We start from the raw sequence: 72,089 nt of genomic DNA, 5'->3' as shown, positions 1-72,089 counted from the left end.
AACAAAAAAAGTTTTGCAAGATCGAAACTAACTTTTGAAGACATTGTGTTAAAAAAATTCAGAGATTAAAATTTGTCACTGTTTTCCTAGTGTATTAGTTTGTTTTTCGGGTTTGAAATCTTGTAAATGGTGATCTGAAAACTAGTGCACATATGTTGGCAAAAAAGGAAATGTTGAAACTTCAATTTCAGAAGGGTGGCTCTTATAGGGTATTCGTTTGTTTTCCAGATTTGAAACCTTGTAAATGGTGATGAAAACTTGTGTGCGTTTGTTGAGGAAAAATTATTTGAGGTTGGAAATCTTTATTACATCACATTACATTTGGACTTGTATTCTAGACTCTACTGTCAGGGTTGGTGTTCCTCTCTACGGAAGTCTTTAGTAAAAGGTGAAAGATTTGTACGTTATGAAGAGAAACACAAGTTTACATCACCCATCTTTTCGGAGATCTGCCCACACAGTTGCAAGCTTGCAACTCATGTGATTTCTGGCAGCATTGTTATGCAGCTCTGGTCTGAAATTCTAACACCTACTGTCCGAAAATCAAGCTCCTAAACGGAACGTCTGAAAAAAAGAAGGAAAAAAAGCCAGAATGCAGTCTATCCCCAGCAACCACTGCAGCTCGCCCTAGTTGGGGATTCTGGCAACAGGAAGTCAGGATCAGCTTTACCAGTCCAGCAGGTCACGTCAGCTGGAACTTTTGGCACTGGGATGCCGGTTCCCAGCTTTACCCCACTGCCCTTGCAGCAGCAAGATATTTCCATATCTCACTTCAGTATTCCCTCTCAAACCGTTCCAGTCGACAGGCAATAAATTCACGCCATCCACAGCTAATGCTCCCATTTGTCATCCTAACTCTTTCATCTCCTGTTCTTCAGCTCCTACTGGTCTACACAAAAAGATCATAGTCAGTAATAGATCTTGCTCTCCTTAACATGCCTTTTCACAACAATAACCTGCTAAAAGATTCCTAGAAGGGCACCACAACCTGAAAGGGAGAACACCCACCCGTTCCAGAGAGCTTACACCCACAGAGTTTGTGTACGCTTTCTCTCCGTTCACAATTTCCTGCCCTCGCCCCAACAACAACCTCTCTCCCTCCTAGGTGACCTCAGCTTCACCCTGTGCAATATTCCTCAAGGGTGAGCTTTTGTCTCTCACTTGCTATCAGTCACTTCTTTCATCCCATACCCTGGACAGTCAAGCTATTGTGGTGTCCGAACGATAATGCTGCGATGATGTGTTGAGAAGAAATCCGCTTGACACTGTTCTTGGTTATAAAAGTTTATTACATCAAAGAATTCAGCATCAATTACAAGCTCTGCAGCAGCTTGGAGAGTGACCCAGCCCGATGGCCACTCTGTCTCTCTGTACATCGAACACAGCTTATATAGGACATGTTTAGGTATCTGCTAATAACCATATAAGGGCACAGTCCCTTCATACACACTAATCTCTACTCCCCCTATCACTGGGTCAGAGGTCAAATTCCATAGTAGGGTTCACTCTTTGTACACCCATCAATCATTACTTCCCCTTAAGGGTTCACTGTGCCCAGCTACAGAGCATTATGTTAAACTGTAATGGTCAAATGCACATATGTTATACACCACACTATGCTGAACTCCATCTTTGGCTCAATCACCTTGCCAACCAGATCAGAATCAACTTCTTCTACAATGCACAACTGACTCGCCGACACGACATCCATCTGTACACCGACGCCACTCATTCTGTTGGATTTGGGGGTTTCTATAATGGAAGATGGTTCACCACAGAATGGTCCCTAGAGCTTGCAAGTGAATCTGAGGTTGCTTCCTCCACTCTCTTTAAAATCTACGCCATAATAGTCACACCCATTCTGTGGGGTTATGAATGGTCCCGCAAGTCCATCCTCATTCTCCCACAACCTCACAGGCATCAACAAAATCAACAAAGGTCGCTCTGACACCTCATCCATCATGCCGTTTATGTGCCACCTAAACTGGCACACTGTTACTAACCAACATGTTATTCATGAAGCTCATGTTCCCCGTCATTCCAACGCCATTGTTGACTCTCTTTCTCGTTCCTCATTACTCATTCTAGAAGTCTAAAAGTTCTAAAACCGGTTCCTCCATATTCTGTCATGATTCTCAACACAAATCCTGCCCTAATACCCCTCATCATCAACTCCCAGAATCCATCAACAGCATAGCACTCTCAACCCTTTCGTCTTCCAGGTCAGCTTGGAGGAGCTTGCACCACTGTCACAACTAGCACAACACAACTTTCCCGTTGTGTGATTTCATCATCATATCTTGTTTCATCAGCCATGCCCATTCCGTGATGACTATAAAAACTAACTACATCAAAGACTATGTTAGCGGCATTGGCTTCTTCTTCAAACTTCCAACCTGCTCCCCAGGACCGGCTTCTAACCAATCTTAGACAACTTTACTTCTTAGAAGTCTTCAGCGTCAAAAGCCAGTTCAAAACCCCCGCTGCTTCCTCTCATAGTAGACTTGCTGTCTGTCTGCATCCACACCATCCGTGTCAGATACAGCATTCCTTACTTTTCTCAAACCTTAGAAGCTATGTTGATGCTTGCTTTCTTTGGTTTCCTTAGATACTCCAAATTCACAGCATCTACCCTTCAGTTTGACCCAAGCCGTCACGACTGCATTTTGGACTTGGTCTCATTTCTCATACAACACCGTGGTATTCTGCTTAAAACGAACCACATCCAATCAATTGGCCAGCTTACACCTGTCTTTTACTTCAGAATCCAATCACCTCTGAACCCTTCCACGACCCTCGCAAACTATTTACAGTTCCGGACATCCCAGAGCACAACCATGATAGATCCTCTCTGAGTCCGCTCTAGTAGCCACTCTATTTTGGTTCCACCAGCACTTCCACCATGTAAATCTACTCTTTGTCAGGCATTTCTCCCGTCCATTAATCTGTCGTTTCTTCAGGCTCTTCAGACCGTAGCCTCCCGCAATGGCATTCCAGAGTACCTCAGGTTATGGGCCACTGGTCCTCCCAGGTATACCACCGCTACATTCGTTCAAATCTCAAGGACCGCAGATTAGCCTCTTCTCTCAAATAAGTGGAAGCTTTTGGGGGTTCGGTCATGCTCAGGTGCTACGGCAGATTCTCCTATCGAAGCTTCCCCACAATGCTTTCAAAATATATCTATCCAACAAAGGTAAGCTTTGCACATCTTTCCATTTTGTTCATCAATAAATCATATAAACTTATCTGTTGATGGTGTGGTTCTTGCAAGTGAAAAGGGCTTTAGAGACGTCACTGAGTTTGCAGATCTGCAGATTTTACATATCAGTGTCTTACTGCGCCAAATCAACTGCAGGCATTACTGGACCACACTTTTTCTTCAATACTTTTTCATCAAGGCTACCTACCTACTGCTGCACTGCAGAAGTCAGCTCTAATTTATTGTTCCAAAGAGGATCCTGGAAATGGCATAACAGTAATGGACAAAAGCAGACAGCTCATAGTTGCGTCCCTTTACAAGATTTTGTAAAAGCTGTCAAGTGGAAAGTTATTCAAGGATGTTGTGAGACACTCAGACAAAGTATAATAGCAGCTGTTAATGAGGTTTACTGTTATTTCATTTAAGAAACACTGGTAACTATACTAGGAGTTTGCTTACCTCCTGTGATCTATCCCCCAGACTGATCAGAGGTGAGAAGTCTAATTTTAAAAAGCCATGAGTCCCCACATTCTTTCAAAGAAATTAAAATGATTTTCCATTCTATGACAGGTTCATTACTATCCAAACGACTCTGGCATAATATTTGTCTAACACAAACCACCATAAATAACATAAGATGGCAGTGTTATGTCATCAAAAACTCCCTTATTCTCAGTCTGGTCTAGTGTAACTCAAATTGTTATGCAATGGCATTAAGAGAAAGGCTCTGCATTTCTAGCCAAATAAAGATTTCAACAGCACACTTGGTACTGTTTCTCCTCTCCAGGCCACACTGATCTCTGTTTAAGATAATTTGTGTTCTTCTTTAGAGCCCAGCCAAGACATTCTCTCATTTAATAAATGTCACACATCGAGTAATGGCAAATTTGAGGATGAAAAATACTTGACACCGGTATATTTTCTTAGCTGTCATGGGGAATTACAAAATACTTCTTTAGTTGAACTTTGTAAGTGTTAAATTAGCAAAGTTACACTAAATTGATATTAAATTATATTCTTTAAAGGACAGAGCTGGTGTTATTTTAAAGGCCAACAAGACAACAATGGTGACTTCCCCACCCTGCCTGTGGCTCCAAGCACATTTGTTCCTATACTAAAGACAAAAAGCTTTAAATATGGGATACAAATATAGTTCCAGTTTTAAAACAGTAATTAACAGTAAGAAATAATTTCATAAACAGCTTATCACTGTATTTTCTTTGCAAACTTTACTCAAACAGGAGAAATTAGTGCATTTTTGGGGACTATTTTCAGCAGCAGATTAATACATATTAGGTGCTAAACTGAATATTTACATTTATATGGGATTGTGTCCAGATAAACTACTGTGCGTGTGTTTAATGTAATGGACAACTACTGAAGTGTATGGCACAGAGGAATGAAATATACTTGTTTGTAGCATCAAGTTGGTTTTGGTCTTTGGTCCACAATGACAAAAATATAGAAAATCCCTAGCCTTTATCAGGAAGTACTTACTTCTCTGGTCAGTAATATGTATTCAAACACTAATGCAAAGAGCACAGCAGCACACGTCGTGCACTTCCATTTGGAGAAATTCTCCAGGCATTAATTACTCCATAAATCTACATTGTGGCTGCTCTGCCTTGAAGATTCATGACTGGACTTAGCGTTTTGTTTTTCTTCAGCATAGTTATGGATTGATTAATGTCTTAACCACAGACTTTAAAGGGAAATACCGCTGAATGTCAAGTTTAAATTTTAGCAGGAAGTACCAGGACAAAGGATTATTTATATATTTTATAACTGTATAAATACAATGTCAGAATAAACTCAGACCGTAGTCTACTGAACTGTTAACCACTTACAGTCTTATATCTTTATATATATATATATACATATATATACATATATATATAAAGATATAAATGTTTTTCACATGATACATGCAAACACATATGAGAGAAATTATTTATTACCTGATTTGTCTTTTTTTTGTCCATTTAGAGATAAAATAGTATGCCACTAAAGTATTGTTGTATTTTCTTGGTTTCACAGCTTTGGTATTTGAAATAAAGACAAAAACAACTAGGGACTGGGTGCTAATTACATCTGGATCAGTGTGGGAATAATAAAGAATGATTTACATATGGAGAGCATTTTGAGATTTTGAAAGCTATCCAAATATGAACTTTCCAGGAACAGAATTAAAATACTGACAAAGTTTACACATGAGCATGGTGGGGAGGCCCATGTTTACATCCAGACAGTTTATTTATAAAATAATGAATTCTGTGAGGTAATGCCACAGTCTACTATATAGAAAAGCTTGTTTCAGTGCACATTGTGTGATTCTAGTAAGATGAGCTGAACTACAGATTAGTATCTGTAGTAATCTTGTCCTCTATGCCAACACCAACAGATTGTCACAGCTGAGTAACGTACGTATCTTATGTCTGTATAGACAAATTCTGAGATTATTGAATGGCTCCAAATCACAACAGATGTAGTGCAATACTAAGTTATGTAGCCAACACTTCAAATGAACTTGTGCTTTGGTTAGGTTACCAAACCTCATAGTTCAAAAAAAGGCTTCATATGCTGTTCATGTTGTGTTAAAAGGATTGTTCTGCATCTGTTCCCATGTTCCATGGACCTCCATGGCTATTATTTCAGCATGACAATGGACAGAATTATGTGAGGCTGTGTACCTACCTGCCCTTCCTGAACGGTATTTACTGAATGGACAAGCTGATATGGACCTCCGTCCAGATGGTTTTTAAACAGTCACATCTGGGTGGTTAATAATACAACATAGACTACATCCTTACAGCTGTAGCAAACAGAGGAAGGGAGACATGCAACATCAATTATAGTAGCATTTGTACAGTAGATGGATGAAACTGATTACACACATGTACAGTTATAATATTGTATTGCCAGTTAATAAATTAAAGACCCATGGTGTTGTGAAAACTGTGGAATAATGAACACATTTCTCTTGTACTCTTGACTGAACAACACATACTCATACTCATATTTACTTAGCTCCAACAAAAAAAGAGCAATTGTTAAATCAGTCTGCTCACCATTTTGCCCATTAAGCAGTTGTTCATTTTTAAAATATAAACTTCACTCTTGTTGTTGCAATTAGTGGCAGGCTATACTGTTTATGCTTCAGCGTTCATCAGCTCAAAGTATTTGTGTATTTGCAGTCTCTATATAATAACTACTGACAATCACAATGTCATCTAGCTGAAGCAAAAAATTGGGGGATTGCAGGGTTTGTGTTTCCTCCTTCAACAACAACCTGCTTTGAATTTATAACTGAGGATAGGCTCACATGAGGCTCAGACACATAGGCAGAGCTGTAATGTGGAGTCCACTACAATAATTTCATATATTGCATCTGCTGTGAAACCTGCAAGGGGTTGATTTATGATGAACATGTCGTGGATTAATGCAAGATGCCCTTTTGCTCTCTCTGTCTCACTGACAAACATGTAAACAGCCATGGATCACATCAGAAAGCCACCAAACAGCATGCAGTTAAGGACATACTGGCAGCTGAAACAACAAGATTCAGGCGTTTCGGCAAGTCATAAGACTGTATGTGCAGTTAAATCGTTTTACACTGTTGACATCTCCTTCATCCGGCTCGTAGATGAGAAGAGTCCTGACCATAAAGATTAAAAGATGAGAGATGGGGAGATCTCAGAGCCCACCAAAGAGGATGAATTGGAACCATGTTTTTCCTTCTCACGTTATCACAGCCAACTTTTGGTGACAGCGGTATTGCATTATATGCCAATATAAAATTACAGAAGTGCTGATAGAAATCACACGACGGGTTAGAGGTCTGGCATGTTTGTGAAGATGCGCTCATGGTGGTACTCTGACGTTTTCTTTCCCATGATGTGGCAACCGCCTGGCTGTGTAAATTGTTCTTGTAGTAATGTGGTATAAAGAGCATTGAAATGAGTTAAGCTATCAGAAAATGTACTAATTATCATTTCACTAACAAAGACCACACCTACGAACGTAGAAGGTTGACAATGGTTTATTGCTTGTAATGGAGCCGAGATAGATTGCATGAAAAGAACGGATCGAGTGCCCGGAGGGTGGGCTGAGAGATGTAGGGATGGGGAGAGGGTCGAGGAATGAGGGGTAGGGGTCGAGGTGTGATGGATGAAGAGTTGAGAGGAAGACAGGTGGGTGATGAAGGGGAGGAGTCTGATCCGCGCCGATGGAATGCGTGAATGAAGAGCAGACCGGTGTCTACTGGCGAGAATGTGTGCGGGAACCGGTGGAGTCGAGACTCGAGGTGGGGGAGCCGTCTCTTAGTCCGCAGACGTGTGGAAACCCCCTGTATGCAGACAAAGAGAGGGAAGGAAGCAGTGGGAGAGAGAGAGAAAAAGAAAGGGATTTGGGTGGGAGGGATGAGAAAGCCGAGACGAAGGGAGGTGAACGGAAAAGGTGTGCTTAAGTACTAGGTGTGCGGAAATTGTTTGAGGCGTGGCCTTAGTTCCCGAATCTAGTTTATAAAACTTCATATAAGGTTAGCAGATGTATTTCACTCCCACTAAAACTTTCTTGTTTCTGGGGCTACTACCATCCTAGCCATCCACCTAATACAGGCCTAAAGCCTTAAGTTTCTCAAGACCCAAGACAGTCATCAACATAACTAGTCATACTCAGATGAGTTATGATCTGTGGAGATTTAAACATCATAAAATTAAAATGGGCTGCAGCACACAAATACATTTTCACATAATGATTGTTACAAAATATTTACACACAGTAATTTTCCAGGTGGCTGAACCAATTGACAAAACTAAAGTTAGCTTGCTAAAATTTGATCCGTTTCATTTGAAGAGAAGTGGTAGCTATTATGTTTGGTTGAAATATCTAATATCTGACTGTACAAAAATAAACTGGTAAGATTTTAAATTACATTTCACAACATGCCTCAAATTACAAAACATTACATCATTTACATTTTGCCAAACGACCAAATAACACTAGCTAGGTTAGCATAAAACAATATGTCCTACTCAGTCTAAACTGCATAGGCTAAATACTAACTCTCATATTTCTCTATTTATGCACTTAGAAACAAAACAAAGTACTAACTACTTTTAAAAAGGATTAGCAGTTGTTTAATATCATACAACTTTTTGGAAGTTAAGTATTAATATGATAGCAATCAACACACATTACATGCTAAGACATTTAAGAAGTTTTAATGGTTCAACCCGATTTAACAATTAGTTATAGTGGCCATGAGTCAGGTTTCTTAAGGTTCTACATTCTACATGTCAAATAGAGGAAAAAATTATGTTGGGCAAAAAAGCTTAGTGTGTTAACTGGCAAACCATAAGAGGATTGGAGTGTTTTGACACACAGTATTAAACACATTAAACCAAGTCCTGCCAGTGTGTTTGATTATTTTTTTAATATAGAAAATGTTTTACGTCTTTAAAAAATATCTCATGTTATTCAAAATGCAGAGCAGAAAATGTTACTAAAGTTGTGACTGTTCAAACAAGAAACAAACACAGCTTGTTCCTTTGACCAAGCAATCACTCACTGCTCGGCTGTCAACAGCTGTGAATATCTTAGGATAAATTGGGGTGAAATTGCAGCATTTGATCTGACAATTACTGTGTCATCTTCCTTCAAAGACTCTCCTCAAGTGACTCTTTTCAATGCGACCCAAATGGCCCAGTTACACAATAAAAGCTTTGCAAGTGTTTCACATCTGGTCTGCAAAATGGCATCTTACCAGTGGGAGTCCTGCAGTGTGACTGCAAGGTATGAGGAGAATTTAAACTCTTCTGACTGTCATTTAAAGTTAAAGTTTCCAAAATCGCTTTGCTGAAGGTTAAAGGCTATATTCGATATTAAAATCAAAAGACAGACTTCAATTCAATGATGACATTTTAAGGATCTGAAGGCACGCATATAAGTGCTCATAATGATTTATTTGATCTGCTGTCAAAAACTCTCTTGTTCCGTTTGCGTGTCACTATTTAAATGGATGGAAGATGGAGAGCTACTTTATACTCCCACTGTGATCAAACACTATGGTTTTGAGTGCCAGCTCAGCTGCAGCTTAGAAATCAAACTTAACAATATCTCAGATTACAACATGACAGCAGTACCATCTGCTGAGACATTGCACTTAATCCGTTCTTTTTGCTTTTATTCCCAAAGCAGATTTTTACCTTGCTGTGTAACCAGATGTGACAAATTATAACAAATACTTACTTAAGAGTAGCACATGTTTGTCCCTATAGGAAACCAGCTTTCAGTATATTAAATTTTAATAAACAAGGTCTTCCCATGTCACTCTCCTCAGCTGCTAGTAAAAAAAACTTCTCCCACGGGTTCAATGTGTGATAGTATTTATTACAACCACAGCAATATAAGCAATAACAATATACTTTATTTTTGAAAGGCTTGCTAGCTGCAGAGACAACTATATATCTCACCATTGTGAAACAGTAATTGATTGTATTTGAATAGCACAAGACCTTGCGGGCACATGCCACAAAGAAAAATCACCACAACATAGCTTATTTTCTATAGCAAGTTATAAATCCTCTCTTTGTCGTACAAAGATATTTCTGGAGACCTTGAGAAACATTTGCCAATAATTTGAGAACAATCTACATGCAGTTACAGTAATATCTGTGGGTATCCGCCCCTACAATCACTACATTTCTCCATTGTGTTAGTATACACAGTAACAAAATGTCTCATCATTTAAAGAAGGCAAGGAAATGGAAATCTGAAAGTCAGCAATGAATCTTAAATATTTACATACAAGCCCCTGAGTGATTAAATGAACATGGGGTGTTTCACTCAACATCAGAAATGTTTGAGCATTTGCATTAACAGATTTTTTTGATTACTTGCGGTCAGCCTCATTTGGCTAACATGTTTGGCTAACAAACAGTTGCCTATTTATACATGGCAAATTTAGCATTCATTTGGGGTGTGTTTCAATATACACTCTCTTTTTAGTGCTCTCAACTGAAATATCTGGTTCTTTAGCCATTAAATGCTACACTATGTTCACCAGGTAGTTGCTAAGTTTGTCCGCTTTGGTGGGCAGGGAGCGTACAGTGTACAACTTTTTGGCTGCCTGCTTTGGCTGGAAACAATGTTGATGAGAGCAGTGCGAGTGAATCAAAACGGTGATCTGAAAACGGGGATTAAAAAACCCTCTGTAGAGCTGAGGGTTACTATAGAAATACTATTCGTCTCAAAGAGTAAAGTCACTTTTCTTGTTACATATAGTCATTGATCCATTGTTAATTCAAACAAAACCATTCCTCATACATAAATTTGAAAAGTGAATTTTGAATGCAGAGGTTAAATCACGCTACTTGTAATTGTGACAATTATCACTATTACCAATCTCAGATAAAAATAGGTGTTGATGTAAGTGTATAGAGCAGTCATTGTTCTATAAAACACCCAATTATCTTTAAATAGAGCTAAATTTAGACTTTGAGGTTTGCCTTGGCATCAGCAAATGACCCCATATAAAACATTTGATTGTGACTGGTAAACTCCAGGAGTTGCATGATTCTGAGAAAGTGAGCTCAACATTATGTGGGTAGGTGCTGCCTATATGAAGCAGATAAAAGAGCAGCTGAACCTGCCGTGTACTGAGAAAAACAGAATATCTCACTCGACAAGCCAAACCTCATGTATGGCCCAGATCCACTGACTCCAGTGTGACGCCGTCTTTCTTAGATATCAAGGATCATCTTACGTGTCCTCGCTCCAAACCACAATCCTGATGAATGAACACACAAAAACTGATCCAAGACCAGTCTAAAGGAACAACTTCTCTCCATTCAATGAATTAACAGAACATAAAGAATTTTACTCTGCATTTGAGTGACTGCAGGCCACATGGGATCTGGTCCCATGAGCATCTGCAACAGTTAACAAAATTGCTGGGCAGACAGAAACAGAGAGGCATACATGGTGCAAATTTCAGGGTTTGTCTTCGCTCCGATGATGAGGAATTCACTAAAACCCCTTCCAGTGCCACAACTGAGAGCTGGATGGCCACAGATCTCTTTTGGTTTGGTTGCTTGTATGGATTGATGTCCCCTATATAGAAGCCAGTAAAGATGGAATACAGAGAGTAGGGGTTTCCCTTTAGCTATTATTATAGTGTTTGGTAAATAGTGGGCGTTTAACAGAATGCTGTAGCACTGGTGTTTGGTTGCTGGTATCATAAGTCACTGAGAAGGTATTGTGGCTATATAATTGTTTCATGTAATTAAACAGTGACACACTCATGGGAATGGTAGACAGATGACCACTGACATTGCTCAATGAATTCCCTTTTATAAGTATTTTTGGCTATATTTTGGAAGGACATTACAATACCAATTCTCTCACTCTCTGGGGGAAAAGGCAACGACAAAGAGTGTAACTAGACCTCTGGAAAATGTTATAACATCAAACATTCGATTGTTTAATCACAGTCTAACAGCTTAGTTGTCCCTTTCCTCAGCCTCAGGATTTGCTTACCGGGGAATAATTAGATGGTTTTCTTCTTGTTTACCACCCAAGAGCAGTGAACAGACTTCAAAAACACACACACACACACACACACACTATCATGGCGGTATTAGAACTAAACACAATGAATTGACCACTGTAGTTATGTCCAGTCATTAAAGAGAGGGTAGGCAATTTATTTCAAAAGCATTTTTGTTATATTTGTTGAAATTGTCTTTACATCCTGACAGCAAGCAATTAATAAAATGCTCAAACATGAAAAAAAAATCTGTTATCTGTCACTGTCATAGGCGCATGAAAATGTGTTTTGGGGGATGGCTTTGGAGGGAGGCCTAAAGGGAGAGGGTGGGATATTTTACTTTGGATACTTTCAAAATCTAGCTGTCTCTTGCTACTTCTCCAACATTGCCTAACCCAGCTTTGACTAACTCAAGTAACCAATTTCCATTCATGTTCAGGCATGCTATCTTGCAACTTGATGGCATGCTGGTTTCTGGTATACCTCTTACTCAAAAAGCAGGCCAATTAAGAGTCATTACAGCTTGTGCGACTACTCATGGGACAGTTTTGGGGGTTTTGCTCTAGGTTTAGTCACAATGAGCTTGCAGGTATGTTTGGAAGAAGGAGTCAAGGATTCCACTCTCATCAGGTAGATTTAATAAATAAGATTGTATACTGACCTTTAGGTTTTGAGTTTGAAAAGTATATTATATAAAAATAAGTATAACACATGGGATTCCAGGAAAAGATGACAAAATGTCCCAGAAAGTGAGGACATTTCACTGGAATGTCCTTAGAAATATTAATACACATTTGTGGAAGTACACATGCAGTAAATAAGGGAACGCCTGTGGTTGTATGTGCGTTCATGTGTTTGTGTGTACACACATCTGTAAGTGTGGGTATGAAGTGCTGTTTGTGTATGCTGTAGCATCCAGATGCCCCAGATGTGTTTCAGGGGCACAGACCTTCATGTGGCCTGTGGTTTTGGGGCTGTAAGGATGAAGATGAGAGAGGCTCTCATCAGTTCAAATGTCTTTACACAACACAGAGAGCAGTACCCTACAGCTCCCTAATAGAACAAACTAGAGGATTAGGAAAATGGTTGATAAAAGACCTCAAATCACAGAGAACAAATGATAAAAGGCTAATTATCCCAAAAGAGATTTAAAATGTTCTGATAGAAAACAATGAATGACTGTCTGGCAGCAACGTGAGATCAAAAGACTGTGTAACTGGAACATTTTGCACATAAACATAGTTCAAAATTCTCCCCGCCAGGGGTCCAAGTAATGGTGAAAATGATTCATCTAAATGCCAGGTGATCACATCTGGAAGCAAGTCTGCTCCAGAACAACAGTCTTTCAGAATTAACCCGCAATCATCATTTAGTATCTAATGGTTTCATAATGCATAAAGAATCCACAAGGGTTTGTGTGAACTTTGTTTCAGGAGTTAGCTTCAAAAGAGTCAAAAGCGTCCCCTGGTGTTTCAGTGATCTATCTCTTTGATAGCCATCCTGACCCAGATAGCAGGTGGGGGTCAATGCACAGTGGAAGAAGGTTTAATGAATAACACCTTTGTCTGAAAAGCCTTGATATTGCTTTCTTTAATTCTAAAATATGCGAAAGATTAACATAAAATCAAATTAGATTAAAACACGTTGTCCATTTTTATCTCAAAAGTGGCATTGATTAAAGTCACCTGACGAGAATTTAGTTGCATTTCATTGTAGTTTTTACGAGGGACATTTAAAGTGGCGGTGCAACACAGCAGTTGGTAGAGGAGTCCTAAATGCACGTAATTTTATTGTTTGCAATAAAATGCAGTCAAGTTAAATTCAAATAAAACCAAATGACAACTGCTCAGTTACTGTTGAAGTGTTTACAACCCAGTGTTTCCAGTAATTCTCTGGTATTAAAAGGAATAAATGTGTAAAGACTTAAAGAATTTAAAATGGCTGCTCCCACTTATCTCCATTGTTATGCTTCAATTTTCTAGTACAATAAGTCATAACTTGAGGCAGCTTTAAAGACAGTAACACAACTATAGTTGTTCTTGTGTGATTCGAAAATATAGTCAACCATGTGTGGGACAAGACCAAATAGTTGTTTCTCAGTCGGAGGAATGGGTTCTGGTTATTTTCATCTCCAAAGACTTGGTTGGTTAGATTTGCATTGCATCTGCTTTAGAGAGGTCTCAATTTCTCTGTAACCATGCCTTTGTGTCATTCCACTCAAGTGATCAAATTTTAAATACTTTAGGATTTTTGCAACAAGGGTGATTATTATTTACACTACACTCCAGCAATTTAGTACTGCTTTTCCATGAACCAACTATTCCAACTATTTTACTATAAAATAACAGAGTAATTTTGATGGTACACTTACTTGTAATAGGGTCACCTCTTTCATTCCCACTTCACACTCTAAATGCATTTTCTTTTAAAACTAGCAGTTGAGTGGGTACGATCGACGCTTTAAGGCACTATGCCACACACCACCAAAGGGGCCTTTAACAGCTATAAGAAGAAGCTAGCTTGGCATTCTCAGTACGGACATCATGGCAGAGGTCAAAGACGACGATGACGGCAGAAGCTAAAACGAAAAAAAGAGAGAGTGACCGACTCAGACTGGCTTTTTAGTGGTAGGCGAGAGATTTGTGAAATAAAAGGCTGCAAGACTGGCCTTCTTGCTGTTGGACTAGTAAGTAATATTAGCCAGCTTGCTATGCCTTGTGGTGTTGCACTTGCTAGATGTTTGGCAATGATAGCTAAGTAGTTTTTGATCATAAGTCAGCCCATTTTGATGGAGGTTTAGACACTAGCATGTTATTGCAGGGAAGCAGAATATTGTCTCGGGGTTTATGGTTTTTTTGATTTCTTACATCCACTTCCCACTCGTCTTACAGTATTTCCCATAATGCAGCTTTTTGGTGTCTTTCACTAGAGAGCCCAGCCACTTTGTTCAAATCCAACAAATCTTTTCTTGAAAATATCGTTGGTTGTTTTAGTCAAAACGAAAGATATTTTAGTATGGTTTTTGCCAGTGAAATTTTATTAAAGATTCTCTTGAAATACAGAAATAGAATATACATCAACGTGTATGATTTCTGGCAGTACACTTCCTCTTGTATGTTTTTATTCTGTAATAAAATGTCATACATGGTTAAATGAAGTTAACCAGACAGACATTCAGTTGAAAAGAATCAAATGTTTTCAAAGGTGGTGTTAAATCTGGGATCTGAGTTTTCTCCCTTCATATATCCATCTACACACTTACTTGCCTGGCCACCTGCCTGTCTTTCCTTATGACATCATCCCTCACCACTCTGGATCCTATTACGAGGTCCCAGCCATCTCCTCCTCCCCCGAAGAGTCTGCAGTGTCTCTCCATCTCTCTGCACCCATCTGATACTGCCACCATATTGTTTAGTTAGTCAACAGGCAACATCTCTCTCCAGGCTATTACTTCGACCCATGACCCCTTAAAAGGTTTAAGAAGTAAAGAATAACAAATAAAAGGCATGTAAAGTAGTGCATTATTCACTGTGGTGTCCTGCTCTGCTTCTTGGTGTTAGTGTAAACCTACACATGGGACGGAGTCAGATGAAGTCATTGCTCATGGCTCCACTCTACAGACTGTGGCCATAAAAATTGGCCATTTAAATCACTGAGTAGAGACTGAATGTTTTACTAATAACATTGTGTCTTTATTTTAATAAATTAAATTATATATATATGTTAATCAGAAATTTTAAATGTAGACATCATGTTGAGAAACTACACTTGCACTGCTGCATTGACCCCAAATGTAATGTACATAGTTTTTCAGATTCCATCTTCAGCTCCTGCTCTCCATCCACCCTCAGAATATACTCAACATCTGTGTGTTATCCATAAAATGCCTCTGAGCTGTTCCTCTGTCTCTCTTGACTAAAAGCTTTGGTGAGTTTATTGACATCCTGCCTTAAGAGAGAATAAAGGGCTCAGCAGCTACAGTCTCTGCATGGAGGCAGGCAGACTGCAGACAGCCTCTGGTCACAGCTTACAAGTAATCCTCCACAGCTGAAATTATGGTGAACACACATTCTGACTGAATGATGCTGATTGCTCTTCTGTTTGCAAAACTGCAACAAATTGCTGACTTCAGACGTGGCTTTGTCGAAGACTTTGTAATGTAAGAATGCAAGACAAAGCACACGTCCAACTGGAAACTAGAGTTCCAGGTCTTGTGGTTTTTATCAGTTTTGGAGATGCTGATAACAGGAAATTCATGGACAATAAATTTCACACCAATAAAAATAAAAATAAAAAGCAGGGAATCCAAGATGTTGATTTAATTTTTTTTTTATAAGAAACCCAGGTATGATGGCTACGTTATATATGTCAGATAATCAGTAATGCAGATGACCACTAAACCTACAGAGTTGTAGGTCATGTAGACACCTGATCAAAGGGAAACTATCACAGCACTATCAGTGCCACGTAGTCCCTACCACACTATATTAAATACCATTTTGTTTTTCAATTGTGCAATCTCACATGCAAATGCCCAAAGTACTTATTGACGAATGATGGACAGTAATGGACAAGTGCCCTCCTGCAGCCATAGATCCACTGACCATCAGATCATGGCTACGTTTAAAATGTACCACACTATTCCAAACTAAATCTACAAGTGGATGAGTAGAGGCCCTGTTATGTTGTAAATAAAGTAGTTTAGCTGCATTCAGACAGAAAAAATTAAATTTTTACTTTTCATTTTTAACTTTCGACCCCTCTCTTTTTCCGCATTAGTCCCATTTCACCTGGAATGTCATAACGCCTAGCGAAGCGATTCTCTTGTGTCCCATAGAAAATTAACACAGCAGCACTGCATCTGATGGAAGACTGAAGCTGCTGGTCAGTGCTGCTAATGTGCTGCTCTGCTGCCTGCAGACACTATGTTGCACTTTTTACTGATTTACAGAATGGGGCTCCAGGATTTGGTGAAGATTTTTGTGAATCTTCATAGGGTTACTAATACAGTAAAATTATTAGGATTATACAATGGTAGGCTTTTTTTTAAGTTGCAGAAGCGGGGCAGTGGTTGAAGGGTCTTTGGTCAGTCATGATGACTGACCATGATCCCTAACCCATCTGGGACAAAGATTTAGGGTCTGTGTCGACCTGGTGCAACCCAGTGGGGTTGTTCCATTTAGGATGGCTAGAGCCAAATGAGCTTGTTTTGATCAGATCCATTTGAGGCGACATCATTACCCTCTGGATGGTGATTATTTCTACATATGCAATCACTGGCGTCTGCACACAAAAACATTAGTCTCACACCCCCATTCACAGGGTTTTTAGCAGCAGGTTTTTAGTTTCATCACCGCTACAAAGAACACCACAACTGAGAAAAATAAAAGAGTTCATTTTGTTTAATTTCAATTAGCTTTATTGGCATGAATGTTTAGGTAACCAATGTTGCCAAAGTTTAATAGTTTAAGATGATTAGAGGAGACAACTTGATCAGAGCAATACTGGGTAACTCAACCTCAAGAGCACAAACTTGCAACCCATGATGATGTAATGTACATTTTAATGTATGTGTGGGTGCTTGTGCGTGAATCACCACCTGCAGCACACACACCTCTGAACCTTCTCTCCAACAGTCAATAAAAAATGGCCCAGCCTGAGAACCAGGCATCCTTCTGCAACAAACGTGGGAAGAGGAGGAAGTGCTGAGTCGGCACACACTGTTGTATTGTTTTAGTGGAGAAATGTGATGACCGGAGAGATTTGTCGTGCTGAACCGGAGTTTGAGGGCCTGTTTTTAATGAGCGGAAAATGAAGCCTGGGAGCTGAATTTGCATGAAAGTCTTGGAAACTAATCATGAATTGGGTGGGCGCTGGAAAAGACAGAATCCCTGTGCTGTCCATAGAGTCGGCAGAGGGTCAAATTCCCAAGATCCGCTTCTTTCAACACATGAATAAAGAAAGAAATGGTGACATGTCTTCATTTGGTGATGCTAATTCATCACTTTTTTTAGACACACACTACTTTAGTAAACCTCCTTCAGGCTATTTTATCATCTGCACTACTGCTATCAGCACCTTCCTTTCAGGTTTGTTCACCATGTGTTAAATTAAATATGAGGTCACTCTTTAGGCAGACGCATTGTGTCAGAAGCAAAGATTGTTAATGGGGTAGACTTTGTCGAGTTGAGCTGATGTCATGATTTCACATTTTTTCCCCTGTTGCTTTTTGCAAGTAACAGAAAAAGGCTGTTAATCTCATTATCACATTAGGATCATCAAGCCACATTTGGAGATAAGCAGCAGCTATTACTCACAGCAAATGAAAACCAGAAACAGTCTGGGATCAAAGCTATAACAAGCCCATAAAGATCTACTTATTCTACAATATTCTTTTTATGGTGAATTTTCTTTACTGATTTATTTTATTTACAATGCATACTAACTTAAATAGTAAACCAAGTGCTGTGATAATAGGCTTGGTGAAACGACACTCCGAATTCTTTAAAGGGGCATTATGTAGTTTTCAGCGGCCACTAGCGGTGCGGTTCTAAGATTGCAACCAGGTGTGTGCTCGTACGCGTGCTCGCTTGAACTCGTGAGCGAGCATAATCCGAAACACAACCACTTTCATACAGAAATACAACAATAAACGCAGGAACACCAGCATGCAGGCTTTTCCCCAGACATGTTCAGGCTCTATTATTTCAACAATCCCGTCTCAGAGGCAGATCAGCACCGGCTTCATTCAGCACAGCGAGCAGCATATCTGCACAATACTCCCGAAAAAGTTCCAGCGGCTATCGACAGGCAGGGAGAACCGATAGAGCTGGAAACTCAGGTATAAACTCCCACTGCAACCTTATAGTAATTGTTTTATCAACTAGGTTTAACTAATCCATGCTTGTGACATAATAACGTTACATTTACTGCATTTAGCCGACATGCTACATCGTTAGCTCGCCTTCTGCTTTTCAGTAACCATCTTTACTATCTGTGAATCTGTCACCGGAGGCTCAGCAACATCAGCACAGCTACATGTATTGGATGATAATGAAACGGGTAGTGAGCTGGAATGGATATTATAATGAGTTTGTGTCACACATTATAACAGTAACTTTACTGTAACTAGTGATAGTGGATGGCTCTTCCTTTGTGTTGTTGTCACCGTTTTGTTGCAGTGTTTTATGTTATGAGGGTAACGTTAGTTACAACAACAGAGAGGTGGAGAAGCTGTGTACCTGAGTATTGGTAAAACCACAATAAACCTAAACTGAAAGTCACGAAGGAAACAGCGAGCTAATGTAGCGTTAGCTGGCTGCTCCTGGCTGCATCACTATTCTAAAGTTAGCATACAAATCGCTCCACATTTGCTTTTTGCGTTAAAACCTTTCTTGCAGGCTAAATCAACAGTGGTACACAGGATAGTAACATGGGTTGCGTTAGTTGGTGAAGTAATGTGGAAAGTGATATAACTTTGCACTAGATAACATTAGCAACTGATCGGCGTTAGCCGGCGAGTTAATGCTCACTTTGTTCTTACTCGACATCATCGGAACCTGTCGGAGTCTGATGGGCTTCAGCACATAAAACTTTACTGTTGTTTTGTATCCTTACGTGGAGCCTGTGTTTTGCTGTGAGCCTGTTGTTTTATGGTGTTAGTGGACTGCATGTCATTAGCTGCCGTGTTGTCGCTGACGCCAGAGAGAGGCTCGGGAGTGCGCACAGGGCTGAATCCGACCTGGAGTCCTCACATTAAAAACAGAATAGTGGCTGATGCAAGCAACAGAGAAAACAGAGGTGTGCTTCATTTCTAAGTGAGTTTTGAGCACACTGACAATAAAGCAATGACAATTTGATTAATTTCATTGAAAAACTTAGTACTTAACTCACTTTAACTGGTCTGGAAAGTGAATTGTGGAAAATACAAGGACTGTTTCAAGATCTTGAGGTTTGGAAATTGCACAGCTACTTTGGAAAGTGTATCAAAAATACTGTTATTCTTCACAACATGCAGCACATGCGACATTTTATATTGTTTTACATCAGTTGTCATTTAAAATAGTCCGATATTTCCTGTTGTGGAGAAGAATCGGTTTAGTCGACCGTACTACCCTACCAGTTACTATTAACATGCTCTGAAAAGGATTAAGTAAATCAGTAAATCCACACACATGCTATGGTTCAAGCAATCTGTTTGTGTCTGACGTTGCCGAGCTGTTTCGTCTCAGTCCGGCCTCTATAAGAAGGTGTGCAATGCTTAGAAAACACTGAATACCACTCTGGAGAAGAACTGACAGAATGCTCTTTTAAATATAGGTCACTTTTTGGTCTTAGTTTCTTCATGCTTTTTAATTTTGCCGATGATTTCATGAGGTGATTTTGTTCCACAGACTTGGTTGATTGTTTTGTCACCTTTCGTCCCAGAAGACATGTTAAATTGTCTGCAGTAAGAATGGCCACATTGTTTCACTCGACACTGCAACACTTTAATATGAAGAAGAATGTTGCCTTGGCTTTTCTGGGGAAAGAAAGTTCTCAGTTTTACAATCTGCAGCAAGATGACATTAAACATGTCGTTACCTATTTGAATTCCAAAGCCTTATTATCACTGTCCTGTTGAGCAGCTTTGAGAGTCATTATAATTTTATGGTTAATGTTACTACTTTGTTGAGCCCATCAACGTTCATCCAGGAGTAACACATTCCTGTGCTTTGATTGAAAAAAGGCTCAGTTAATGTAATTTGCCAGTACATGTGGTGAAATATGTTAAAACGCATGCAAATCTTAACAGAAACATGAGGTAAGACTATTGTTGAAGCTGCAGTCAAGTCAAGACCACAGTGAAGGAGAATCAAAATATTTTTCTATGAAATTAAGTAATACGTGCTTGGGGAAAGGCCTGCTCTCTGTCTGCAGCAGGTATTTCAATCTGTTGTTTAAACCTTTACACAATAATGACATCAGCACCGACGTGTGCTATTACTCTTCAGCGTAGTGACAGGGATGGCAGAAATTTAGGACAAGAGGAAATGCTTTCACTTGGTGTGCATCTGTTCAACAGCTCAGATCCTGAAGCTAAATGGATGAATGAGTGTGTTGCTGTGTTATCACACAGCCAAGGACTTGTAATAGTATCATGGGAGTAAATGAGCGTCAGAGTCACAATAGGCTGCATATTATCTATATAAAGAAACTAGAACTTTAGCCACACTGCACTGTGTTCTGTATACAGAGAAAGTCATCATCCTTCAGACATGAAGACATACAGAGAAGACTGATCTCAAAACCATTCGTCTTGGCAAGTGTTACTCCTTGAGAACAAGTAATCTTATAGCATGAGATCTCATAGGGCAGTAAACTTGAATATTTCCCCCTTCTGTTCTGCTTCTTTACTGTTCTGCGGTATTAGGGGATGGCCTTACTTCAGCCCTCTGGGGCCTCAGAGTCTGCTGACTTTCATAGCGCTTCAGCACTCAAGTGGCATAACGACTTGGCCAGGAAGGACGCTCACCTGGGTGTTCCACCAGAAAAGCAAGCGTTGATGTTAGGATTACTGCAAATGCCGCAAAAGCGTGGCCCCTGAGAGCCGTGAATAACCCACGTTCTGTAGTGCAAAGTATATACTGGTCTTATATTGGGCCAAGCGTCTCTCTGTGGGTTTGTAAAAGCAAATACAGGGAGTTTAAAAGTAATATAGTCAACTTTTAATGCTATTCTGGCATAGATGACAAACACTTATATCAAAGAGTAGTGGCTAAGGATAATGTGACTGGTTTACAAGACAATATATAAAAAATAATGTCTTCTGACACTGATACAATCACAAATTGAAACTGAGGTGAAACTGATTTGTTTCTTTGCCTTTTTTACTAATTAGGACTCATGTTTGACTTTTGCTGCTTGTCAGTGGGCGGAGAAGCTGACAGTTTGACTTACCAGGGACAAGACACACACACCCCTCCCAGCTGTACATCCTCCTTGACAAGCACACCGGCATGTCAGCCTTGTGGTTTTTAGTGAAAAAGACTCAGAACCACAACTCACATACAGGCTGTAGATCAGTTCCATCACCAGGATGCACGTGCAGGCAGACGTACGCATACACACCTCTCAGACGGAGCTTTCTGGTTTGTGTTCTCATCAATGCGTGCAGCTAGATAAGGAAAGAATGCCTAGTGAAATAGTTGAGAGACTGAGGCTATCCAATTAAGCAATTATGAGCTTTGGGGCCAAAATTTTCCACGACTCAATCTCAGCAGCTTCTAGTGTTCACCATGGAGGTTCCACTGCTTCTCCTGGAAAGAGGCCTGAGAAAGGGAGATGGTGGTTTCTGATATAGATGGGTATCTATCCCCCATTGCCCCAGGGTTCATCGTGCAGGCTTCATACATCAGAGGAACATAAAGGCTTCATTATCTTCTCTAGCCTCACATTTCTCTCCCATACATTCTCAACTGCACATTTATTTTCAACTGCACTTCTTCTTTTCTTTTCTTTCTTTCCTTAAAGCTTGGGTGATTTACCGTCTCTTTCTAAGAAATGTTGTCTGCAGAGGTTACCAGGATGAGAAAAGGTCTGTCTGGGCAGGGTCATGTAAGACTTAGCATGGCTGGCTCTCACAGTCCCTACTGCAGTGTGCAGGATGTGGCGCGCATGGCATTGAGCTTACCCCCAACTGTATGTCATGCCAGACTATGTAAAGAGGAAGATAATGTCTGCTGCTGCTCACCTCTGCTTGATGTTTTCTGCATGTGCTGGCTCCCCCAGTGCAGAAGGAGGGCTGTAAAATCTATTTAGGTCAGAGCTATTACGTTTCAACCCATGTTCCCTGTCTCAGCAGTTTAGGGGGTTCAGAGTGCCTTCACTCCATTTGTCTCTATCCAATAGATGTTTCTGCCTTATGTATGGTACATAGTTTACAGGAAAGTAGGAGGACAGTCCTTACAATGACACAACACAGACATAAAATGGAATGATTTTTTTGTAACTTTGAAGTAACCAAGGAGGTTAGCACAGCATGCATGTTCTTTTTCAGTAACACTTTCCTGACATTCATTTAGTTACACACATCCACACTGTCTGCTGGTTTCTACTGAGCAGCTTGACTCGAGAAGTATGGGGTGAAGTACATTTGATAAGCTTTAAGAAGGATTGATGGGATAAGAAGACTTTCAGGGAATAGCTTTATCATTTTGTGAAATATGCTCATTCGCTTTCTTATTTGGGAGTTAGATAAGAAGACTGAGGCCACTCACATGTTGTACCGTAAATATGAAGACACAGGCAGAAGCCGATAAGTTTAACTTAGCTGGAAACAGGAGGAAACAGCTAGCTGGCTCTATGCAATGGTAAAAAAACTCTCACAAGTTGGAATAACCTGTTCTTCTCAGCCTGCCAGCATGGTGAATGCAGCATTCAACCCCTAGGAAAGAATCAGTCTCGCTGTTTCGCCCTGTTTTCAGTCTCCATGATCAGTTTGGCTCTCTCAAGAAAGCAAATAAGCGTATTTACCAAAATGCCGAACTATACCTTTAAATGCATGCAATATCTTTTAGGTTTTTTTTCAATTTTAATGCTCAACTACTAAGAAAGAAATGACATCACAAACATAACACAGCCTACCTCTACTTTTTCTCTGTCAAATGATTTACATTTACAGCCAAGTATATAATGTGTCACATAACAAATCATCACTAACTGTAATTTGCCACGATACAAGAATTTAGTCATGGATAACTTGTGCCCAAGCACTAGACTGTAATGATTTCCATCTCACTTATTCCAAGTGAAATTTCCTTTCAAAGTGTTCTCGTGTGTGTGAGTGTTTATATTCAGTGTGCAGTGAATCAAATGTGTGTGCATGGGTGTACTGGACTGGACGTGTTTCCAGGTACATAGGCAGCTACACAAAACCAGTGCTGGAGAAGATCCATGGCAGCAGATGAGCGACCGGCCTCATGTGGACCTCAGATGTTTGAAGTGAGCTGCTAGAAAAAGGAAAATTCCATAGAGTACGAACAATAATTCAAGAGCAGCAGACGCTGCAACCACTTGACAGTGTAGGGTATGGTATGAGCAGATCAGCAGGAGTCAGTAGGGAACAGGAACAACATGGCTTACAGTTGAGTATTAAGGGAAGACTTCAGCAGACAGGTCACCTCAGATGTGGAGGATGAGGGCACAGAGAGGTTACAGTTTGGAAACCTAGGACCATCCATCCTGAGAACAGAGTGATGGATGGTCTTAATTTAAGTGCTGGGTCTCCCTGTCAACACAACAGGGATTGAGATGGAGAGTCTGAGCACAGCATGAAACTGCATAGCTAACAAGCATGCATGTAGTCACGATAACAATGATGGAGAGACAGACAGAGACAGAAAACAAAGGTCCCTAAAAGATTGAAAATCAACACAAGAAAGATGGTGAACTTACAGTGTCTCAGTAAATTCCCCCTGTAGCTCCACAGAAAGCTAAATCCACATTCAAAGAACACAATGTATCTATTATGCATCAAAGTCTGAGAGGAGGCAGCAAAAATGTGTCCTTTTAACTAATAGTTCAAACATTTGGAAAATATAAATTTTCTTGCAGAGAATTAGATGAGGAGATTGATATCACTCTCCACTCCACTGACAGTTAAATATGAAGTTGGATCCATCAGTGGTTAGCATTGCTTAGAATAAAATAATAGAAGCAAGGGGAAACAGATAGCCTGGCTCTGTCCAACCATAAAAAAATCCACCTACAGTAGTAGTTTACATCATATATTGTATATCATATTTAGCATTAATAGTAAATGGTCAGTTTTCTTGCCAGATTTGCTCCCACACCTCCTTCAGCTCGCTCTGTCTTAACAGCCCAGTTAGTTAACATGAGTGCCGAAAGGAAGAGGGAAGCGATTCACTGGCAGAGACAGGGAAGATCAAGTGGTGGCAGGAAACAAAGTAGTAGTGGAGGAATGAGAGGTCGAGGAGCGTGAGTGAGAAGGAGAGCAGCTCGTGCAGCAGCACTGATTGACAAGACCTCGGGGCAGCTCTCCTTCTTCATCCTCTCATTTTGGACTGAGGGCAGAATGAACGCTACAGTGACTCACTATCGCATCTCGAGGCACAAATGGAATTACAACACTGGACAGGCTAGAATGCTATCTTGCCTATCGGTTTCCTTAAATTTCTGTTTGATATCAGCTCATTACTACTACGTGATGCAGTACAGACTTTTCAAATCAATTCAGACTTGAAGCGCAACCTACATATTTAAAACTTTAAACTGACTATAAATTAATGCAGACTTGATGTTCACTGCAATGGAGTACACAACCCAAGCAAGTTTCAAGTCTACAGTTCTACAGTTCTTATACTGTAGGGCAAACAAATGCAAAGCAAATGTGCAAAGTTAAGTTAATTTGTAATTTTAAACTACTTGCAAACAGACTGGCATGGACTTCAACAGCAACAGGTCATCCGTATTTCTTTCTACATGGCATTTACGGGCAACAGTACATTTATACAGCACATATCTCATGAATCATGTTCCCATGCATCTCCAGCAGGTAACAGAGTACTGACAAAATAGAGATTCAAAGCATCTTGTTTTGGCTCTGTGGCTTACAGCGGTCCATTAGCCCCTGCTTGGTTTCCTTCCAGCTAGTCACATATGTCGTCCTCCTGACAGACATTCCTGTTCTGTCTGTCTGCCGCAGCAAGAGCACAGCTTGTCTCCAAACACCACCAGATCGACAGGGGGATTTACAGTTATGTGTAAAAATCAGGAGCAGATTGGGTGTGTTTCCCTGAGGTGTTTCATGTGTCAGCAGCCTCCACATGGGCAGCGTGCTTGTTCACTCATTCATACACATGTACATACACACACTGTCTGGAGTGAAAGTAAAGAAATAGATGTCACAAGGCAGGAGCACACCTTAAAAGGACAAAATAATGATTTACTCAGATTTGGGAATTTATGACTGGGTGTTATTGGCACATCTAAGGCTACACACCACATCCAGTCATTGCAAAAAATAGAAGAAGAAGCACTGTATAGTATTTTCTGCAACAATACCTCACAATGGTTTACCAGAAGAAAAACGGCAAACACATTATCCTCACAATAGCTATAGGAGATAATGACACAGCGTGTTTGGCACCTAACATCACTAAGAATCATCACCAGATCAAGTGTTTACGCTGCCAATAAATAAAATTTAATGGGGCAGAAAGGCAGAGATGAGAAAAATTATTATGGAAATCATTACAGGCTCCATTTAGGTTGTAAAGAGAGAACTGGACGCACATATTAGTTCACAGTGCCAAAGGCCGTCACATAATCTCTGTTCTAGAAATGTCCTCTTTTCTTCGTGCTGCTGCTGGATGTCCACATGACAAAAGGTGCAGTGTGGCCTCACCAAAGGGTCTAGGCTGTAAAGTTTATGATCCCCCGACTGTGAATGTGAACAACTTCTATTTCAGCTTGAGGAGATTGTATGATGTGTGCTGACAAAATATCACCTCTGAACGCCACTGCTAAGTGAGTAGTGCACACACATCCACACTCATTGATGGTAATGGAGTGGCAACATTTTACACCTGGACGAGTTAGCTTTGATCCTCTTGTCGGTATATACCCAGGGTGCCTCCCTGTCACTCACTATATTGTAGTGGGCCTAAAGTGGCTCGTAGCCCAGTACCAAGATGGAAATACTATGATTCTAAATTTTATACCATTTGCCCTCCTGCGAAACTCCTTAAACTGTGAAAGGAAATATTTAGACAACAAGATCAGCTCTGTTGAAATCGTAGGACAGCTGGGGCCAGACAGAGTCATGGACAAAGATAAAGAAAGAGCAACAGACCATTGCAGAGTAGTATGTGAACTTTCCTATTATGAAATTGTATTGGTCAACTTAGTCTGCAAAAGATACATGACTAGAGATATTTAATAGACAATTTCAGAACTTTGTCCTTTAAATCATGTTTCCTGCTACTCTTTCAAGTCACAAAGAATATGCAGAAGCACCAATGCTGGAGTCTGTGAGCCTACAAGGAGTATTCCAGCTGCTTAGGGGTGTACTCACTTTTGTTGCCAGCGGTTTGGACATTGATGTCTGTGTGATGTGTTATTTTGAGGGGACAGCAAATTTACACTGTTACACAATATGTACACTCGCTACTTCACATTGTAGCAAAGTGTCATTTCTTCAGTGTTGTCACATGAAAAGATATAATCAAATATTTACAAATATGTGAGGAGTGTACTCACTTTTGTGAGATACTGTATTATACAATGCAAATTTAAGCTTGGGTCGTTTAATAAAATGTAATTCATGCATCAGCATTCAGGTCCACCATTTAGGTGTTCATTATCATCGAGCCATACGTCAATGGAATAACAGAGCTGGAGCGTTTATTTTCTCAGCTCCCTCCATTCATCAATCCCATCATTCCTGCTAAAGCATGAACCCTCACGTCACATGTGTTTCACTCGGCCTGTGTGTTTCCTCTGTGCGGAGTAATCAAAGCAGTTGATCACACAAATCCAGACGACTCAGACAGTGTTTAGGTCCTAATCAGACCGCAGGAACTCCATCTCTTTCTGTGGTTCAGACACACAATAATCCCATGTCAGTCAAACATATCTGCGCAAACACACATGTGCTGCTTTCATAAGTTTCACACACATAAACAATCTTGTTATGATTTCCTCTCTTCTTTTATCTGTCTGTCCAACTCTGTCTTATGCACATACGGGAGCAGTGGGGTAAACCTATTTCCACCTGTTTCTGATTACTCTAATTGGCCAGTGAGGTTGAGGAAATGTGTGACAGCTGAATCTGGGGTAGCAAAACTGACTGAGTGGAAAACTAACCAAGCACCTATGTGAGAGAAGTTGTACAGGCATTTGGAGTCAGGGTTTGCTCCCTTGTGTGTGTGTGTGTGTGTCATAAATCATTGATTTATCCCAGTCACTCTTTAGCACACACACACACACACAAAAAGATTTTACAGAACGCAGAGCCTGGCTGACTCACCGAGTGATGCCAAGTGTGAGACTGGATAAATGGAGCACAGTGGTGATAAGTTAATAAACCATCTCAAGCCATACGAATCAATCAGTCACACTCATTAGTTGGTATTGTTGAAGCCTGTCCCAATGATGCCCTCTCACCAAAGTCAAAATAGCTTCATTGGGGCTGGAAAGTAGCTGAAGTGGTCATTCGTTCACACATAAGGAAATATACAGGGCAGGCGATGGAAGTAATCAGCGAGGAAGAGTAATGAAGAGTGTCAGAAAAAGCCATAAAGATCTTTGGGTTATTTAGACCTGATCCAGGACCACACATTAACATTAACATGGCAAACTGCAAATTTTAGGAACAGATGCAAGACCACAATACTTAGTATATCAGTCTGGATCTTGTATTATGTCTCATTGGGCTTGTAGCAGCTCATACTTGTATAACAGTGATGCAGACATGTAGTTGATTACCTGCTGACACACCAATAGACAGTGACTCACATAAGCAAATAGAGTTCACACAGACACTAATCACGCAAACATACTGTTTTGGTGGTGATAAAGAATGGACCAGACTCTTGACTTTTGCATCATTTCTACTGAAGCAGATCAACCATGGTGATAATATAAGGGATAGCTTCCCTCTGGCAGGATGACTGAGTGGACCTTCAGCTCTGCTTTGTTTCTCTGTCCTCTCTGTCTGGGATGGATTTGTCTGTCTGGGCCGGCCTGTGCAGGGTCGCCCGAGGGTTGTGTAAATACACACTCACTATGGGTGGGATGGAAGCTCAAAGGGATTTTCCATGACTCGTCCCGGTGAATGGAGCGTGCCTTGCCAAACATACGTATCATCCTTCTCCCAAACTCAGTCATAGGGAGTCTTTTAGGTAGCATCACCAGGGATTTGGAAGTTTTCTCTTCGATTCATGCAGCAACCCACGATTTCTGTCACGACACTAACAGCAGTGGGTTTCCATATGATGTGGTTGTTTGTTGTTATGGTGATTCTTTCCCACTGAAGTCATCCGGAGCAGGGCCATGGGGTGCAATTTAGTATTTCTGTTTTTGGAATAAATGTTGCACTGAAATAAAGCATCAAACTTGCCAGAAGCATTCCCTAACCTCATCATCTTACATTAAATAACTGCGGTTAAAAAAGTAAACTATAGTGTTATTATGCATTATAATTATTATATCATGTCATTTTCATAGCTATATTCAAAGCAAAAAGGACAAAAACACTACACGTAAATATCTGTAGCACTGTCACCTGACATTTCCTTTTGTGTGTTTGATAAATATCTATAAGAGACAGATTTCTCTGTTGGGCAATATATCCCTTTCTGAAGATTCGTGTGCAAAACCTGCTGTCAATGCGAATTGCTTATTTGAACCAAACACACACACTCCATCTTGCCTTCTGTCACAATGAGTCCAACAACAATATTGCATGTTTCTCTAATGGCTCCCATCAGGAGATGAAACTCATAAATAATCATCTCCTTCACTTTGTTTACTCCATCTATGTCTCCTTGGTGACAGGAATCTTACCAACATTATTCCTCTCGCAGCCACATTGACGGGAGTGAATATTAATAAATGTCATCAGACTCAATGGGCCTGATTAATGAGTTTAGACCTCAGTGTAGTTCTGGGCATGATATGACCCAACCACAGCCTCCAGAAACATAGGCAGAAATCGAGGAGTGAGTTCTGCAAAAGCTTCACTTTGGGAGATGTTACATTTTGTTCTATTTAATCTCATGTTGCTCTTCACAACTAAATGACAAAGTGGTGAAAGATAGATGCTCTGTAAAGATATAAATCTCATTTTCTCCATCCCATACACTTTTTTTTTTGATAAGAAAGGCTTCCTTCGACTCATCTTGAATTGTTAATGATTTCACTGCACTTAACTAAGCTCTCTGTCAGTTAAGGCCACTACATTCGGCAGTTGTCAGCCCTCTGATATAGTAAATGCATGACATCATGACTAATGTATGTCCCTGATTAATTGTCTGTTTTTGTAGCCTGACCCACAACAAGGCCCTGGTTAGAAAAGGTAATTTGTCATGACCTTTATATGTGTGGCGTTATCCCACATCCACATGAATACATATTTACACCAGAGCAACAGCAGAGTAAAATTAAACAACAGTATAATTTACAGGCAATAAAGTTATTAGACAGCGTATAGGACGCAAGTAACCATTTTCAATGACTCTTTCAATGACGTACATCACAAAAACATTCATCAAAGGTTTGCTGGACACTTTGAAGAGTGAATATTTTCCCAGATATCACATCCCTCTTACATGATAAGCACTTGTTGTATTTAGTTAGTTATTATAAGTAATCAGACATGTAGACAAGTGCCTAGGCCAAAAGTATTTTCTGTTTGTGATTGTATCATTTTGTAAGGGCTTGAGATCTTGCTTAAGCTTTGAAACTGTTGCTATTATGATACCAAGGCTGCCATCTAGTGTTAGTAATTGTGGTACTGCAGCCACTCAGCTTTTTGTGGAACAAGAATTGCCAAGAGCCATCAAAATCTGTGTACGTTTTTATGGAAACTGTATGGAATTGCTTTATTTCTGCTTTGGGGTAACTGTGGCAGTGTAGTTTCAAATGTGTTATATCTATCCATGCAATTTTGTTGTATGTTTGTATGTTTTCACCTTTTTCTGAAGCTGCTTAAACTCCTGTAAGCGGCTGGTGTGTAGTAACAGTTAAAGCAACATGCTTGAAATCCATGGGTACTAGCAGGGAGAATAAGCACAAGACATATGGTCAAAAACACTGGTGTCCACTAAAGGTGGAGGTTCTAATTGTCCTCGCTGTAACTTTTTTTTTTTTTAAGTAGGGAATAAGGGGAGGAAAGCAATTCTGGCAGATCTTCTCGCAAGTTGGAACTATTTATAAGTTCAAATGCATGTGTTTGTCTTAAGTATGTATTTGCTTTTTATGCAGCTCAAATTCTCAGCTTCATTCCAGGTGTGCTTTTGCTTAAGAACAAAAATCTTTATTACCCTTTGAGGGAAACTGTTTTGCCCAATGAGCCCTGTAAGACATTAAAAATCAGACATGCTTATGCTGATACATATTTTACTATGCTACCATTTACTGCATATGGAGACTAAACTTCAATATTGTTGTTAAATGCGGTCACTGTGAAATTATTAACAGAACAAGATCAAAAAAGAAAATCATGTTTAGGTGAACGTGGTGGAAAATGTTTGTTGTAAAAAACAGAGTAGGCTGAAAACATTCATATTTCATAATACGTCAGCAACGTTAAACCTGATTATTCTTGGATGATGACTTACACGTGTGTGTTCCCTCTGCATACTTCTGCAGGTCAGCCTGCATTCCTTTGGCTCAGAGATTTGTGATGTGGCAGAGGGGTACTGTAGACTTTATCTCACTCTAAATAATCTTAGAGGGTATTTTTCTCCTTAGTGCCATATTTACACCCTAACTCAGTGAGTGTCTGGTTCACTCAAGCAGGACTGTTATATATATATCAATAGGAGTAAAAACATATTAAACCAAAAAGTCTGTCATCTGCTGGAAAGCACAGTGGAGCTGAAGAATAAATCTTATTTTAGCCTTTAAATTGCCTCTGCTTAACACACTTTTTGCCAAAATGATGCCAACAGGACATGTGGAACTGACAAATAAATCCTTTTCATTTGTTCTGCTGCAACTGCACGTGGAATTTCTATTCCAGTCAACACATGGAAACATAAAGAGAATGGCAGGTTTCACAAACTTAGCGGCCTAAAGAAATTATTTTATTTGTTTTTTAATGTATCAAACCGAAAAATAGGCTGTGTACAGATATGAAATTTAACAGATAGGTTAAAATGTTTCCAAAGACTAGAAGTATTTTCTCATTCACATTCACAAACAGTAGAAGTCACGTGCACTGAGCAAAAGAGCACCATGTGTGTACATGCTAAAATTATGCCTCAAGGCATATTCATTATGTCTGATTAAATTTCAGCTATAATTCAATAATTAGACTACAGCAAAAAAAGTGGTGACTCCAAGACATAGGCAAAACAAGCTGTAGGTGGCGCTGCTTATTGAGCGAGATGAGACCGAGGAGTCCACTGAGATTGTGATTCCAGGCCTGCAGCGTTCGCAGTTTTCACCACAGAAGAAGCAGGAGTCCATGTTTTGCAGAACATCTGAGTTGTACGTTCTTGTTGCTTTTGTCGCTGTGAGACAGGGAAAATAATCAAATGATATTATGACAATCAGTACATAACACCCTGTGTCTATCACTGCTAAATCATACTGGCCAGTGAGCTTAGTGGTTTTTGACTTTTTCAACACAAGAGAAAGCAGACTTTAATAGCATCATAACTGTTTCAAACTCACTGGGTTCATAGTAGTCGTAAACCTGCACCACAGCATCCTTTACGTGGGCCACCATGTATTCTCTGAAGACTGAAAGTGTGATACAACCTCTGACTTGGTAAGCTGCAAAAGGGACCAGAAAAGTGAATGATGACATGTGGTAAAACACAATATAGCATTTACTTATCATATTCTTTCATATCTTGGGAATGTGTACAAGTATCTGGTGTAGGAAACATATTTTCGATTAATTTCAGATGCAAGTGGAAGGAGAGAAGTCAGTGTGAAGTGCAACAAAAACCTCCACAACTTTTCATGCCTGCCCACAAAATGACAACATGATGAAACACTTACTGAATCGAGGTAGAGGCTGACTTTCCCAGGCAGTATCTCCACCTTCCTGATAAGATTTGTTGGGGCAGCAGATCCAGGAGAGAGACTGAAACCACTTAGCATGCCTACTTCCAATATAACCATGCCCGTCTTAGATATCTCTTGATTGTTCTTTAACCTAGAGAGGATAAAAGCAAGATGCCATATTATTTGAGTCCCTTGTTTTACAAAATATTTAATAGGCATGACAAAATAACCTTGAAATATGGATGATGTCATTAATACAGGCACATTTTCCAATACATGTGGAAAAAAAGAAGAAGAAAGTAATTTGATTTAAGTCCGTGTGTTGTACCTTGCGCATATAGATACCAGCATGTGAATGAGGTCTCCTTCCTCAGAAACATCCACACTCAATGAGAAAGCCTCCTCGTCTGTGGCGAGGTTCTGTGAAAATTCTTTGCTCCCCAAGTTGTAAAAGATATTCATCTGGAAGGATTCATGGAGATTTTTAAAAATGTAAAGATTTAGTGCTGAAGAACTTTACCACATTGCCAGAGATTATGATTAAGTGGTCACAAACAGTATCTGTTACATTCCTGAGGAAACATTATTTAAAGCAAAAATTAAGTAAAGATTGAATCTCTGTATTTGTTTACTTGTTTCAACATTAAAGCACTGAATCACGGAAGGTTAAAACAAGGTAATAAAGGGGGTCTGGAACAGAAGACAACAGGTTGTAATATTGAACATAGTGAAAAGATTACCCTTTCACCAATGCCCTCCTCTGACTGATATTATCCGGACACACTAAACAAAGACAGGACTTCAAGCTACAATATGTGTTCCAGATGTTAATTGCTGGGAGTCCATTATCATGCTGCATTTGCATTTAGCTGTTTTGGTTTAGCATTTACAATGGAGTACATTGTGCTGATTGAAGTTAGAATGCACAGCTGCTGCGTTCAATTTATTCTGGTCATGCTCCAGTTGTGAAATGATTCTATACTGTATGTTGAGTTGAATATGTTGGAGGGGTAATTTGGAGTTGTGGTGTTACATTTTCCTTAAACACGGATAGGTTAAGCAGAACTCATATTAAAGATGCAAACTGTTCATCAAATTTCAGTTTACGTTAATAAATGTAATTTAATGACTGAACAGCACAGACAAAGAACAACAGAAACACTGTATAACAGTACCTGAAATATTGCAAATCCTCTTCCTTCCATGTATATATGTAGATTTAGATCTTTGTCAGCATTAATCTATGAAAAAAAGTAATAGTAGGAAAATAAAGAAAGGATGACAATGATATAGTCAAAGTAAATTCAGCATAAAGTAATATCAACACATATACATAAATATCCAATACATCAAATCATATATAAGCTACACAAAAAGCATGGGATTTCACCCAGATCGATTACCTTTTGGCTCCGATACGTCTGATAATTGGTGGAGTTGATGTGAAACAGTGACGAAGAAGGTGGGGCAGATATGCTGAGCCTGAGGTCAATGGCATTGGCACCACTGAAGGCAGCGTAGTAAGCTAGAGCCTGGAGGGCAACTACTGTGTCCTGAGGAAGACAAGGGGGAGGTGCAGAATAGGCATTTATTTTTTTGCAATATGGCTAAAACTGTGATGTGGCTTTCCACCAATTAATGAACAAAACTGAATGTATATTATGTCAGTTTGAATAAGACATAATTGCAAAATTGGCATTTCAAATTTCATCATGAGTCTCCTCAAGCTTTCAGCATGTGCTGGCCAGTCACATGAAGATGGTAAAAACTTTCAATTCTCGCTAGTTTGTATTTTGAACAAACAGGTTTTATTGTATTTCCAGCTGCATAGTTAAACAACAATTTCGAGTAACAAAAAATGTGTCACCTGTGTCGTCCCATAGCCTCCTAGATGGTTTCTCTGCTTGCTTAACCATTTAAAGAGTGCAATGCCCTCCACAAAGCTGCCATGCCTAAAAAGAGCCAGCAGCACATAAGAGGTCATCTCGATCTGTGCTGAGCGCGGCTGCCAGTCATGTGACTCCAGGCCAGCTGAGGATCTCCACATCATGACTCCATCTTTTGAACACGATAACAGACATTGTAATTAATATAAGCTTGTTCAAAGATTTAACATGCTGCACAACTTTAAAAAATCTCCACTAATGTCATTTAATCAAACACAAAGTGCTGCTTTTTATTGCTGCTGCTCTTCTTCTTCTACAAGAAGTTAGACCAAAGGACGTTTCAGAACCACAAGAGTCAGATTTTGCCTGCACCATTTCTTTATATCAATAATTGAAAGTTTTCATAATAATTTTGTAACCTTTGCTCTTTTGCTACAATGACAGGCCAAACGTAAGTAAGGAATTAAAGTAGATATGTGACTTTCCTGAACACAAAAGCCTAGAATACCTTCACTACATTACCTCTGTAGTCAGCTCTCCTGCTGAGCTCAGCCAAGGCATTGCTAGCCACAGGACTATTGGCCAGAGATAAAGCATAAGCCACCAGACACAGGCTGTAGTTACTGACCACTCCACTGGACACTTTGTCCTCCAGGTAGCTCTGGGCCAGGGACACACTGCCTGGGTGCATCTCCTTCACACAGAGGAACCAGACAAAATATTACAGTTGACCTCTTTTCCTCATAAACTTCATATACAGCGCTTAAATATGATAAAATCTATCAGCAACAATATAGTTTTAGCTCATTCCCAAATGTGGGAATTTTGTAAAATCCCATATTGTAACTTTCTCTACTGAAATACACACATTTCCCTAACTCACCACAAAGCGCTCATCCTCCAGCAGTGTCATCAATACATAGGCAGTGAGTGCCACCGGACCATTATCCAGTCCTCCCTGCATCTCCGTGTGGATCAAATTGCCCACCTCATTGAACTCTCCCTTGGGCCCCTGCTGTTTCAAGAGCCAAGTCATGGCCCTGACCAGGACATTGTTGTCTATCAGCATGTAGGGTTGAGCCTGGAGGAAGCACCTCAGCACAAAGGCTGTCAACCTGGGACCACAGAAAGGAGACAGAATGATTAACAACAAATATGTGCAATATGCCAGGTTTGTGCAATTATATGAAATGACAAAATTTTTCTGTGTGCAAAGACATTTAAAGTATTAAAAGGGGCGATTGTCAGTGGTGGAACTGGGCCTTGTTAATGAGGCTAGCTGCAGACGCGAAGAAGCTGTTTTGGTCCTGATCGACCGCAGCCTCCAGCTAGAGGAAAGTGTCTGAAACAGTTTGTGTACAGGGTGGGAGGGGTCAGCAGCGTATTGGTGTGTACACTTCCTAAATACTGCTTCCTGTCCATCAGGAGTCTGTGATCCACCTGCAGGTGGAGTTAGGTACACTCAGATAGGAGAGCTTGTCCTGCAGCAGGGCCGGGATGATGGTGTTGAAAGCAGATCTGAAATCCACAAACAGGACCCTGGCATAGGTTACTGGTGAGTCCAGATGCTGGGGGATGAAGTGAAGGGCCATGTTAACTGCGTCGTCTACAGACCTGTTGGCTCTGTAGGCGAACTGCAGGGGTTCCAAGAGTGGGCGCTCAAAAGACTTCATTACCCCAGGGGTCAGGGCGATGGGTCTGTAGACATTTAGTCCGGTGGTCCTTTGTTTTTTGGGGACACGATGATGGTGGAGGCTATTAAGCAGGCATGTGTCCAGTGATGTGTTAAAAATGTCTGAACACTGGAGACAGCTGGTCAGCGCAGTGTTTCAGGGTGGATAGATGTCTGAGTTTGGCTGTAAACCAGGGTTTGTCATTGTTATAACTCCCCCTGGTCCGCGATGGTACACAGCTGTCCTCGCAGAAGCTGATGTAGGACGTCACAGCATAACACATCCACTGTGCAGTCCATTGTTGGTAGCAGTCCTGAAAACATCCCAGTCAGTCAAATCCAAACACGCCTGAAGGTCCTCTACAGCTTCACTGGTCCACTACTTTGATGTCCTCACTACAGGTTTTCAGAGCCTTAATTTCTGCCTGTATGCAGGAATCAGGTGGACCATGACGTGGTCAGAGTGACCCAGTGCAGCGCGGGGGCGGCGTGATAGGCACTGCTTACTGTACTGTAGCAGTTATCCAAATTGTTCTCCTCTCTAGTGGGACACTATAAACTGTCTGTATTTGGGGAGTTCTTGGCTGAGGTTTCCTCTTTTAAAGTCACCAAGAACAATAACAAGGGAGTCCGGGTTTGTCTGCTCCACACACAGTATCCGGTTGGCCACCTGTTCGTCCTGCACATTGGCCTGCGGTGGAATGTACACACCAATTAGAGTAAATGAGAAAACTCACAGGGGGGAGTAAAACAGTTTAAAGTTTAAGATAAAATATTCCAGATTAGGAGAACAGTGCTGCTGAAACACTGTCACATCGTTACACCAGCCACTGCTGATGTAAAAACAGACACCTCCACCTTTTGTTTTCCCGGACAGAGCAGTGTCGCAGTCCGCTCTGTATAGTTGGAAGCCTACCAGCTGTAGCGCGGAGTCCGGTATCAATCCAGGTATCAATTATGAATCATACATTTGATCTAGCCTCCAGAGACAGCCCATCTAGGCCAACCTAAAGGACACACTGTTGCTCACTGTAAAATGAACTGAACGATTGAAAGGTGCAGAATCTAACCGATGTACGATATGTAGCATGTCCATATTGACAAAAAGTGCAATCTACAGTAAGCAGCTTTGAACTAGCTCAAGCGGACTACCCAGTGGGCTTTCAGAGGTTTAATACATCCAAAGAACTAATATAAAAATCTGAACAAGCTTCTAATTGAGACCTGCATTTTTTTTTTTTTTTTAAATGTGTAGCCAAACCAGGCCAGTAAATGGGACAGGCGTCTAATTGAGACTAGGCTTTTAATTGAAATTTTACAGTAATTTACATAACACTACTGAATATTTGCAAATCCCTGCAACAAGTGTACCATTACATTTATGACTTACCATGTGCTACCAGTGGTGTTGTTGTCTCCAAAAGCACTGAATGAACCATCACTTTGTTGGTAGGACAGTTGTCTCTGGTATCCTTGCAGCAGAAAATATAACAAGCTTGCCACTCAATCCAATGAAGCATGAAAATATGTTCTATTACATTAAAGTAGCACATGAAATAGCCTTGCCCATAGCTTATACTGTATACAATACATTTACTGTGATTCATGTTACTCATGTAAAGGCTGCTTACCTTTCATCATGTAGCCCAGAGCCCTGCTCCTGATCTCCTTATTGTCCTGGTTTGACGTGTTCAGGTAATGGAGAACATAAATATTTGGAGCAAAGTGGATCATGTTCTGCTCCCCACAACCAAGAGGCATCTGAACCAGTGAATCCAAGTTTCGGACAGACAGGGCCAAGATATCACCTGTGTAAAGCAATACAGGTGGAAAGGTGGCTTGCACAATATGTTTTAGACTGGAAAGACCTTTCTGGTGACAGAAAGTGTCTGTACTGTAAGTAATCAGAACTTTTCCAACCTTTACCATATAGCTGCAAACTACTAAAAAGGAATCTGAATTGGAGTGATTTGTGTGTTGTGGTATTTAGAAGCAGTAGTTTCACGAAACGATCTCTCAGGAAAACCCTCAATGTGTGATTTACCATAGCAGTTGTGTGTGGCAACTATAGGAAGCACTATTTTAAAAATGGCCATTTGAAAAGTCACAGCAGTGACGTTAAAAGGTAAAAATGACTGGAGAAGAAACCATAGAATACCATCACAAGCAGAAAGCTACACCTGAGAAAAAAACTCCATCCTGCACATTTGCTTGATGTTTAATAAAACTCACTATCACAACAAAAACCACAAATTTGGCTCCTTCTAAGGAAAATACTGAGGCTTGCCTTTCTACCATGATAAATGCCCAACATCCCTCAACCTGAATGGAGCCAAGCCAAACAGCCTGACAGCTGTTCAGAATCTGCCCGCTGTAAACATTCTTGTTTGATGTCCATCGTCTCCATTTTTCAACTTCCAGTACCTAAATGTTTTCACAACAGCACTGAGCTGGATGTGCATACCACATCATCTAAACATTACAGAAAATGCAAGCACATATCACACATGTCTAATTGACTTAAAGTAAACAAGAGGAGCACTAAGAGGAAAACTGCCACTGGCACAACAGAGAGGATAAATGGTAGACGTACCAACCAATGCCACATGGGCCCTCTGACTGCCTGGTACCACATCTGGTGGAAAGGAGAAGGAGACGAATCTGGAATAGTTGTGTTTCAGTGGTTCCAGCTCCAGGAACAAAGTCTCTGAGAAGGTCTGTTTAACTCCCTCAGGCTTCGGGAACATGGAAGAAATTCACTGTTATCATAGGATTAACCGTATCACACGTAAAATGTTGCATTTCCTGCTACTTCCCAAACACTTTATATTGAGACATCACATGAATAGCCAGAAAAAGAAGACTTCACACACTAAATTCATAGATATTATTTATCCATTATACCACACCTTCACAAGCATTCTCCTAACAAGGCTGTCTGAGGCCTCCGCAGATACGGCATCCACAGATATTTCCATCTCGCCCAGAGCAACAGGCCTTATAGGGAAAAGCGCTGAAGCAGACCCATGACTCCCTAATGTGAGCTTTTGTGCATTTACCACCGCGGCATCCCCTTTGTCTTCTAAAACAAACTCAAAGGCCTCACTTTGTGCTATCAGCACGATGACCTGTGGAGAGAAACATGAAAGTAAAGCACAATTCTTTAAGACAAAGAGGGATTACTTACTGTGTGTCATAAATGACAGTGACAAGTGTTAATTATTGGCAAATACCAAAAAATCATCAGTTTCTTGTTGTATCAAAAGAAAGACTTGTGCAACAGGTCAGATAATTAGCAGAACATTCCACAAATGTATGTAATGTTCATACCTCTATATCATGCTCTAAATGGCTGATGATGTTCACCTCCAGCACAATCTCCTCTCCTCTAATGAGATATGATGGGACATCCAGAGCCAAGGAAAAATCTTTGGACACAATCAACTGTGAATGACAGAACAGGAACCTATTCAAAAGCAGTTCATCATGAGAGAGATGTGAGAGAGAGCGCACCTTCAACAGAGAGCTTGTTGACAGATTGATCACTTACAACATTTAGCTATCTGTTCTGATCGTATCTGAACTGATGCAACATAAGGAAATGTTCGGGGCACTGCTAAAAAAACAACATAACTTCAAAGGCTTTGTTAAAATCATTGTGTACTCCACAAACAACAGACTGGATGCAATAAATAAGCATCTACAGGACATAACCAGCTTGCAATTTACACAAAAAGATATAAATGACATTAAAAACTGATATCGCTAAGCAAACCCAACGCTGCAACGCCATGCAGTCAGACATCTTTAAAGTTTGTGACAGTTTAATTGCTGTCACTGACAAAATGGAGTATTTGGAGGGACAATCCAGGCGTAACAACCTAATTTTTGAGGGAATACAGGAGGCACCAGGAGAGACCTGGGTCGAGGAGAAAGTGAAGAAAGTACTGGCAGAGAAGTTACAGCTGCAGCGAGAGGTTGAAGTGGAGAGGGCCCACTGTACAGGAAACCTGGAGGAGACAGAACAAGGCCAATTGTGGTGAAATTTCTGAGGCACAAGGATAGATCTGCCATACTACAATGCACCAAGTCACTGAAAGGATCCAAAATCTTTATCAACGATGATTTCACGGATAGTGTCAGAAGAAAAAGGAAGGAACTGATGCCGGATCTGAGAGCTGCGAGAGAAAGGTGGGACATCTGTGACATGACAAACTGATCCTACATCCCCGGTCCAGTACACCAAAATAGAAAATATTTCAGGTATGCTGAATCGCTGACCACGCTTTGACATCTTTCACAATTCACACATTCACCAGAGCTAATCAACTACTACAGAGGATTGTTGATCATGATAATTTAAAGCTGAACATCTCATCTGAACATTTCAATACACTGAACATCACTCACAGGACTTGGAAAATGATACTGATCCTGTACACAACTTTTTCCACAACGCCAACAGCAATTGCTTTTATTACACAAATGAACAGTTTAATATTACAATTATCAATAATCTATTTTAACAGCAGAAGCCTATACGCTAACTTTCACAGCATTAAATATTATCTAAATCAGTTTAAACAGCCTTTCAATATAATTGCTATATCTGAAACTAGGATAAACAGTGAAAAGGGCTCAGATTTTGAAATTAAAGGATATGAAATGTTTTGTATTAACAGAGAAAACAAGAATGGGGGTGGTGTGGCTTTGTATGTGGACAAGAAATCAAATTACAAGGTGGAGGGAAAACGTCTACAGTGGTGGATGATTTACTTGAATGTGTCACAATAGAAGTATGTAGGGAAAAAATGAAAAATGTTATTGTAAGTTGCATCTATAGATCACCAGGTTTTAATATTGATTTATTTAAGGATTGGTTGGAGGAAATATTTACAAAAACAAATCAGAAATTCATGTTCATCTGTGGTGATTTCAACATTGATTTGCTAAATCCAAATACGCACAATATGACGGATTTTATCAATACAGTGTTTAGTCTGGGCTTTTCCCCAAAAATTACCAGACTGAGCAGGATTACTTCCCACTGTACATTACACGGAACATTAATTGATAATATTTTTTACAAATGACATAGATAACAATACAGTGAGTGGACTATTAATAATTGACATCAGTGACCACCTACCAGTTTTTACAGTTTACAACAGCAACTACACATCTAAAAAGCACAACAAACTTCTATTCAGACAGGTCAGAACAGAAGAGTCTATGGTTGCCTTTAAAGATGATTTGCTTTCACAAGACTGGGAAATAATACAGTATATAAGGAAAAAGACATTGATAAAGTACATGAATTCCTTAGAATATTTAAAGTATTATATGATAAGAATTGTCTGATGAACAAATATTGCAGGAAACAAAAATATAGTGATAGACAATGGATTTCAAAAGGATTACAAAATGCATTTTATAGAGAATTTCTTAAACACAGAACTATAGAAGCAGAAAATAAATAAGAAATATAAAAAGAAGTTAATTAAGATTATGAGAACATGTAAGAGAATACTATACTAAATTTTTAGATAATAAAAATATTTAACAACAGCAAAAGTCATGCCTCAGTACAAAACTGGAGATAAATACTACTTCACAAATTACAGGCCTGTCTCTCTACTGCCACAATACTCTTCAATGACAGATTGAACAAATTCACAGATAAATACAAATTACTTACTGACAGCCAATATGGATATGGAACTGAACTAATTGAAGAAATCACAAATTCCACTGACAAAAAAAATATGGAGTTGGGGTATTCATTGATTTGAAAAAAAACATTTGATACAATTAATCATGAAATATTAATCAATAAACTGGAAAGGCTCAGGACTAGGGGGATAGTGCTGAATTGGTTAAGCAGTTATTTAAAAGACAGGCAACAATTTGTGAAGTTGGGAGATAACACATCTGAATGTTTGGACATTGCGTGTGGTGTCCCCTAGGGGTCAGTGTTGGGACCAAAATTATTTATCCTCTACATAAAAGACATATGTAAAGTATCTGAACTACTGAAATTTGTAGTATTTGCAGATGACACAAACATATTTGGTTCTGATCAGAACAGCAACTCCTGGACTTAATCACTTCAGAATTCAGAAAAATAAAACAGTGGTTTGACACAAATAAGTTATCATTAAATTTGAGCTAAACTAACTTCATGATATTTGGCACTTGTAAATCAATCAATCAAGTTCAGCTGCAAATCGAAGGTATCAGAAAGAGTGTATGAAATGAAATTCCTTGGAGTGATTATAGATGACAAGATTTGCTGGAAATCTCACATAAAACTTATCCATACAAAATTGTCTAGAAGTATTTAAGTCCTGGCTAAAGCTAAGCACATTCTAGATCACAAATCATTCCACATTTTGAATTGTTCGCTGGTGTTACCGTATTTAAATTACTGTGTAGAGATTTGGAGAAACGCATATCAAAATTCATTGCAATTGTTATTTATACTTAAAAAAAAGAGCAATAAGAATAATTCATAACACTGGATATTTGGAACACACCAACTCATTATTTTTACAGTCTAAAGCATTAAAATATCTGCAAAGCTAATGACAGTCCTTTCACCCTCAGCGGCACTTTGTGTTTAGTGCTAATTACACAATGCTAGCTTGCTAGCACGCTGAACTAAGGTTTAACATGGTGACCATGTTAAACATTTTAAGTGCTTAACATCAGCATGCTAGCATTGTTATTGTGAGAATGTTAGCATGCTAAAGTTACATTCAACTTAAAGCACCACTGTGCCTAAATACTGCCGCAGACCTGCTAGCATGGCTGTAGCGTCTTATTGTTTTGACATTATAATATTAAATAAACTTAAATATTGTTATCACCATCAAAATGACAAAATATCAAGTCAGATTACGTTGAAAAAAAAAACTGTAATTCTTTATGGCACAAAGTGTTTTTTAGTTGTTTACAAGACAGTGCAAATTGACTAAGCTTTGGTGTTTCTCAGTGACACCATGGGGAAGGACTGAAAATCAAAGTAAAATTCACTTCCCATCTCCTTTTCAGTACAAAGAAACACAACATCCTTTTTGCAAACGGAATAAACTAGATATGTGGGAAATACAAACCCAAAGTTTGACAAACATCACTGGTATATAGAGGCTCATACAGTGAGTATTTAGTTACCTTTTGTGGCACAGAAGAGAAGCTCAAACCCAGGTTGTCTGACATCACCATTGCAACAGCTCTCAGAGAAGTAAAGCCATCTGGCACTGTTATCTTCTCACTTGTCCATGTTTTATTACTGATAGAAATGACAGAAATATGTCATAAACATGTGTATGCAGTAAACTGTGCTTGTATATTTATTTAATACTGACCACTCATTTGAATCACCTACCCATTCCCAGCATATGTACCTTTCAGGACTCACCTAACATTAGTGTCTAACCACAACAAGGATTCAGTGGCATCCATCCAATAGCTGCAGCATTTCTCTGCAATTAGGGCAACCCCAAATAAGATATGAGAAGTAGAATATATATATATAAGAAGAATGAGGATTAAATCCAGTAGTATTGAAATTTTGGGAGCAATCCAATATGCTAAATGGCCACAAGAGGGGACTCCAAATAGTAAATGCTATATGAATTATTCACAGGGTGTTTTCATACCATTTTTAGTTCCATCAGGCAGTTTTTTCTTATGTAGTCTGGCATTGCTCAGCATCATAATATCACATTCCTGTGGTATGAAAGATTTAAAAAAATTATAACAATGGTAATATGTTATAGTTGCTGTGCTGTAAACTAGCATGTAAGCCTTTACTGAGAGGTCCACTATCAGACCATGCATCATTAGTGATATACAGTATAGGTCAGGTGATTTATAGTCTCCACTCTATAAACACCTGGGCAGATCTCGCTTTTTTAAAAGGTGTATAATACACGCCACCAGTGCTTTGGAGATGAGGAGAGGTCATCGTAACAGCCCATTGTGGTAAAGCTTTGTTTCCTCCCTCGTGCATCTATCAACAGCCCTCAGGTCCTGCACCCAACGCACTAGAATTACCAGCTCTTAGAAGGAACAGAGTCATCTCCTAACAAAGCAGACAGATAGGTTACATCAAGACTAACCAGTTCAGTGGTTACACACTGAATACCCACACTGCGTTTAACAGGAAAAGGTGCATCTAAGAAGAATTTACAACAGATTAAGGAGATTGAGAAGACTGGTGCTTTGTAATTAAACTGTGAAATGGACAAAGGAGACATGAAGCAAATCTGACAGTAACTCTAAATAGGTGACTTTTAGACGTTTTGAGTTTCAGAGATTATGTTTTGCTCTTTTGTCTGAATATATAAACAACTTTCACACCTTTAGGCTTTGGCAAATCAAAAAGGTGTTGTCATACCTGCTTCGCGTTCAAGTCGAGCTCAGCCTGCGGCGCGTCATCATTTGTCCCCATTATCTGAATTCCTACCTGGGAGCTGGGTTCAAGGGCAGTCACAGAAAGCAATACCTGCTCACCTGGCTGGGCTTTGTCATTGCTCCATTTTAGAGATACCTGCGGAAAGCAAACACACTCTCAGACATATCCAGGAGAGTTATGCACCTATTAGAATAATATGATAGAATACACCTAAAAAAACAACTAATTAAAGTACATAGTTTTGTTGGTTGATGGGTATGTGTGCTGTGTCACTGGTGACCTCTCCATCAGAAAGGATGCAGTAGACAGTGACACAGGCCTCAGGGGTCCAGGACACTGTTGGGGTCAGGAAAAAAGAAAAGGTATTCTTTGTCCCAGCAGCCACCACTTGACCTCTAGAGCTCACCTGGAAGGACAACAATAAAAGGGAATTAATTTAACCACAAACCTCTAATTAATGAGCCCAGTGGGGTCCATAAGTTCCCACAATGATCTCTACATTTGAAAACATTGGACAGTACTGCAGGCTCAACAGTGACAAGCAAATAATAGAAGACACATTCCAAATTGTATCATGGTTTACAGATATCTAAAGACAAAGGTTCTCTATTCAAAGTAAAATGGGAATCAGAACTAAATGTAGATATATCAGAGGACGAATGCCATCATAGCTGGGTTATACAACAAAAAATTACAAATTCAGTACAGGAAATGGACTTAATGGGGCTGGAAGAATCAAATTTGCTTTTTCATCACAGCTCAGCTTAAAAATTATTAACTCCAGGTTATGGTTATGTGATTCCTACATTTTAGGTTATGTTCCTAAAGACAGTAGGATATTGTGTCTTGGATTGATAACAACTGACAGTACTGAGAAGCGACCTGTATCTTTGTAAAATTCTACTGGTTGCCCGCAAAACAGCCAAAACTAAAATGGTATTTAATGGATGGACATAGTAAGGGATATTTCCAGTATGTGATTGGAAAAGTGATGTTTTTCTTGAGGAATAATAATTTTCCCAGAAAAAAAATGGAGAAATGGATCATCGTAACTGCAAACAACGAGGACATTATCATATGATATCTAGCTCTGGACAGATTGAGAAGACATTAGACCAAGAAATTTATAACTCACTTGGTTCCCATACTTAGTTGGTCGTTGTTTTGATTTTATTTTGTAAAAGAATAAACTTGAAATTGTAACAAATAAAGGATGACAGAAAAACTACGTCTACCGCTTTTACAGCAAACACAAAAGTATTTTGATTTTGATAATTACCACTCACTCTCTTGATTCATTAATGCAACACTGTAGTATTTTTATCTTAAAATTACAGCTTAAAAATCATTTTGATTGTACACTGACTTGTAATAGGAATAATGGCGTCTGTTATTGCCACTCTGGGCCTATGTAACATTACACAACAAGAACCTTTAGTAGATAAGATATAAGAAGAAGCTAAGGGTATATAATGTGCAATGAAAATTCTTTGGAAGAAGCTAGCTTGGTATTCTATGTATGGATATCACAGCAGGGGCTGCAAGAAGAGCGAAGAAGTTGGAGGAGGAGAAAATTAAAGAAGAGCAAATATCGGACTGGCTTTTACTCGTTGGCGGGAGCTAAAAGAGCTGCAAGGATGCAAGACAGATGCCAAGGTGGCCTTCTTTCTGTTGGACAAGTAAGTAAGATTAGTTGTCTTGCTATGTCTTGTGTTGTTGCACTTGCTTGAGGTTTGCCTGTGTTAGCAAAGTTGTTGACTTGGGAAAAATCAGCCATACGTTTCAAAGAGTGAGAAAGAGGTTAGACTGCTGACACTATATAGTCCACTATATAGTGAGTAGTGGGTGATTTCAGACACAGCCAGAGTGCTGCTTTCTGCCCCCTAGTTGCACTTGCACCTCAGCGATGACTTTGCACAGAAACCAGTCTATAAATCTCAAGTTAATGTTAAACTTATTAGGTAACACACTGGGACATCGGAAACGATACTGTCAGTTCTCTTTCGTTGGTTGCCAAGTTGCAAGCGATATTTTCTAACTCTTCTACTATAAATTAACAGATTGGGGAGAGGCTAGCCGGTGTCATGCCGGGCCAGCGGGGTAACATAACTGGGCTCAGCAGCCTCTATGGACGTAATGTTAGTTAATGGCAGAGGCGAAGAGACGGAAGAGGACACTGATGGAGGAAGCTAAGAAGAGAAAAAGAGAGTGACCAAGCATGAGGCTGCCGAACGTTGGCAAGAGCTTCTTTCTGTTAGATTAGTAATAATAGCTGGCATGCTAAGTTTTGCTTGGCTGTGTTAGCAAAATTGTCGACTTGCTAGTTTTTGATCATAAACTTATTTACAGGAGTGGTAAATTACACAGTAGGGGCACCAAAACGCACAAAAAAACAAATCTTACATAATGTTGCTATATGCTATATGCCTATACTGCAGTTAAGCGTTATTTTATATATTTGATTGAGCATACCACAAAGTGAAGCTTTTTTGGTTGAAAGGTGCTCGTCACATCTAGTTGAAGAGGCAATCCAATCTGAAAGTTAAAAATGTTACGTGAATTATGTCTGGGTTGCATAATAGACAACATAATCTAGGAATGTTTTTTAATGTATCACAGTGATAGAAAATATATGTTTAGAGTTACCTGTGCAGGTAAGGTGTTGATTGGGGAGATCTGAATATACGAGCCACTAGGAGAGGAGTAGTTGTTGTAGACCCCCAGTGTCTCCTCACTGGACTGGAATCTTGCCTGAATAATAATAATATAAAAATATGAACCTGAGGAATAAAATAATCATTGAGGATACATAAAATATATATTGTGTGTGTTCTTTGCGTTGATAGTGAAGGAAAGTAAACCTCACATAGTCAGTCTCTGTTTTCTTTTTAAGGATGTTTGCTTTACTTAAGTTTACAGGTCCTGGGGTTATTTTATTAATGGTACACACGTCTGTAATCCTACTGTACTGAAATTACTCCTCTTACACCCAACGAATCATACTACTTCTCCCGAAGGACCCACATTCCAGGTACTCAAAATATAAAAAATACTCACCCGAATAAAAAGCACAGCTACTTGATCCTGTAATTTAAACTTTATGTGTATGTTTCCGTCCTCAGGCACTGGAAGTGTCAGAGTTTTCAGTTCAGCATTCATCATGGATGTTCTCTGAGTGACTTCAATCATAGCAGAGTATGTCAGATCCAGTGAGCTGAGTGGCTTTCTGTCAAATCTAGAGATTCTTAGCTGTGGAAGAGAAGCAGAGAAGGTAGTTAGCTCATGGAATAATGGTTTAAAATAAATGTCAAATAAACAGGAGAATTCACTCACTTCTGTAGAGAAGTTTAAAGACGGCTTTAGTGCAGGTGGAAAATCATGGAACGAGAGCTGGAATGTGTTCTTCATAAATTGGACTTCAACTGTTTTGTTCGCTTTAAATCCTTGAGTGAAAAGAGATGATGTAAATGCTTTGAGGATGCAACAGAGATGCATACTATGCATAAATCAACATAATTTCAAAATATCTCTCACCTGTGGAGTCATTAACACATGCAGAAACATGGACACGGCTACTAATTCCTGATGTGTGGAGGGCTTGAAACAGATCTTTGCTGAAGAAAAACTGTGTTGACCCATAGATCTAAATAATAATGGTCAAAAGTTAGCCAGTACTGTTCAGTAGATAGTTTGTAAATGCTGGCTAAAAGCACAGAGAGTCTACTTGTAGTGTTCTTTCATAAATGAGCTCAAGGGGGAAAAAACGCTCACCTTTTTATTTTGTGTTAGCATGAATGGAGAGGTTGCATTTTGTACAACAGATGCCAGAGTGACTGAGACAGCTAGTGTGCCCTGTACAGGTTGTCCGCCGGGGTAACTAGAGGAAAAAAAGTACTACTGTATACTCGCTTAACAAAATTATGTGTGAACGTGATATTATTGCTAAGCTAATTGAACTCACAGTGCTCTCACTGATCCTGAGATGCCATCTCCAACAAGGACCTGTGAAGGTGTCTTGAACAGCACTTCAAAGTAAGGACGCTCTGCAATCGCAGTCAGTAAAATTATGGGAATGGCAGTAATTAAGTTCACTTACAAACAAGAGTCTACAGCCACTAGCAGCTCTGTGAGGCTCTAGAGCAGTTCTTTGAGCTGAATGCTAACATCTGGATGCTAAAATGTTAATAGTGCATACAACAAGTTGATATTTAGAAGCCATCATAGTTTAGCATGTTAGCATGCTAACATTTGCTAATTAGCACTAATCACAGAGTACAGCTGAGGCTTATGGGAATGTCATTAGTTGCAGGTATTTGGTCATAAACCAAAGTATTGGACAAAAGAATTTTGGCCTGGTGGTGGTGCTGGAGGCAAAGTCAGCTGATTTGCATTTAGAATTTCCTGTATCCTTGAATATCTGGACCAAAAATTCATGAAATCCAGATAGATAGATATTTCAGTAAAAAACCTACATTGTCAACCTCATGAATGTCTATACCAAAATTGAATTGCCTTTAGAGCCATACTGCTAATATTGCAATGAACTGATAGATATCTTACCATAATTCTCCACAATGAATGCTTTCTTATAAGTCAGACCCTGTAGGGAAAAGGATAGGAAGTACAATGAGACGATGCTTTTCTTATTCTTATTATTATTAGACAGCATGCTATACAAAGGTAAACACATGTCTATATTTCAACCCTACATTTATTGTGGCTGTGACTGCCCACTGTCCAAGAGGAGGCGTCTGGGATAAATTGAATTGGTGCAGCACAATCCCTAGATTCCCTGTGGACTCCCACCTGTTGAAAATGTTCCCACTGGGATCCTGCATGTAACAAAAGAACGTCAAACTTCCTACCACCACACAACACACACTACCCAACTGAAAGTCTTTTCAACCTCTCTGGCTGTGTTCATTCACACAGAAAGACAGAGACCTACCTGTACAGAGACATCCACTTTGCCTTTGTATGGATGGTTGTCCAACTGCACAGACACAATTCTAACTTTGACGGTATTGGCCGGTTGGTAGCGCGAAAGGTCAGTTTGAATGAAGGTGGAAACATTCCTGAGGCTGAACCTGAGGCTGGTGGTGTTGGTGAAGATGAGATTGGCCCCCTGGTAGCCCCTCACCGTCAAGTTTAAGAGGGAATTCTGGTTTACAGATCCAAGAATCTGGAGCGATCGAATAAGCATTTTCAGAAACGTGTGTCATATCAGGTCATTTCCAAGTATTTTCGGATCTCTGAGAAAGAAGTATTTTGAATGAAGAACGAGCAAGACGGAGGAAAGTCATACTCACAGGAGGGAGTGTGAGGAGGCGGGTCAAACCTTAAAAACAAAATGATACTTTAGCTCTCTAAAAAGTCAAAAGGCACTTATGCAGATCAAATCCAAACCTTAATGTAATTGCGTTGTCACCTCCTTGGAAGTCCACTGTTTGGGCTACTGTGGTGTTGCCATGTGCCACTTCTGCCATGATGCTGCCAGAGAAGTTAGCTAGGACGGTGACAGCCAGTGGAGTGGGTACCCCAGCATACAACACCTCAGGACCCGAGATCAGAAACAACGTCCTAGTAGAAAGAGGAGGAATGGCTTGTTTATTGATAGGTAAAAAGAGTTGGATTATTAGATAAAAACTGCAGTCATATAAAAAAATATGAATTTTGGTATTTAAAAAAAATGATAACAAACCACACAGCTTACCTGGATGAATCCTGAGTCAAACCAGGCACAGCAGAACAAACAACCCCCACACACACAACCAGACTCCAGATCCCATCCATGCTTCTGCTCCGCGCTTCGCCACGTGTTCAACTTTTGATACAGACACCAAACTGACAGTGGCCGCTTGGTGAAGCACAGGTGATCTGGAACTACATGTTACAAAAACCCCACCTCCTGTCCTCACACCAACGCCCATGCTCATATTGTTACAAACACCAGGATGCATACACATACTATCACACATATATTCATTGGGGGCACAGTCATTCAACACCTTTGCCCAGGGGCATGCATATAGTCCGTCTATTCAGGGAAAGAAAAGAGAGATGTCCTGGTTTTACTGTATTCATACTGAGAAGAAAATACGCCTTAAATGTCAGAAGGAGCACAAGGCTGCATGCAATTTGTAACACAAAACCACCTGGGAGTGAAAATAGAAGCTGCTAACTATTACTTTATAAGCCCACCTTGGAAAACAAATCCTCATCATAATTCAGCTATGCGGTAAACACATTTGACATTACCTTGTGACAACACAGGACTACAGAACAGTGGGGTGACACTGAGACACTGGGAGAAAATGGTGATCAGTCACCAAAATGCAGTTAACTTGATTCAAACAGACCTCATCCAAAAACAGCAACCACTACTGGTCTTAGTTAGTTTTACAAATGAATGTCACATTGTTTTGCACTCTATGCAAGTGTAACAGAAAAACACAGGTTACACAAAAAGGAAAAACAAACAGCATGGAGATGCTGAGCTGACATTGTGGGACCATGAGAACCTGTATTCACTCTTCTTTACCAGCAGGTGGTGGTAAAGTACTAATTCATCACTTTAACATGAGCTTAACTTGCCTAAAAGCCATAAAATGATGCTCTCAAGACATTCAAAACTTCAATAAAAAGACAGAATCAAAATTTACTTTGAAAGGGTTACACCCATACAGTTTTATTTGCTTCATATTAACACTTTTATTTCTTTGGTATATATATTTTCACACTAGTTACATATAAACAGGTTTTACAATGGTCTATTTCCACAGAAAAGGAGTTGGAAAACAACATTTGACACGTACGACTTTTGCAACTTACTCTGCTTTAAACTTGTTGAAACAAACCAGTTTTTTTTTTTTCCCCCAGCAGTGGTGTAGTAGGAGGGTGTGCTTGTGCATCTGTGGGGACGCAGGTGTGACATGGAATAATATTGCAACCGGATGTGCAAACCTGTGTAGGCTTGTATTTGCTTTTGCGCTATGTCACGCCTGTGATGCACACATACCTGAGCACCTAAACAGCACTGGCACACGTGTGAGCATGGAGGCACTTTTTTGATTTGTATCATTGCCACACACGGTCTCTGTCTGTTTCTGTGTGTTTTTCAAAAGCAGAAATCTGCTCTTGACAAACCTTTTCACTGGTCTGCAGCCTTGATATTGAATGCCTACCTACTACAGCAGCAGTGTAACATATTACATAATATACATTCTTAAACCAACGAAGTGCATATTTACAGAGTGTTAAAAGGTCCAGGAAAATGTGTTGTCAGAGCATCACAGAAAAGGTTAGAAGGCAAAACATTCTGGCTGATAAAACAATGTGCAGTTTAAAGACAGTTATTAGATTTGATGAAGGACATGATGTAATACAGTACTTTTGGCCAGTGAAGTACCAGTGTGGAGACATTTACAGCAACTCTACCGTACATACACTTTAGTCAAAGGGATACTATACATAAGATCCAAATATTCTGAATTTATATAGGGGCAATGATTATCTTTCGTGTTTTGTTAATCCTTCCCCTACTTCTCAGTTGGTCAGATTCTCCCCACAGCACTTTTCACTCAATCTAATCAATGTTTCTGAATTCTTCACACTATGTGAAATGTCAGCAGATTAAGTATATGAAAGACACAGGAATGCATACAAACAAAAAAATGTAATACCCGCTACGGAGCCGGTGGTACAAAACCAATCAAAACTTAATACTTTGCCTCTCATCACTTCCATAGCCTCCCCCTGGTCAGTGGACATTTTCTGAATTGTGTGACAGAAAACCAAGCAGAAGGAACTTCAATCCAAAGCGGCAAATTAAAAATGTTTTGACATTAAGTCTTTATCAGGTATTAATATAATCTTTAATGATTTAGTGATGAAAGGTAATCAGGAAAGTTTTTCATCCAGTGTTACAAACACATCCTCTTAGCTGTGTCTGTCATTAATTACTGTAAATATGTGCAATGCACTAACATTTAACACACTCTTTTTCTTGTCTGAACAAGGACCTATAAAGTTAAAATTAATGGCAACAACCAGAGTATGCAAAGCTGATGCTGCACTCTTTCATTTTGGCTGCAGGACTTCATTTAAGCAAATATTATTTTGAAATCAAAAAGCTGCAAATTGTATGTCTTTTTTTACTAACAGAAAAACATCGGTTTCTCCAGGTTTCAGACACCCAACAAAAGGTATAATATAGTATTCAGGGAGCCATCATTATAAACAACTTATATTGTTTCCTTTGACAGTCCTAAAGGGTCCACTTAGGAGGGATTGTCAATCAGTACCTCCAGCAGTCACATCTCGAAGTGACGGTAGATGCTCTCCACATAGCTCAGGACCCTTTGCCAATCAGGACCGCCTGCTCTCAGCATCTCCTCTATTGACTGTAGAATGAAGATTTCAAATAAGTTTATAAGCTCAAAATCAACCATGCATCTGTCATAGAAAAGTCAGATGAGGCTTTACTGTGAAATGATTGGATTTATTTATAAAAGACATCATGGCTTACCAGGGTTTGTGCAATCCCAACAGTCTCTCCTATTTTGAATGCCAGACAGAGATTCTCCCTCTACAAAGAAAAGTAAGAATTGATAAGTTGAACACCAGACTTGGTCTTAACCATTCCACAGGCACTAGGCACAGTTCCTACCTTGTTCTCTGGAGTAAGAGTGCTGTAAGGGACGTGTGAGGGGAGGTAGGTGTGGTAGACAGCACAAAAGGCAAGACCATCGGCCCAGCTGCTGCTGAAGTTGGTGATGTCAATATTCTGCATGGAGAGAAAAGAGAGAAACGATTATTGCAATACAAGTGAACCAATGAGTTGAGCTGCAATAATCAACGGAAACCTGAGGTGAGTATTTGAAGCCAGCATTTTTCCACATTTGACATGTCAAAATGGGAAAAGCACAGGTGTCTAATAAAATGACTAATACCTAAATTCCATTAGGCTTCTTAAGTTTCATGGTCCTGTTACTGTGCATGCTGGCTCACTGTCACAGCTCACTGGGATACTTGAATAAAGCCATCAATAATTTTACAAGTAACACCTGTGCTTTTACTGCTATGACAAATCACAACAAAATCCAAAAATCCCAATGAATTCAAGACATGTTGCAAAACTGGAATTTTGATTTCCCAAAGACAATATCAAAAGCACTAAGACACCTCTTCAAGTCAGTCGGAAAAGTCCTTAGAATCCGATCAGCATGAGAGCACGCACCGTGTTGGCTATCTCAGTTCAAAATATGTCATAATGGAGTCTAATAACCAAAGACTCCTCACATTTCTCTCCCAAAGCATTTTCTATTGTGCACACTATATCAACTATTATATTATTTAACTCTTTAAGCTCTTCGTTCAATTTGTCTGTCTTGACTGGACCAAGCTAAGTTAAGGCTGTCAAATATTATCATCAATGTAACATTAGCTGTTGCCTGTGAAAATATTATTGAGTTACATCTAAAACATTATGCTCTGGGTTTCAGCCTTTTAAGACCAGTGTATATGTACATAAAATATCACATAATGAAGCTTTAAGACAGACCAAATCATATCCACCTTGTAGCCTTGTGTTCGGCTCTGACACCAGCGGAGCAGAGAGTTTCTCTTTGAGCCTCCATGGCGACGTAGCAGCAGGTTGAAACCATCCTGGGACCTGACAACCACAACATGCAAACTGCTGAGGCCCTCAGATGTTTTTGTTTAAACATATTTGGTTTGTTATCAGTTGGGCTTTAGTAGAGAAATGAAATCCTAATTAACACACTGATTCAAGTACGAGGAATGTTTTGGCCCCAATAATGACCTTTATGAGTTCACCAGAAAACTGTTTTTGGGTCAAAATGAGTTATTAGATTTACACAGGATGTAGCATTTAGGCTGCTCTCTTAGAGACAATGGTTTGTCAGTGTGTGAGTAGACTCACTTGGTGGGTGGCAGCTCAGTCGTGGCAGAGTTGTACTTGTTTAGAGACTCCTCACGTTTTCCTGTAAAGACAAGCAACCATACTACATTACCTAACAGAATTCTGTTATAATGCACACACAAAGCACCCTTAAACAGGCTACATGTTTAAAGCAGTGTTAACTGGTTTTTGGCCACTTGGATAGAAGCAGAACAGGCTGTAATTTTAATCGATTTGAAGTTGTGTTTCCAATATTCACTCTCCTTTAAGCTCTGTCTTGGTCTCCAACTCCTGAGAAAACGACGTGACCCTTTAGCAGCTAAATACCCCACTATGTTTACCAGGTAGTAGCTAACTTTGAGAGTCTACCGTTTGGGGATGAGCAGGCAGTGTACAGTTGGTCTGAGCTTTTATACTGAAAACAGCCGCCTGCTGCTGCTTGAAACAACGCTATAAGAGCGGTGAGAATGAACCACTGTGTAGTTGCCAAACCAAATCAAACCAAAATAGTGAGCTGAAAGACACTACAATGCTCCATAGAGCTGAGGGGAACTGCCAAGTTGGGTAAGAATAATCATTCCATGTGGGTTTGTTTACGAGCGTCCCCTTTCGTATTACGCAAGATCATTACCAAAACATATCTTTAAGTCTAACAAACATGTTGAATGCATTTCCTTCCCCATATAACATTTGTAAAGCTGCCTTCTTGAATATTTTAAAGCTGCCTTCTTGAAAATTTTAAATATTTGTTGGCACACTGCACTACACTTGTTGGCGTTGCCGGCATAGATTTTCATCCCCGTGCAAATATATCATACAAACAACAAAACTTTTAAAAACATTGCTCAATAGTGCTGCTTGTAGTCAAAAACTCCACAGGGTAAAATTGAACAGCTCTACCACAAACACATTCATACTGTGATACAAGTGTTTACAAGCATTTTGTAAACATGCACACACCCACACACCCACACACACACCCACCTGTGTCAGTGTTTGACTTGCTATCTTGCCAATCCAGAGTTCTTCTGCCTCTCGGCTGCCCCAAGTTCTTTAAAACAAACAAGATTCATTCAGATTAGGTCAACATCATTACATGAACAGCAAACCATGGATTTTCCTTGCAAACAAACAAACAAATGAAGGACTTTCCTCAAAACAAAGTATCCCACCTTGTTTGTAGGTCCAACTGTTGAGGCAGTATTGGACTGGGAAGTTCCATTCTGCATGGTGGGGGGGCCTGGGGAAGCAGGTAATCTGGACAGGCTTCTGTAACATTATAATACATAGTCAGGAGAACAGACCCGATAAACCAAACCAACTGCTTCTTTTTTCCTAGGACAGCTGTTCCACTTGGCTGCAGCTGTAAATTAAACTGTTTAAACTGTCCTCAAGTAGCCTTGTGAGAGCTTGTGGGTTGAGTGCAACACATTAAAAAAAAAATCACAGTCGTGACCAAATTTGGCAATTGGTTTCCATCTGTGACTGCTATCTCACAGATAAAAAATGTGGAGGACAAAAAACAGCTTTGTTTTAAAATATCTGACTTAAGTGCCACCTACCTAAAAATATGATTTTGTAATCGGTAGCAGAAATACTATTTGGTTTTGCATTTCCCCCAAAAAGATCAAGGTCCGACAGTTTTTCTCACCTTGACCTCTCTGTGGTTACCGCCCTTCGTGTCTCGCTGGCTCGCACCTCCTCTCTGCTCCTATCTTCATTGCTCACATTTTTCAGGTAACGCTTGGTCACACCTTTACAGTCTGTTCTGGCCTCCTCGCTTGCAACATTCTTCATCAATTCATTCTGACTCCTACTTTCCATCCCATCTTGCCCCAACCTGTACACCGCCCTCTCCCTGCCCTTCTGGGTTGCTTCTTTGCTTTCAGAGCTGTTGGTTGGTTCTCCATTGGACCTCTCTGGTTCCTGACATGGAGCCGGTGTGTCAGTTTTGCCTTGAGCCTGTTTGAGAGTAGCCAGTCGCTGCCTGCTCTCCTTTAACTCCTCTCTCAGGGTGAGCAGTTTCATATCAGCCTCCTTCTGTCTCTGCTGGGCAGCAGCCAGCTCCTTCTCGACATCTTTGTGCGCCGTTCGGAGAGTAGTCAGCTCTTCTTCTGCCTCGGCTCTCAGACGGTCTGCCACTGACACCGCCACCTGTAGGTCAGCCTGGAACTGTAGCCATTCCCCACGCTCCGTCTGAAAGGGGAACAATAGGGGTGTTTATGCGAAGAACACAGAACACTGTGTTCCAACTGACTGATGATGCTTTAGTGTTACCCATTTATGGCTTTTCTTTACAAAAGTGAGGCTGTTTAGAATATCATTAGTTTTGCAAGCTTCTGATCATAAACCAATATATATATATATTGAATATGGTTATGGTTAGTATGGTTCTCTCTCCACCAGGTGCCGGTCCGAGTCACATGCACATAGTACAGCCTCTATACTTGACTCAAACTGTTAACTCACAGTCCTTCAGAAAGAATGTTTCCCATTACTCAATACTCTGATAAACAAGACTGGTCTGTTGTACTGGCTCCATGTAGAGATATATTAAACCATAACCAATAGTGAGGGGTTTAGTCACTTTTGTGAAATACCTTTTTTATATACATCTCACAAAAGTGAGTAAACCCCTCACTATATCAAACTGTGGGAAGGAACTGTTCTCTCATCCACATGAATGAATGAAAACGGTGAAATAAAGTATATCTTGTACACATAGTTAATCACAATGTTGGAACAAATGTTTTTTTCCCCTCTCTGTGGTCACTCCAGGGCTCAGAATAATCCTACTACAGCAACTTCATATAAAAGCATACAAAAGAACAAAACAGGCTTTTTTAAAACCTAAACTGGATATGACCAAAACAAACATGGCTGAACCCTCAGCCGACAATGTCTATAATCAAATGAACAATCAAAAATCCATTTGGCTCTCATTAGGAGACTACAAGTTGAACTGAACTGAGTGGCAAGCCTCAGCAAGCAGAGCTGAGAGGAACTGGCAAGTCAGCTCTAATGAGGCATAACTGAATTGTGAGCCAAAAGGTTTTGTTCAGTGTTTTATTCATGTCATCTGAATTCCCCTAAAATAATAAGTGCTCAGTTTATTAATTTTTTTGTAAAAGCAACAAGTTTGGGCACAGACAGAAAAAAAAGATTTAAGCAACATTTTGAGAGGAGGGGCCAAGGTTGGATTGTGAAAGTGCCACCAACACTGTGGCTACATCTTAATGAGTGTTATCCATTGTAACTTTTGAGGCAGCATTGTTAGATGAAAACCTTCCTATGACACAGACTAAGTTTCATATCTTTGAGGATGAGTGATGTACATAAAGGTTCCAGTTTTACAAAGATTATTATTGCCTCGGACATGCACAAACACTGCCCCGACATCAATAGAAGGACTCAGAACCAGTGAGGCCAGAAGGTAAACGATACCAGACCATTAAAAAACGTTAAGCCGCCATCATCATAAAATGAGAGAGGGAATGAGAAGGAAGGGAAAGGAGGGACAATAAAAGCAGTTGAAATCACGCACAGATTTAATACTGCCTGTGGAGCAATGTAAGCCAGAGAGATGTGAGGGAGTGCTGAGAAGCGGAGGGGCTGGGATGGTGGGTAATTAGATGAAGAATGGATGGAGATGTGGAGGAGGAGGTGATATCTGAGCCAAGTCACTCCCTCATCTGACCAGTGACTCAAGAACACAGCTGGACCCGATTACACTAGATACATACACACACACACACACACACACACACATCATATTATATTCCTTTCTTCTCTCCCACACATACACACCTCCCTTATTCTTTTACCTCACCACCAAACCACATTGTTAAGTTTTCTCACACACGTCTACACATTCAGGGTAAGTCGGAGCACACTCTCCCTGGCTACATGTGTCAAATGAAAAGTAGGATAGTGGTCTCTGCTTGGAGAAGTTCTATTTTAAGAAATACTGAAACACCCACAGGACTTGAAGGAGATTGTCTTCAGAGAGCCTTTGTTATCTGGACGTGGACACTCCAACTGGAGCATGTCTGTTTAAGGAAACAGGAAAGGGCGCTCCTCAGTTCATACTGAGATAAGTGTGCGGATTGTCAGTCTTAAGACACACACACACACACACACTTTTATTCTCTGAAGAACTGACCTAGTGCCCCACTGCAAGACCAGATGTGATGTGCAGCATTCAAAGGCACACACACACGTACACTTATCCATGATGCAAATCTGAGTTCCTGACAATTGTGTCAGAGTGTGTGTGTGTGTTTTCCAAACATCTGTCCCAAGTTCACCTCCACACCCATTCTTTCTAATACGTACTTGGGGAAACATCCAAACTCTGTAAAACCTCCCCTCACATTTCATTCCCTTTACCGTAGTCACACGGAAGTCCAAAGTGGCCAAATCTCCCCCAACTGGCACATGAAAATAACTTGGTAAAGCCTCCAAGTTGGACATAAAAGAAAAGGGTCCCAAGGCACTGCCATTTACTCTGAGCTGCAAATTCAACGCAAGCCCCCTCCTCCAATTCTGCCAAACTCCCTAAATCTTCATTCTACATGCCTCTGAACAGCCTCTGTGGCCTTCAGATACAGGGCCTTTTTGAGTCTTGGTTGCTGGAGCAGCCTAGCGAAGAGAATAGAGAGCCAAAGGAATCTGGAGATCATTCCTGGAAATCTCCGGCAGCGTTCACCTGGAACTGATTCCTGAGCAGGGCTTTGAGATCGACTAAATCTCCAGGAGGGAGGGAACACAAATCTGACCAGCCACCCCCTCACACCACCCACTACTCAGCCATGAATGGGTGTTTTCATTTTTGTTGGTTCAGACAATTGAACACTGGTGGTGCACATAAGCATAGACAGATGGTACATCGGATAACATCCTTAGTAGTTCGCTGCACATTGGGTAATCATGTGTTTTTTCAGAATTCAGTTTAACTACAGTACATTAGAAATACATTAGGCCTGTGATAGTCAGAGAAAGACAGGAGCATTTGGGAAAGGAGGTATAAGGCTTAGCTGACAGAATGTGACTAGAATAATCAAGGCTAAGTCACAGGGAGAAAAAAGGGTCAAAAACAAGAGGTCAGAGCTAAAGAAAAAAGGCTTTAGCAACTTGGGGTCTTCTGAAAGAGTTGTTGAAGTGTGATAAAAGGAGGGGTGGGGAGAAGACAGAAGGGAATGAAGGGATGAGACAGTAAGGAGCATTGCACCAAAAGTTGGAGGGTAACTGTTTTGAGTTCTTGTGTTCAGGGAGGAGTGGTCAGCTCTCTGATGGAGAAAGAATGAGGGAATGAATAAAAGGCAGAGAGGCACAACAAGGGAAGGAGTAGGGGACACTTTCCCAACAAAACGAAAATTGCACAAGCCAGGACTTTAATACATCTTTACGTGTTTGTGAGTCTGCAGTCTCACGTGCAGTACACACACGTCCAGTCAGTCACTGTGAGCTCACCCCGCCACAAAGCACAAAACAAAACAAGTTTTGTCTCCTGAACAGCCGAATGTGAACCCCCTCCTCCAGATTGCACTCCCCTTCTCCAGCTCTCCACAAAAAGGCTCCCAGGACAGCAGAGCAGACTGCGGGAGTTCATAAAGTCGAGCTTTGCTGGCTTATATTGCCCTACCGAGGGCCCATGTAAACACAGTGTTGGATTGCCCCGACTTCTAATACATGGCTACCTCTCAATGCTATACCACAGTCTCTCTGAGGTTCAGCTGGCCTGCGCAAGGCTTAGTCCCTTAGAGCGATGTGGGAAAGTAGTGGAGAGAGAGAAGGGAAAGACAGGAGGGAGCAGGGATTGAATATCAAGTACAGAAAGAGGTGACACTCAGGAAGTGTGGAGTAGAGAGCTAGAGGAAATGATGTGTCAGATTATCACTTGATTTCAAAATAATGCAATTAAAATCACCCTTTTTTGTAATACACAAAAAAAAAATGTTTTAAATTATAGAAGTGAGGACAGTCACAGGGGAAGAAAAGAGGAGAAAAGAGCTGGGGTCAAGCAAAGCATAGGGCAGGTCATATTCCAGCTGTTGTAATCTAGAGGAAGCTGGGAGCCTCTGGCTACAATCCTCATAAGGGAGGGTCAGGGACTGGACCGAACGACTGACAGGAAATTACCGCAGCATATTACCATCCTCATAAGAACATGGAACGCCTAGAAGAAGAGCAATCTGACTGAAGAATGCTTGAAGAATTTTTATTCTTGGTTTATCCTAATTTGGGTTTGGAACCTAATAATGGGTTGATCTAAAAAAGCTGGTGGGTCCCTACTGGACAAGCATATTTCCTTTCAAAAGGAGTCACAACCATATGCAACTTTCTATGATCAACTCTACAAGGATGAGCTGAAAGAAATCTCTAAAGAAGATGATTTTGCTCATTTGGGCCTCTCCGGAGAAGCAGAGGACAGGAAGACCTCAATTAGCAAAGCTGCAGCTCCCAGCGGAGCCCATTCCAAGGCCTATTGTGATAGCGGGGATGGAGCATGACAGGGTGTCATCTCCTGGACTTCCTGTTTACATTGCTATACCTATCCACCAGGAGGTACATCTTAGTGGGAAAGGCAAAACAAACAAAATCAATACTCAAGAAATGCAATCTTTAGACGTTAGCTAAGCCTCAATCCTATTAGTTACCATTACTGTGTCTGTAAAGCTTTCAACTTTGGCACAGCACATACACAGATGCCACTCTCGAAAATCAGTCATTTTTTAAACAATGGGTCCTTCTTTTCAACAGGGGTAGACAAAAGCAAGCTTCTCAGCAACCATCAATTTTGCTTGCTGAAATAATTGTCACTAGCAGATTCAAAATCCCATTCAGACCAAATGAAAAAGATTGGTTGTGCTTATTATCTGTGACAACCACAGATACCGGATTTAATTAATTTATATGTCATATTAGAGCATCTGTGTTATTGGTTTTTGGTTTCCCCAGCACTGCCATATGGCTCTCAGTACAATAAGCCTCCAACATGTTAAATGGTTGGGAGTCATGGAATCACCAAAGGTCATACCTTAATGCTTCCATAGGTGAAAATATGCAGCAATAAAACATTCAGGATAGTTTTGTGGATCATACCCGACCCAAACAAGAGTTTGAGTCCAGTTTGAGTAAAGTTTTATCCATAGAACCACCAAGATTCACCACAGATGTAATGATTTTTTAAAAGACCTTCAAAATCAAATAAGATAACCACTGTTTTTGTTGTTTATATAGCTGTGCTTTAAAGTTTTGTTCCAATAAACCATAAAATAATATTTATAAGATATTTTAACTTAAAACCGGTCAAGTACCAGTCAAATCCAGTGTTAACAGAATATTGAATTGGGGAACCCTGTGAATTTAGAGCCATACTCTCCCAGTGGCTACATACATGATATTGTGCTAAAAGACTAAGGCTAAAGCTACATGTCCCAGACAAAAGTCATCATGCTCAGCATCCCTGTACATACACTCACTTGCCACTTTATTAGGTACACTTTGCTAGTGCCAGGCTGGACCACATTTTGCCTCCAGAACTGCCTTAATTGTTCGTGGCATACTTTCAACAAGTTAGAAACATTCCTCAGATTCCATATTGACATTATAGCATCACGCAGTTGCTGCAGAAGTCAGCTGCAAATTCATGATGTGAATCTCCCGTTCCACCACATCCCAAAGGTGCTCTACTGGTTTGAGATCTGGCGATTGTGGAGGCCACTGGAGTACAGTGATTATTATTGTCATCTTCAAGAAACCAGTTTGAGATAATTTGAGATTTGTGACTTATCCTGCTGGAATTAGCCATCAGAGGATGGGTACACTGTGGTCATAACGGGATGGACATGGTCAGTAACAATACTCACTTAGGCTGTTGTGTTTAAACGATGCTCAGTTGGTACTAAGGGGCCCAAAGTGTGCCAAGAAAATAACCCGCACACCATTACACCACCACCACCATCCTGAACTGTTGATACAAGGCAGGATGGATCCATGCTTTCATGTTGTTTACGCTAAATTCCGACCCGACCATCTGAATGTCGCAGCTGAAATCAAGACTCATCAGACCAGGCAACGTTTTTCCAATCTTCTATTGTCCAATTTTGGTGAGCCTGTGCAAACTGTAGCCTCAGTTTCCTGTTCTTAGCTGACAGGAGTGGCACCCGGTGTGCTGCTGTAGCCCATCTGATTCAAGGTTTGATGTGTTGTGAGTTCAGAGATAGTATTCTGCATACCTTGTTTGTAACGACTGGTTATTTGAGTTACTGTTGCCTTTTGGTCATCTCAAACCAGTCTGCCCATTCCCCTCTGACCTCTGACTTCAACAAGGCATTTTCGTCCACACAACTGCCGCTCACTGGTTATTTTCTCTTTTTCGGACCATTCTCTGTAAACCCTAAAAGATGGCTGTGCATGGAAATCCCTGTAGATCAGCAGTTTCTGAAATACTCAGACCAGCCCGTCTGGCCCTAACAAACATGCTACTTTCAAAGTCACCTCCCATTGCTCGGTTTGAACTTCAGCAAGTTGTCTTGACCACGTCTACATGCCTAAATGCATTGAGTTGCTGCCATGTGATTGGCTGATTAGCTATTTGTGTTAACAAGCAATTGAACAGGTTTACCTCATAAAATGGCCGGTGAGTGTATATTGCAATGTAGAGCTAGTTAGTTAGTATATGTAAAAATATAATCACTCACATTTCATTTCAACATTACCCTGTGTTTTCAAACAGTATGATTTTACCGCTACAAGAGAAAGGCTTTAAGGATGAGGACTAACCAAATACTATAGTGTATGAACTGAGCTTTTTTTAATGTAACTTGTAACCCCACAAAATAATGCTTCCTGGCTTTGTAATGCTTGGTTACTAGAAGCTAGTTAGCCGAACATGCTAACATTTGCAGCTTATGTAAGAGCAGTTAAACAGGCCATTTCCATCCATGCCCTTGCTCTTGAACTTTTGGTTTGGGAATAGCTAGAAAAAAAGACAATGCTCTGCTTTAACATGTGAAGAAATCCAAATCTGGAGAAGCATACAGCTCCTGCTTGCAATTGTTAAGCTAAAACTGGACAATCGCTGATCAGAGGAGGGGTTAGCAAATGTGGTCAATTGCCATTTGTATCACACTGAGCATGTAGCCAACATTTGGAGATTCAGAAACTGGACCGAATATATCTGAAAAACAAACAACCTTCCTAGCACATCTCACCTGCAAAGTACTCTTCAAACTCTTCACTTCTGTCAGTAGATGCTTCAGTATCTCTGAGGGAAGGATATGGAAATGTCAGAAGACATCACATGCATATCAAATATAAAAAAAATGTCAAAGAAATGGATTTGCCCTTCACAATGAAATGAAAAGTTTTAGTGCTCAAACAAGATCCTGCAGGCCTGAATGTAATTTATCAGCAGTATATTAAGCATATTTAGGGGAAAAGAGGATTGATGATGAAAACTGAAATACTTGTACTATAACGGATATATGACTCTTGCCTGCTGAGTTTGTGGCCCCATCCTGACTGGCAGTGATACCCAGTGTTGTTTTACACTCTTCCAGAAGCTTTTCCAGCTCCTCACCCTGGGTGTCCCCAGCTTCGTGACTGGGCAGTAAGGACTGACTCAGACCACTGTCCTTTTCTCTCCAGTTCTGCCCTGATGGGCTACCCACCACAGGTGAAGGACTACATGGAGAAGAAAAGCTCTTTGTAGGGCTGACAGCCACACTCTGCCCCTGGGAGACTGGAGACAAAGAGGTGGAGGAAGGAAGACGCCCATTCCACCCCAAGGCAGATTGTCCTTTAACCACAGTACTTCCTGGCTTGTTGTGCACCGGGCTAACTCCGGGGCTAATGGCGGAGACATTTGAGCTGACTGGTGGATGAGACCTCCAATCAGGAGGGGGACTGGAACTGGCAGCGGAAGTGCTGGACTGTGTTTTCTTCCCGCTGGATGTGAGGACCGGGACTGGAGGTTGAGATGAAACTGAGGCTGCAGGGGAAGGCTTAGGTGTGGTAGGGTGAAGGAGTTGGGTGACACCAGGCATGAAAGCAGGCCCATCACTCTGTGGAGAAGCAGGAGGAGTGTGGAAACTATCCCCATGGGCCCCTAGAGGTAAAAAAACTGAATTCAGATGAAAAAAGTAAGGCAAATACATGTTTAAAATGCCCTCAAGACATTTTTTAAGATATATAGAAATACACAGCTTTATAATAATAATGTTTCCAGGAAAAATGCCATGTTTATCAGTGTAAGAGCGCTAACGTTAACGAGCAGTGGTTAAACTATAGTATGCCTGCCTAAATGAAGTCATGGTAAATATATCTGCAACCTGCTTGTCTGTAGTTACAGTCGGTGGATCAAAAATTATTAAACCAGACATGTAAATAAACATGAGCTGAACAAATATCTAATGCAGCTTCTTAGCCAAACAAAGTTATCTACCTTCTCTTTCAATGTGAATTGTGAAATCTCAGTGTTGCAAGTCCTCATTGTAGACAGTCATGTAGTATTAGATGCATTCAACAGCAACATTTCCTCTAGGTCACTGTATAAATGTATATAGATGGCATGTTTTAGACGGCCAGATGGTGGATGAAAAATAGTTTCTCGTAGTAATTGTTTACTGACACTGAGACTGTAATCTAAGGTTTTTAAGGCCCGTTTTAAGTGTAGTTTATACAGGAAAAGAGTTTACCAGACAAACAGCCTTCTGTGTCAAACTGTGCATAGATCATTCCCTACAGTGAAGGTTAAATGTCCAAGTGAAGTAAACAATAAACAAGACTTATTTTGGAGGGGAACTTTAAAGTTATAAATGTGTGAGAGACACAACAGAACAGATTGGAAGAACTGACCGAAAAGCTGAACCATGGACAGAATGAAGGGCAAAAACAGTGGTCTGGCATGACACTGAAAATACCATTCAGTGAAGTGACCAGAGCAGCAAGGCCCTCATTAGCCAGCAAACATGCAGGCCATGCCCCTGAAGATGAATGTTTTAATACAGACATTCCTCTTGGACTGCTCATCCACAATGTTGCTCCGACACTCATTCTGCAAATTCAGGAATACTCACATACACAGAGGACAAATGTGTCCCATACAGAGATAAATTTGCAGCAGTGGGCCACATATAAATTTCCAAACTTGACACAATAACAATAACACAAGCGATTTTTACTTTTTGGCTCTGCACTCCTCCCCCATAACAGCCACATGCCACCATTAATAACTTTGGAAGCTATGGGAACCACTGGGCATGGTATCTCCTTTTCTTTCCTCCTTTTCCTTGTTTGGACAAAAGCCTCACTGCTAGCAAAATGAATGTGTATTTTTATTTTTTCTTAAATGATGTAAGAGCAGCGGTCGAACATTTGCAAAGTTATGCACCACCTGCTCTAAGGCCAAGTCACTGAGAAAGAATGACAGGAGTGTCTAATAACTTTCTCATGCCACTCCTGCTTTTCATTTCTTCATTCCAAACCTTAATGTGTTCGTCCAACCGTGCGCACGGGTGGCAGATTGACTGAATAAGAGTGTGTGTGTGCGTCCATTAAGGTGTGTGTGTGTGTGTCAGATAGCATTAGGCTTCCTATGATTAATCCGCTGCCCTTGTGCTGAGCCGGGGAATTCTGCCGATTCATCACAGCTGGCCCGGCGGGGCCAGAACGAATCACACAGGGACGCGAGGAGAATGACCACTCACTGAGCAGCACACAGGAGGGCTGCCAAGATTCCTGCTGCCACTCAGCGCGCGCACACACACACAAACACAGCCTTTCCGCTTGCTTCTCCTTTTGTTGCCTTCAATATCCTGATTACCCTTTATGCACCCCTCTTTCATGCAGTCTGCAGCATCCTTGCTCTTCCTGTATTTCTCTTCTTCTTCCCTGTACCGTCCTCCTCCTCCTATATATACCAGAGGCTTGAGGTATGCTTTCTTTAGTCTCAAAACATGAGGTGAGCATCCATACACGCACACATTGCCAGGCATCTGTGTGTATTTCCAAATATAAAGTGATTTGACCAGAGCTAGTTAAAAAAAAGAAAAGACTACAGGCTCTTAAGTGTGGGTGTGTTGACCTACCTGATGGTCCATGGCTGTCCTTGCTTGAAAAGTTGCCCATACTGCAGTAATGGAGTTTGGGCTGCTGATGGGGCCCACACCAAAGTGGCACAGTGGAGGTGACCTATGCGTGCGGGAGCACACACACACACCAGGACATCCAGTGAGATGAAGGATGAAGTCATGTACTGTTATCCAGCTGAGAAATAATTCAGTGACTACAGCTCTGAACAGAACCTTGTTTCCCCCACAGTTCATGGCAGACTGAAGAGGGGTTACAGGGAACTCGCGCTGCTCATTTGAATGTTTAAATGTGTTTTAACACAACGAGGCCAAAATCACAGGGATGCAATCAGCCGTAAGAAGCAGCACTCCTCCAGTGTGATAACATGTGACAAACAAAGCTGTTGCCATGTCAGGTTTAAAAGCATCTAAATAAGAATAACCTTTCACATGCGATGATAAACGCAGCTAAAACCGACACATTCCGTGTCACTGAAAAAACAAATTTGAGATTAAACATAATTTTGTTCTAACGCCACAGACTTTAACGCGCAATCAAAAACTTTTTACAGTGAAGCCCGAAGAAGTAAGTGTGCCTCCAGGAGTTTGGAAACGTGTGCAGAAAAACAGCGTAACTTTTCTCCCACTAGGCCTACCTTACAAACCTAAACCTTAACTTTGTAAAGCGATGAAAAATGGATACAAACCCTTGAAAGCAGACAAACAAATGCCAGATCCTTTTGTTCTGAGTTTGGTTACCTCTTCCTCGCCACGCTTTGCTTCCTTCAGCGCTGCCCAACCAAGCGCACTGCCCTGCTGCGTCTTCACTGAGGAGACGAGATGGCTGATAGGGAAGTGTTGCTGCACTTCCTCAGAACAAAGTTTAAACCGGGCAACATTTTGCTGCTGGCGAATATTCTTATGAGAAGACAGCAACTGATCCGCACTGGAAAACGAAAGTGGGAAAATGCCCTGAACATGGATGACTGATTGCGCCTCTAAACGCGGGATGTGTCCACTGGAGGGCACAGTTAGGCTGTGTCCGGAAGAACCTGTTGCCTCTAGGATGTGTGGTTTGGCCCTTCCTCCTCTCTTCAGTTATTATCAAGCGGGCTCTCACATGCTCATGACCCACTGGCCTACTGTACCAGACAGCTCCAGGCGGGAAACTTCTAGTTGCCCTTTACTTATACCAGCTTTTAGATGAAATGTATTCAAACAACCCCACTGATTGTTTGGCCGCTACACCCCACAGAGTTTTAATAACATGCAGACAGTTTCAGTGCAACACCTGCATACTCTTTGGCATGAATGCAACAAGTTGATTTCATTTATTTCCATAGTGGCCCGCTGTGCCTGTGGTAAATTACGCATTTAAGGGAATGTTGTGACTTGCGGATTTAATTCGCATTTTAGTAAAATGTTTTACACCTGTTTTTAAAACTCTAATAAATTCACCAGCAGATTAATTCTGACTGACTTTTGACTATGTTTTGTGTTTTACCAGTGCCGGTCTTTAGTATGCTCAAACACATGTAAATAGTGAATGATTAAATAAATATTTTACTGAAATTAATCTATTTAATTAATCTAAGCCTTTAATCATGACTGCATTGCAGGCAATAAGAATAATACATTGCATGTTTGAGACAAATAAAATAGATTGTTCAAATAAATTATGGCACAATATTTGTACATTTCTATTTTTTGAAGTCTGCAGTATCTGCAGCTATTCTTTTGATAAACCTATTCCAACCAAAATCTTGCGAAATCAATATATTTGAGTTGATTGTTGTCTTGACACTTAGTTTTGGTGATTCCTGCATGTGCAGAGTTGTGAACAGGTGGATTCAGGTGTCCTTAACATCCACTTTTTGACAACAAACCTGCTTCTGAATCAACCTGCTCCTGTTTTTTTACTTCATCACAATTTGCTTTGGGTAATAATTTGAATGTGGATATCAAGATATGTTCAACCCTTCCCAACTTATTAACTTTAGCTTGTCCTCCACTTTGATATTGTACTATAGCTCCAACTGTAATTGAGAAATGATTCACCCTGCTAACAAAGATGACTTTATGTGAATATGTGAATCTATGTGAATAAAAATCAGTGTCTAATCTCTTTATACCTAATTACAGCAAAACAGCATGAATTGCACTTTGACTAAAAATATTTATTTCTTGGTACAAAAAGCACAATACTGTACAAAAACAATCAGACCCACAGGTGTGACTTAGTGACTAACAACAGAGCAGCATGTTTGCCAAATGCTTTTATTTCATAAATCTCTTCCAACATCTTTTCATTAAATATTAATTATATTGCTAACAGCACAAATCTCCCCTTAAACTGGCACAGCTGAACGTTTACAGACTGAAATGAATGAGCACTGATGTGTGACCCTCAACAAGCGAACAGATGAATACTGTGCTTTCAAATATCATTCTCTGTGTTTTATTCCATGAACAAATATGTTTTCAGATATTACTTTTCGTCGGTGCGCTGTGTCTTAGCAGTTCTCCCTCATAAACTGTACAATGCTGAGAGAAACAGAAAGTTTGCTGCAGTGAGGAGACAAGCTCTCCCTCACTCTCTGATTGAGATCAATAGGTTTGCGCAGTGCTCTGTACTCACTGTGCACCACTACAGTATAAAGAGAATCCATCAAAACCAGCCAGGTGCATTACACAACCGCCAGCCTCCACCCACACTAATTTCACACTTATGGGTGCAATCCATGAACATGCCTATAAAATGCTGTCACATCTGAATCTCTTACACCTGAAAAAAAAAAAGACCCAAATTTTCCTGTATTTTTCCCTCAGGCGTTTATGGTGACCCAGAGTGTCCTGTTGTTTTGAGACCATCACAACCCCATTATGAAATTGTTTATGGGTGTCAGTCTGTGTCCAGAGTAAGGTGACCAATTATTCAGTGTCTGATGCCAGTTGGAGCCATTAGCCCCCTCTACTGAGTGGATTATAGCCATTTTGTTGGTGACCTACTGTGCTAGCACTCTGGGGGGCCTCTAGTGGGGCTCTAAAACCTCCCAACCTGCCACAACCAGCAGCTGATCCAATTTGGCAGACAGACAAGGACAGCTCTTCAGCAATGAAGAACTGGATTACAAGGTCTGGCTGACCTCTAAGTGATGAAACACTCAACTTTCTCAACATCCTCCTTTCTCAGAACTTTCCAGAATACTTGGGAACTTTTTCCTCCTCCTTTCCCCTGTTTGCAGAGGAATACAGTCCTCTGGTTTATTTATGTCACCACAATATCTGAAACACAAAGCCCGATATATATAAATATATAAGACATTATGAGCCTGTGCTATCCATAAGGCACGGCACGCATTCTCAACCACGCTCAATGTCTCGCCAAATCTCAAGTCCCTTTAAACTGCTACATTTTTAGTGCAAACGCAAATGGAAACACCAATACCATAATTTAAAAATCCATGTATAACAGTGGGACCAATGGTGGACACTACAGGGGGAATGGTACAAAGTTGGGATGCACAGGGACTGTCTGCCTCTCACGGGTCCTTGTCTCTAATACCAGATTAGGTGAATGAGTATGTGTACCAGAAATAATTATCCACCTGTGTTAATCCCATCAGAGGACACAGGCTTATCTCGAAGGAATCACTATTCTACCTTGCCCGCCTGCCACCCGCAGAGTCCCAGCCAGGTAAATTAGGATTCATAATCCAGACTCGGAACTTCACATCAAATGTACATAACTTTTTCTATCAAAAGAAGTGTTTTCAATCCAGAAAACTGCCCTGCCACCCTCTGCTATTCTTTCTAACCTTTCTGAACACAGAAAGCACCTAGTCACTGACTCAGCCACGAAGCCAACCTGTGTCGTCTGCCTCTGTCTCTTGATTGACAGCCGATGCCAGACTGCGCCAGCAAACGCCAAGGCTTGTTGATGGATGGCACCTGCTCCTCCTCAGAGGAAATCAATTGAAGTCATGGGCTGGGATGGGCTGCTCAAGCACTTACACATGGCTGTCTGCCTGGGGAGGGGAGGGGAGGGGGAGGCACAGAGAGAGCGTTGCCAACCATCTGTGTAAAGAGGGGCACTGCCAAGCGTCAGTCCCTTTTTTACACCAGGCCTCAAAGAGACACACAATGTCTCCAAATTAAACATGTTAGCTCCTTCAAGCTACATTCAGCAACAGTATTTGGGAAGTTCCAGCATCATTATGTACTCATCACCATTCATACTGCTTATTGCTCTCTCAGTGCATTACAGACTCTTTAGTGGCTAATTGATACAATTCAATAGCTTTTAAACTATTTTTATATGTTGCACTAGTTACAGAAGTAAGACACCCAACTTCCTGCCAACATAAAGGTTGAGATCAGTCAAATATCTACACCTGCACACCATTAGAGAGCACATGGGCCACATTGGTGCAATGGGCCAGCATAGCTACAATCTTAGACATGTACAAGTGTAGTTATTGGAACTCAACCTGTGATGTTGGCCAACCTAGCATCACAGGTTATTTCAAGGAACTTTCTGGCCCACAAAGGAGGGAGATGGTATCTCCTGGCAGGCACCGGCCGGGCGAGTAACTTCCATCAAGGGTTTCCTATGGGCAGCTGTGCGCATCATGCTGGCATCAGTGTGAGAGCCAACCCACTGTAGCACACGGGCAGAGGGACGGTGGTGGAGGGCCAACTGCCGGGAGCTGTAGCCACACATCCCTATCCCCACGGCCCCCAGCAGCATAGCCATGCCAGGCATGGTTTTCTCAGCTGGAGGCGTCACAGACACGTTATGGTAGGCCTGGGTCTGAAAGGGGAGAAAAGTGGAGAGTGAAACGTGATCAGGGTAATGTTGGATTTCCTTGGTGTTGTGTGAGTATGAAAGCATTAGGCTAAGGGCTTTCAAAGCAGTCCAAAGAATAACACAATTTCCTGTAAAACAATGACCAGAGTTATGATTAGTTAATATCCATAGCATGTGTATGTATGGATGCAGATCAATTTTAGGCCAATACAGCACAGGAGGACAACATGCCATGCAGCCCTTTTTCTAAATATTTGTCTGCATCAAATGAGTGGGCTACAATATGGTCACCTCAACCCATCCAGCCCTCCCACCAATCCCAGAGAGATTAAAAACTCCTCTTCTCTCATTTACCAAATCGCCGTCTGTTTCTTTTGACAAACAAAAAGCTTGTCTATTTTGCGACATGGGCAATTTCCTTAGTGGGCCCTTGACGATTATAAAGAGCATAGAGGAGCAAATAATAGAAACCTCACAGTCTCTAATGGAGCTGTGTCACAGACAGTTAAGAAGCCATCACTGTAGCTCACTCAGCCAGTTCCCATTTCCATTTCCAATGCAATCGACTGTCACAGGCTTGGATTTCTCCATTGTTTGTGGTAAACACCACCACAAAAGTGATTGTGTTTTGTGAGCTAAAACAAAATGCATCCTATAGTTACCGAAGCCTGGAACAAACTCATATCTGTGGGTGGTGTGTCTATAATATGATAGTACTGTATTTCATCATCCTGTCACAACAATCTGTTGAGACATATGACTGAGAAAATGGCTGTATAAGAGCAGCATAAGGCTTTGTGATATCAACTTGCAG

At 40.5% G+C, this 72,089-nt stretch overlaps 2 protein-coding genes and 1 pseudogene across 2 annotated transcripts; all 3 read right to left on the bottom strand.

Moving 5' to 3' along the window:
* Window positions 1–353: 353 nt before the first annotated feature.
* On the bottom strand, window positions 354–418 carry LOC119911071 (annotated as a pseudogene).
* A 31,118-nt stretch (window positions 419–31,536) lies between these two features.
* On the bottom strand, window positions 31,537–48,553 carry LOC119910989 (CD109 antigen-like). The gene is made up of 26 exons (XM_038729870.1): window positions 48,428–48,553; window positions 48,238–48,343; window positions 48,001–48,109; window positions 47,800–47,909; window positions 47,524–47,715; window positions 47,113–47,217; window positions 46,939–47,001; window positions 44,702–44,872; window positions 44,449–44,601; window positions 43,709–43,778; window positions 43,468–43,531; window positions 43,221–43,338; window positions 39,378–39,491; window positions 38,957–39,175; window positions 38,641–38,782; window positions 37,679–37,855; window positions 37,438–37,519; window positions 35,259–35,490; window positions 34,898–35,069; window positions 34,357–34,547; window positions 33,893–34,042; window positions 33,665–33,730; window positions 32,818–32,951; window positions 32,484–32,640; window positions 32,151–32,252; window positions 31,537–31,987 (listed from the first exon to the last, which is right to left on the bottom strand). Exons 2-25 carry the CDS (start codon window positions 48,256–48,258, stop codon window positions 32,190–32,192), a joined length of 3,075 nt encoding a protein of 1,024 aa, XP_038585798.1. The 5' UTR covers window positions 48,259–48,343; window positions 48,428–48,553; the 3' UTR covers window positions 31,537–31,987; window positions 32,151–32,189.
* A 2,570-nt stretch (window positions 48,554–51,123) lies between these two features.
* Window positions 51,124–67,559, bottom strand: si:ch211-195o20.7 (cytospin-A). The gene is made up of 12 exons (XM_038729035.1): window positions 67,225–67,559; window positions 66,484–66,586; window positions 63,891–64,502; window positions 63,607–63,659; window positions 56,040–56,584; window positions 55,561–55,657; window positions 55,373–55,439; window positions 54,410–54,470; window positions 54,043–54,139; window positions 53,135–53,251; window positions 52,994–53,053; window positions 51,124–52,868 (listed from the first exon to the last, which is right to left on the bottom strand). The coding sequence occupies exons 2-12, from the start codon at window positions 66,521–66,523 to the stop codon at window positions 52,779–52,781; spliced, it is 1,839 nt and encodes a 612-aa protein (XP_038584963.1). The 5' UTR covers window positions 66,524–66,586; window positions 67,225–67,559; the 3' UTR covers window positions 51,124–52,778.
* Between the last annotated feature and the right edge of the window lie 4,530 nt (window positions 67,560–72,089).

The sequence above is a fragment of the Micropterus salmoides genome, unplaced genomic scaffold (assembly GCF_014851395.1).
Source record: "Micropterus salmoides isolate LMB-PRFRI ecotype aquatic unplaced genomic scaffold, ASM1485139v1 Ms_hic_scaffold_19, whole genome shotgun sequence".
Taxonomy (NCBI): Eukaryota; Metazoa; Chordata; class Actinopteri; order Centrarchiformes; family Centrarchidae; genus Micropterus; species Micropterus salmoides.
This window is presented reverse-complemented; position numbering and strand designations above follow the sequence as displayed.

What these genes read in the sequence shown, in the direction of transcription:
- LOC119910989 (XM_038729870.1), bottom strand. Translation starts at nt 48,258, where the DNA reads ATGCTAACACAAAATAAAAAG. An exon ending in CTTTAAACTTCTCTACAGAA is followed by an intron (nt 47,716 to 47,799) that starts GTGAGTGAATTC and finishes TCTCTTCCACAG; the next exon opens with CTAAGAATCTCTAGATTTGA. An exon ending in TTAGGAGAATGCTTGTGAAG is followed by an intron (nt 38,783 to 38,956) that starts GTGTGGTATAAT and finishes ATGTTCCCGAAG; the next exon opens with CCTGAGGGAGTTAAACAGAC.
- si:ch211-195o20.7 (XM_038729035.1), bottom strand. Translation starts at nt 66,523, where the DNA reads ATGGGCAACTTTTCAAGCAAGGACAGCCATGGACCATCAG. An exon ending in GTTTGAAGAGTACTTTGCAG is followed by an intron (nt 56,585 to 63,606) that starts GTGAGATGTGCT and finishes TTCCCCTTTCAG; the next exon opens with ACGGAGCGTGGGGAATGGCT. An exon ending in ACTGAGCTGCCACCCACCAA is followed by an intron (nt 54,140 to 54,409) that starts GTGAGTCTACTC and finishes TGTGGTTGTCAG; the next exon opens with GTCCCAGGATGGTTTCAACC.